This window comes from Rhinichthys klamathensis, unplaced genomic scaffold (assembly GCF_029890125.1).
Source record: "Rhinichthys klamathensis goyatoka isolate OS25496 unplaced genomic scaffold, OSU_Roscu_1.1 h1tg000015l_1, whole genome shotgun sequence".
Classification (NCBI taxonomy): Eukaryota; Metazoa; Chordata; class Actinopteri; order Cypriniformes; family Leuciscidae; genus Rhinichthys; species Rhinichthys klamathensis.
In genome coordinates, this window is record NW_026606567.1 from 2,802,771 (window position 1) to 2,863,718 (window position 60,948).

The 60,948-nt window shown below is 40.4% G+C and overlaps 4 protein-coding genes across 5 annotated transcripts; 1 reads left to right on the top strand and 3 right to left on the bottom strand.

Annotated features, from left to right (window-relative positions):
• Positions 1 to 2,358: 2,358 nt before the first annotated feature.
• Positions 2,359 to 8,216, bottom strand: trim35-12 (tripartite motif containing 35-12). Of its 2 annotated transcripts, none has more exons than XM_056232705.1 (6): positions 7,510 to 8,216; positions 4,578 to 4,673; positions 4,243 to 4,404; positions 4,133 to 4,155; positions 3,935 to 4,053; positions 2,359 to 3,051 (listed from the first exon to the last, which is right to left on the bottom strand). In XM_056232705.1, the coding sequence occupies exons 1-6, from the start codon at positions 8,041 to 8,043 to the stop codon at positions 2,492 to 2,494; spliced, it is 1,494 nt and encodes a 497-aa protein (XP_056088680.1). In that variant the 5' UTR covers positions 8,044 to 8,216; the 3' UTR covers positions 2,359 to 2,491. The 2 variants fall into 2 exon arrangements, with proteins under 2 accessions (XP_056088680.1, XP_056088672.1); XM_056232697.1 differs by having other exon boundaries at positions 4,243 to 4,473; positions 7,510 to 8,187.
• An 8,268-nt stretch (positions 8,217 to 16,484) lies between these two features.
• Positions 16,485 to 27,904, bottom strand: gipc1 (GIPC PDZ domain containing family, member 1). The gene is made up of 7 exons (XM_056232753.1): positions 27,734 to 27,904; positions 23,875 to 24,325; positions 22,641 to 22,826; positions 20,126 to 20,306; positions 19,933 to 20,039; positions 17,357 to 17,438; positions 16,485 to 17,275 (listed from the first exon to the last, which is right to left on the bottom strand). Exons 2-7 carry the CDS (start codon positions 24,172 to 24,174, stop codon positions 17,124 to 17,126), a joined length of 1,008 nt encoding a protein of 335 aa, XP_056088728.1. The 5' UTR covers positions 24,175 to 24,325; positions 27,734 to 27,904; the 3' UTR covers positions 16,485 to 17,123.
• A 9,133-nt stretch (positions 27,905 to 37,037) lies between these two features.
• Positions 37,038 to 44,407, bottom strand: dnajb1a (DnaJ heat shock protein family (Hsp40) member B1a). Its single transcript, XM_056232761.1, has 3 exons — positions 43,873 to 44,407; positions 38,209 to 38,774; positions 37,038 to 37,538 (listed from the first exon to the last, which is right to left on the bottom strand). Exons 1-3 carry the CDS (start codon positions 44,081 to 44,083, stop codon positions 37,308 to 37,310), a joined length of 1,008 nt encoding a protein of 335 aa, XP_056088736.1. The 5' UTR covers positions 44,084 to 44,407; the 3' UTR covers positions 37,038 to 37,307.
• Positions 44,408 to 47,794: 3,387 nt separating this feature from the next.
• tecra (trans-2,3-enoyl-CoA reductase a) lies at positions 47,795 to 60,503 on the top strand. The gene is made up of 11 exons (XM_056232742.1): positions 47,795 to 48,737; positions 49,276 to 49,327; positions 49,460 to 49,504; positions 50,618 to 50,721; positions 55,528 to 55,643; positions 55,868 to 55,973; positions 57,573 to 57,645; positions 57,726 to 57,769; positions 57,862 to 57,919; positions 58,015 to 58,103; positions 60,310 to 60,503. The coding sequence occupies exons 1-11, from the start codon at positions 48,570 to 48,572 to the stop codon at positions 60,481 to 60,483; spliced, it is 1,029 nt and encodes a 342-aa protein (XP_056088717.1). The 5' UTR covers positions 47,795 to 48,569; the 3' UTR covers positions 60,484 to 60,503.
• The last annotated feature ends 445 nt before the right edge of the window (positions 60,504 to 60,948 follow it).

Genomic DNA, 60,948 nt, shown 5'->3' on the forward strand with positions numbered 1-60,948 from the left:
TGTGTGTCTATCTGGGCGACAAACTTAAGGAGAAAAACAAGTGATGTGTTTTGGCTAAACATTTTCCACTGAGTTGAGATAAAGAACTGTTGCAGGGTGGGGAATTCAAGGCTAGCCGTTGGGTTGTCACTGAATGGGAACTTCAGTTCTGAGAAAAAGTTGATAAAATAAGTTATTGTCAGTTTGTGTCATGAACGCAAACTCCATGGGCTGACGACTAGGCCTACTATATAAAGAGTATACTTATCTTTGCTCAATCTCTCCAAGGAATGGTAAAGAGCTCTGGCCATTGAATAAATGCTAGTGAGAGAACCGAGTCTGTCTTTAATGCTGAAACATTTAAGGGTAGAGCGTGCTGGTCCTTGTTCACTCTCTTTCGTCTGCGTGGTGTGTTGATTTGTGTGCCGAATTTCGACCCCCGCCAAATTATTACCCCCCTAGTAATGGTAGGTTTAGGATTAGTTGTGGGGGTTAGGATTAGGCAATCAGGTAACGTTACTGACTTCAACGAGGGGGGTAATAATTTTGCAGGGGTTCAAAATTCGGCACAACACCGGCGCTTCGGTCTAGTTTGGTTTTGGTTCTGTCTCGGGGTTCGGACATTCATATATGTCCGTGTTTTCTGTTGTGAGTATGCAGTTTCGAGTTCGCTTGGACCGTACACTCTTCTGTCCACATGTGTATTGTGTTCGGGTTAGCACGCAGTTCGTGTTTCTATCGGCTGAGTTCTTTCTTCTTGTCTTGAGCTTTGTGGACATTCAGTCGGTGAGGGCTCTCATTGGCTGCGTGTTCGTGTCGTTTTGTTTGAGCACATGGCTTGATAGTGTTTGCTGACCATGTGCTCTTGTTTTTGTTATGTTTGTTGTGAGCACATGGCTTGTCATGTATATGTTTCCTTGTGTCATGCTGCTGTCATAAACTGTCTCCTGTCTATTGTCTAACCTTGCCCTTCTTGTTATCTGATTATTGGTTAATTTGCCCCACCTTTCCTCCCTCCTTTCCTGCTTTATTTGCTCTTCTACTTATCCGTCATATATAGGCTTACCCATAGTGTCTAGCCCTGCCCAGTCGCCATTGTGTGTTTTTAAATTACAAATAAAAAGCCAGTTCTCTGCTTCGAGTCCTCATCTCATCCCTTCACCCAACCCTGACACCTTTTTTCATTACAAAGAACTTTTGTGAAATGGAATGGAAAGATTCCATGGATGTTAAAGATTCTACATGGAACCATCGATTCCAATAAAGAACCTTTGTTTTTATGAGTGTAGTTAAGAGATTATATTACATGGGAAAATTAGTCTCAACATGTGTTTACTGGCCAGCTCTGACGCAGAAGAAAATTACCTCTGTTCTGTTTCTTTATTTATATAGCACTGTAAATACAACTTAAGTTGACCAAAGTGGTTTACATAGACACAAAAGATAATACATCAACATAGTAGTAATACAATTTAAAGCAAGCAACACAATCATAAGATACAAACCATTTTGAAAATGCCAAAGAGACTAGGTAAGTTTTTAACTTGGACTTAAAAATGGCCAAAGTCGGCGCCATTCTAATAGATTGGGATAGGCCACAGCAAACGCACAATCACCCTTGTGTTTAGATGTAGTTCTGGGCACTGTTAAGAGTGCAAAATCATCTGGTGGGAACATGACTTACGAGGATGTCTGCAAGAATAAGATGGAGCGAGGTTATGGGTGGACTTGAATACCAAGACCAAAAGTTTGAACTCGATTCTATATCTTATAGCCAATGCAACGAGGCAAGAATGGGAGTAATATGTTCATATTTTTGTGTTCGGGTCAAGAGTCTAGCGGCAGCATTCTGCACTAGTTGCAGCCGAGCTAGAATTTACTTAATACCCTGGTAGAGCAAGTTGCAGTGGTCCAAGCGGGAAGATTTGACGTAGATGAAAAAAGCTAGACTGGACATTAATTTGTTTATCCATTTTAAGCTCATTATCAAATAGGATGCCCACGTTTTAACACACAATCTCATATTTGGTTCGAACTGTTTAAGTTTCAGACACTGTAGCAGACACTGGCCCAAATAAAATGATTTCCGTCTTGGATTTAAAGAAATGAAGAAAATTTGAAGACATCCACTTTGGAGACAGGCTATCAAAGTGTCTAAGGCCTTTCATGACTACGTATGGTCCAATTGATTTTTCTACAAAATGATCATTTTATATTTTGTTTTTTCCCAAAATGGACAATTTGGATTAGCTTGTTTCCAGCATACATGTGAACATGCATCCCAGAATGCACATCATGAACGTCATTGAGTACATTGAGAATGTCCAGAGTATGCAGAGTTGAATCCAGATGGATGGCCACTTCAAAGTACATCAAATAGAAGATTTGGTGCCATTTTATGATTTCATTTTATTCTAATATCAGGAAAATAGTAGATTGAATAGTAATTGTGTCCAAACCTTCGACTGGTACTGTACAGCTGCAGTAAAAAACACACAAAGCTGTTGAACGGTCACCAGGAGGCACTGTTCAAAACTGCCACACTCACAGGGCAGATCTTAAGTGGCCCTGGATTGTTCCCATTTATATTTGCCCCCGGACAAAAAAAAGGGAACATCCTCTCAGTAAAGTGGTCATTAAATGTGTAGATGGGTGTCACATCCACTGGGTCAAAGAAGTTGACCTCTCCAGCATCATAGTCGATCTTCACGCGAACCCTCTCCAGGTGTCCCTTCAGCATGAGTGGTGTGTGCGGGGTGGTCATGGCCGTGTACTTCCCATCAGAGAGAGCGATGGTCCAGAATCCTCCTTCTGGACAGCCAGAGATTTTGCCTTTCCTGGCTATGGATTCTTTAACCACACCAATAACCCAGTCATTATTTTGGCCCACGTCCACTTCCCAGGAATGGCATCCGGAGGTGAAACCCTTGGAGCCCAGTACAAAAACAAAGTGGTCGAAGCGCTCAGGGTTATCAGGCAGCTGTTTCATCACCCCCGTGTTGGACACACTTGTTAGATTCTTGCTAAGAGACAAACAGGGGTAGGCTGTGTTGGGGTCCAACGTCACTGGAGCTAAGTGGTGGAGAAAGTGGGAAGACATTATAACAAATTTATATTTAAAAAAACTTAAATGTCATTCAAGGATGTAACTTTTTCAGTGTGAAATACTTTCTGCAACTAGCCATTTGTAGTTTTTTTTTGGCATTTGTTTGGACATCCTCACAGCTCAACCAATGGCGTGAGGTTTGGGGCGGGGATATCTGTTTGTTTGACCAATGGCAGATGGGTGCAGTGTTCTGGAAAACTTTTTGATAATACATTTTTGCAATTCCATTTGGTGACGCTATGAGCAAATAAATCCATTAGTAATTACACACTTCAGCTATAAGGATGTTGAAATAAAATGGAATGAACTTCTTAGAAATTCTGCTGTAAGTGTAGATATTAATAAATATAATTTAATGGATGATACATTTAATTTCTATGTATTATACATATTTCCAGAAACTTTAGAAGATATTAATAGTCAGTTTTGGCAATGACACCAATAGAAAAGTTGTATATATTTATATTTAATTCTATAAATATTGAAATATGTTAACATACTGTAATATACAAATATATTTATATATTTTTTATTATATAATTTTCGTTTTATGTACCATATTTCCCGGCCAGAATGCTCTAATTTAGTTCAAAGTGGAGCCAAAAAAACATAAAGCAGATTTACAAGATGGAAAAGATTTTTAAAAGTTTTTTCTAGCTTCATTTATTGAACAAACCAACTTTGAACTTTGAATTTCTTTGAACTGCTGTAATTTCCTCTTCCTGTCCTTGCTTTTCAACCTGAGAGACGTTCAATTCAGATTCTGACTCGTGAATTTAAAGGAAACCCGTTCTGAAACCCTGAATGTTTGCACAAGCTAATCCAGCTCTATAATAACCGAGCACTCACTGAATTCCACCAGACTCTGCATTTTTTCCCACACTCCGAACTTCAGGGAGGTCATGTGCTCCGCGACATCGATTAGAGATTTGGGGATGGTTTCTGGTTCGTGATATGTTATCTGAGCTCTGTAATGACAGATTAGTTGTGATGGATTTTATGCAAACAAAACGATCAAATACTTTCAAATGTGCAGTGTATGATTACCTCATTTTGACATTCTTGTAGTTCTGTGGGGAAAATGTAATTCAGTTACTTCTGCTAATATTTGTAGAAAATTGATAAGATTAGTTAACATTCCAAACACAGCAGATTACCTGTAAAAAGAGGCTGTCATCACTAGCAATCTCATTTTCGATGGCCATGATAGCCTGTGAAAAGGTGAGTATATCACGAGTGATTAAGTCCGTTTTTTTCTTCATCGTCTGCTTCTTTGTCTCTTCTTCTTCAGCCAGAACAGCAATCCTTGCAGCTTCCTCCTTCAAAAGAAATTTTTGAAGCTCTGCAAACTCCTCGTGAATTTGTTTCTCTGTCTGTTCCCTTTGGTTCTATGTGAACCCAACATAAAAAAAAAAGGTAATGCACTGAGTAATGCAGGTATCTGTTGATGGTTAGTGTATCACATGATGTCTGGAACTTTCTCAGTTGATACCTTGATGTGGACTGTTATGTCATCACATTCTTGTTTGGCCTCATAGAGGAGTCTAAGACTTTTCTTAAGTGGGATGACAATCTGCCGTATTTCCTCCTGGAGAAAGAAAAATGTACATCTCACTCGTACATCTACACCTGGTATTAAGAAGTGTTTTGGTCGATCGGTTCACAAGTAGACAAGGGAAACACATTCTTATTTACACCTGGTGTTTAAATCTGTATCTTTTGTAAATGTATGGTTTTTACAGATCTTCTGAATATGAACACGACAGGAGACGACGGAAAAACACACGGAGAGCTTTCGTTTCTTCTCTGACAGCTGCGAGACAATGCCGAACGCGGGGTGAGTGTGTGTTAGAAATCAGGAATGGTGAGAGAACATTGTGCTTGTTACGTTTTTCATCTTCAAACCAAAATTGGGTCTTCAGATCAGCCGACAGAGTTTAAATCCCGTCTTCCTGTAATGTTTACGCATTAGGTCAGTAGGCAGAGAGGAGGCGGTCTTTAGTGTCTGTTCGAATGCATTCGACCACATGAGCGTTTACACTATGAAAGCAATCCGGTCGAATGCGTTTTCAACTACCTTTGGAAGTGGTCGAAAGTGGGCAAGCTTGAAACGTTTTAGACCCCGTTTACACTTGTATTTAGCGTCGTCCACTTGTGATCCGATCGACCAAAACACATTCTAATACCAGGTGTAAACAGGGCCTAGGACAGTTCAACAAGTTGCACCCCAAAAGCAATTTCTGATTAAATATTTTTTTTAAATTGTATATTCACTATTAATTCTCATTACAGGTCAAAACTGTATTGACCTCAATTTTTAAAATTCCAAGATATTATCAAGTTTTCTATAGTCCTGGAAATTTACTCATATTTACTGCATTACACAATATTTTCAATTAAGCAAGGTAATCTGTATCCTACCACTGACAATTAAGCACATTTTCCCCCAAATTCTCATTACCACAATGTGAAAACTATATTATTATTTAATATATGATATTAGTTAAATTGCATTGATACATCCTGATAGTATTTATTGTGCTTTAATTTGTGCACAAAAAAAATGAGAATTGAGAATAAAGATAATTACGTAAGTAAAATAATGGCAAATGTTTTTTGCCAAAACAAAAAAAGCTTGTTGAATTGCACTACTTGAAAGAAATATGCATTGCATTAACCATGCTTGCATTTTAATCCATTGTATTTTTAGGGCTGCATTTTTATGTGCTGAAATTCAACATGGTCGTATATTTAAGCTGTGAATTTTGAAAAATATTTTGAATTCATTATTGAAAAATTCAATAATCCATAATCACCTTTCCGATTTCACTTCCAAAATTTTCATTCTGTTTAAAAATACAACCTGTAATATTCAACAGGTACTTTTCGGTCAAATTTATTTTGCTTTACAAATTCAGTGGTTCAAATTCGACAGAAAATTCCGCTTTTCACATCCGGGAACTGCAGGAAAAGCAATGGATTGCCGATTCATAATCTCCATCTGCTGTTAGTTGGCTCACCAGCAGGAGGTGCAAGTGCGTGTTGACGAAGACCAGCAATGGGTGAGAGCCATTCTTTTCATTCACAAAAACGGATTTACAGAAATGGAGTGTATGTGTGTGATGATTATCAATGCCACTATGCGGAAAAGCTGATAAAGACAAAAGCTGCATTTGTTTAATTCAATGTCTTCACTGTTACTTTTGTTCTTGTAAGCAGCTTTCTCTACCGTGAATGAGATTATGATGTTATTCACCGATGCTGATGTACAGATCAAATGTTAAAACTGAGGTAGACATATATTTCTCTCGGTTGTTTAGTTTCCATAACTATATACATTGCGGCGCTAAGCTGCAGGGGATTCCCTCAATACCTTGATGGACTAATACAGTGATATAAAAGAAGACCAGACTCACACCTTATTCGGAATGTAAGCGGTACTGTATATGCTACAGACAAAAAGATGGACTCAGAATATGAACGTAACGCGCAAAGTTTGACGCTAAGCGTTTCCCAGTGAAATACTGGCATAAAGTTGGCTTGACATTGGACGTTCGATATTTCGCAAATTTAGGGACCGTCTCTAAATTATACATACGACATTGGTACACGTTTCTAACTTCAATAGAAAGAATAACTTTGTCATAAAACCAACTGTAAAGTGTTCATGTAGGTGTCAGGCATGATTCAGATTCTTGATATTTAATTAAATAAACTGTCAATTAATGTATATAAAACATATAATATATAATGACTCTCGCCACCTTTTTTTCTTTCTTTCTTTATGGCTCTCTCTACTTGTTGCTTTGGTCTTCGTCAACAGCTGCTTGCACCCCCTGCTGGTGAGCCAACTAACAGCAGATGGAGATTATGCTCGGTAATCTACTGCTATTCCTGTTGAATTTTCTGTCGAATTTGAACCTGAATTTGAATTTGTGGAAGTGAATTTGTAAAGTGAAATAAAATGGACTGAATGCCTATCGAATATTATAGGTTGTATTTTTAAACAGAATTAATGATTTGGAAGTGAAATATGAAAGGTGAATATGAATTATTGAATGTTTAATAATGAAAATGTGTGTGAAATGTTATGAATTGAAATATTCACAGCTTAAATATACAGCAATGTTGAATTTCAGCCCATAAGAATGCAAGCCCTAAAAATACAAAGCACAGTTAATGCAATGCTTTTTTTTTTTTTAAGTTAGTGCAATTCAACAAGATTTTTGTTTCAAAAACATTTGGCATTCATTTTTTTCCATAGACAATTACTAAAAAAATAAAAAAATCTAAATTTAAATAAATACATCTGGATGCATTATGGTAATGATAATATGGATGGTAAATACAATAGACATAATGCCACAATGCAAAAAATAAAACAAATGCGTAAAACTAAGAAATATTCTTAGAAATATTATCACCTTGAGATCGTTTGCTGCCTCTTCCAAAGGACACACACTGTGGCCTTGATGTTTCTTGGACGTTTGACAAACACAGCAGAGAACCTCTTCATCCTGTTGGCAGAACAATTTGAGTCCCTCCCCGTGAGTGGCACAAAGAGCCTCCGATTTGGACATCCCGTTGGCAGTATTTGAGCCGGCTCTCGCAGACGCTTGTCCTTTCTGCTCCTGTATGATGGCGTCGCACACGTTCTTCAGAGCCAGGCTCACGGTGGGCTCCGTCAGAGAGCTCTTCCTCCTGCACACTGGACATTCCCTCTTGGCCGCTTTCCTGTTCCAGAACTGATGAAGGCAGAGCCGGCAGAAACTGTGGCTGCACTTCAGGACCACGGGATCGGTGAAGATCTCGCAGCAGACCGGACAAGAGAGCTCATCCTCTAAAGGCGACTTCGAGTGAGACGACGAAGCTCTCGGGCGCAGAACCGGGATGTTTTTAAGAGATGGAAGGGTGTTTGCTCTTCCAGGTTGAGAGGAAGCTCTTGGTCTCAAGGGCATGGCTGTTTGGTGTTGCTGGAGTGAAGTCCAGTCGCTTTTAATGCGGAAACCCCCGATGAGCTCAAGCTGCACCTGTAGTGTTTGTTGCCAGTCTCTCAGCTAGGTCACAATACTCCCACAAACACACACACGTCCCAAGAACGAGCCCGCCCTTCGCCAATAATTACCTTTTATAGTGCCGTGACTATCCATAACTTAAATTACCATCACAAAATTCTCAGAAGTCAAGTCTGACCACACCTCGTCCACTTGAACATTTCTTTTTTTCTTTTTTATAGTAGTCTAATATTTGGTCTTTGTACATTACTGGATCAACTGGTGCTAGAGGGGAAAACAAGCTTTGCCATTGATCCGTGAAATGTTTGGTGTAAGCATTACTGTTTTGGGAACTCAAAGGCAGTGTGAGGGGTTGGAAGAGAGCAAACACTTTCCGAACGCTGCAGGGACATTTACGCAAAGTTACTTGTGTGGAAAACACAAATTGCCACAGGAGTTTCTCTCATGGGGGTTATTCACCCAAAAATGACATTTCTGTCATTATTTACTCACCCTCATGTCGTTCCAAACCCATAGGAGTTTCCTTCATCTTCAGAACACAAATAAAGATCTTTTTGATTAAATCTATGAGCTTTCCATGGACAGCTACGCAATTGACACTTTGACACTTCAAAAAGTTCATAAAGAGATTGTAAAACTAATATGAATTGAGCGGTTTAGTCCAAATTTTCTACAGAGACACGATCGCTTGATATGATGAACAGAATGAATTTAGGCTTTTATTCACATTTAAACATTGATCAACTCACACATCAGTTGTGGTAAACGGAAGAACCAATGAGGTTCATTCTCGTGTTACACAGCACGTTTGAGCTTCCTCAAGAACCAATGAGGTTCATTCCCGTGTTACGCAGCACGTTTGAGCTTCTGCAAGAATCAATGAGGTTCATTCTCGTGTTACGCAGCACGTTTGAGCTTCTGCAAGAACCAATGAGGTTCATTCTCGTGTTACGCAGCACGTTTGAGCTTCTGCAAGAACCAATGAGGTTCATTCTCGTGTTACGCAGCACGTTTGAGCTTCTGCAAGAACCAATGAGGTTCATTCTCGTGTTACGCAACACGTTTGAGCTTCTGCAAGAACCAATGAGGTTCATTCTCGTGTTACGCAACACGTTTGAGCTTCAGCAAGAACCAATGAGGTTCATTCCCGTGTTACGCAGCACGTTTGAGCTTCTGCAAGAACCAATGAGGTTCATTCTCGTGTTACGCAGCACGTTTGAGCTTCTGCAAGAACCAATGAGGTTCATTCTCGTGTTACGCAACACGTTTGAGCTTCAGCAAAAACCAATGAGGTTCATTCTCGTGTTACGCAGCACGTTTGAGCTTCCTCAAGAACCAATGAGGTTCATTCTCGTGTTACGCAGCACGTTTGAGCTTCCTCAAGAACCAATGAGGTTCATTCTCGTGTTACGCAGCACGTTTGAGCTTCCTCAAGAACCAATGAGGTTCATTCTCGTGTTACGCAGCACGTTTGAGCTTCTGCAAGAACCAATGAGGTTCATTCTCGTGTTACACAGCACGTTTGAGCTTCAGCAAGAACCAATGAGGTTCATTCTCGTGTTACGCAGCACGTTTGAGCTTCAGCAAGTACCAATGAGGTTCATTCTCGTGTTACGCAGCAGGTTTGAGCTTCCTCAAGAACCAATGAGGTTTATTCTCGTGTTACGCAGCACGTTTGAGCTTCTGCAAGAACCAATGAGGTTCATTCTCGTGTTACACAGCACGTTTGAGCTTCAGCAAGAACCAATGAGGTTCATTCTCGTGTTACGCAGCACGTTTGAGCTTCAGCAAGTACCAATGAGGTTCATTCTCGTGTTACGCAGCAGGTTTGAGCTTCCTCAAGAACCAATGAGGTTTATTCTCGTGTTACGCAGCACGTTTGAGCTTCTGCAAGAACCAATGAGGTTCATTCTCGTGTTACACAGCACGTTTGAGCTTCAGCAAGAACCAATGAGGTTCATTCTCGTGTTACGCAGCACGTTTGAGCTTCAGCAAGTACCAATGAGGTTCATTCTCGTGTTACGCAGCAGGTTTGAGCTTCCTCAAGAACCAATGAGGTTTATTCTCGTGTTACGCAGCACGTTTGAGCTTCTGCAAGAACCAATGAGGTTCATTCTCGTGTTACGCAGCACGTTTGAGCTTCCTCAAGAACCAATGAGGTTCATTCTCGTGTTACGCAGCACGTTTGAGCTTCTGCAAGAACCAATGAGGTTCATTCTCGTGTTACGCAGCACGTTTGAGCTTCTGCAAGAACCAATGAGGTTCATTCTCGTGTTACGCAACACGTTTGTGCTTCTGCAAGAACCAATGAGGTTCATTCTCGTGTTACGCAGCACGTTTGAGCTTCCTCAAGAACCAATGAGGTTCATTCTCGTGTTACGCAGCACGTTTGAGCTTCAGCAAGAACCAATGAGGTTCATTCTCGTGTTACGCAGCACGTTTGAGCTTCCTCAAGAACCAATGAGGTTCATTCTCGTGTTACGCAGCACGTTTGAGCTTCTGCAAGAACCAATGAGGTTCATTCTAGTGTTACGCAGCACGTTTGAGCTTCTGCAAGAACCAATGAGGTTCATTCTCGTGTTACGCAGCACGTTTGAGCTTCTGCAAGAACCATTGAGGTTCAAACGTGCTGCGTAACACGAGAATGAACCTCATTGGTTCTTGCAGAAGCTCATTCTCGTGTTACGCAGCAAGTTTGAGCTTCCTCAAGAACCAATGAGGTTCATTTTCGTGTTACGCAGCACGTTTGAGCTTCTGCAAGAACCAATGAGGTTCATTCTCGTGTTACGCAGCATGTTTGAGCTTCTGCAAGAACCAATGAGGTTCATTCTCGTGTTACGCAGCACGTTTGAGCTTCTGCAAGAACCAATGACGTTCATTTTCGTGTTACGCAGCACGTTTGAGCTTCAGCAAGAACCAATGAGGTTCATTCTCGTGTTACGCAGCACGTTTGAGCTTCCTCAAGAACCAATGAGGTTCATTTTCGTGTTACGCAGCACGTTTGAGCTTCTGCAAGAACCAATGAGGTTCATTCTCGTGTAACGCAGCACGTTTGAGCTTCAGCAAGAACCAATGAGGTTCATTCTCGTGTTACGCAGCACGTATGAGCTTCTGCAAGAACCAATGAGGTTCATTCTCGTGTTACGCAGCACGTTTGAGCTTCAGCAAGAACCAATGAGGTTCATTCTCGTGTTACGCAGCAGGTTTGAGCTTCCTCAAGAACCAATGAGGTTCATTCTCATGTTACGCAGCACGTTTGAGCTTCCTCAAGAACCAATGAGGTTTATTCTAGTGTTACACAGCACATTTGAGCTTCCTCAAGAACCAATGAGGTTTATTCTAGTGTTACGCAGCACATTTGAGCTTCCTCAAGAACCAATGAGGTTCATTCTCGTGTTACGCAGCACGTTTGAGCTTCCTCAAGAACCAATGAGGTTCATTCTCGTGTTACGCAGCACGTATGAGCTTCTGCAAGAACCAATGAGGTTCATTCTCGTGTTACGCAGCACGTTTGAGCTTCAGCAAGAACCAATGAGGTTCATTCTCGTTACGCAGCACGTTTGAGCTTCTGCGAGAACCAATGAGGTTCATTCTCGTGTTACGCAGCACGTTTGAGCTTCCTCAAGAACCAATGAGGTTCATTCTCGTGTTACGCAGCACGTTTGAGCTTCCTCAAGAACCAATGAGGTTCATTCTCGTGTTACGCAGCACGTTTGAGCTTCTGCAAGAACCAATGAGGTTCATTCTCGTGTTACGCAGCACGTTTGAGCTTCTGCAAGAACCAATGAGGTTCATTCTCGTGTTACGCAGCACATTTGAGCTTCAGCAAGAACCAATGAGGTTCATTCTCGTGTTACGCAGCACGTTTGAGCTTCTGCAAGAACCAATGAGGTTCATTCTCGTGTTACGCAGCACGTTTGAGCTTCAGCAAGAACCAATGAGGTTCATTCTCGTGTTACGCAGCACGTTTGAGCTTCAGCAAGAACCAATGAGGTTCATTCTCATGTTACGCAGCACGTTTGAGCTTCTGCAAGAACCAATGAGGTTCATTCTCGTGTTACGCAGCACGTTTGAGCTTCTGCAAGAACCAATGAGGTTCATTCTCGTGTTACGCAGCACGTTTGAGCTTCAGCAAGAACCAATGAGGTTCATTCTCGTGTTACGCAGCACGTTTGAGCTTCCTCAAGAACCAATGAGGTTCATTCTCGTGTTACGCAGCACGTTTGAGCTTCTGCAAGAACCAATGAGGTTCATTCTCGTGTTACGCAGCACGTTTGAGCTTCTGCAAAAACCAATGAGGTTCATTCTCGTGTTACGCAGCACGTTTGAGCTTCAGCAAGAACCAATGAGGTTCATTCTCGTGTTACGCAGCAGGTCTGAGCTTCCTCAAGAACCAATGAGGTTCATTCTCGTGTTACGCAGCACGTTTGAGCTTCAGCAAGAACCAATGAGGTTCATTCTCGTGTTACGCAGCATGTTTGAGCTTCAGCAAGAACCAATGAGGTTCATTCTCGTGTTACGCACACGTTTGAGCTTCTGCAAGAACCAATGAGGTTCATTCTCGTGTTACGCAGCACGTTTGAGCTTCCTCAAGAACCAATGAGGTTCATTCTCGTGTTACGCAGCACGTTTGAGCTTCCTCAAGAACCAATGAGATTCATTCTCGTGTTACGCAGCACGTTTGAGCTTCTGCAAGAACCAATGAGGTTCATTCTCGTGTTACGCAGCACGTTTGAGCTTCTGCAAGAACCAATGAGGTTCATTCTCGTGTTACGCAGCACGTTTGAGCTTCTGCAAGAACCAATGAGGTTCATTCTCGTGTTACGCAGCATGTTTGAGCTTCAGCAAGAACCAATGAGGTTCATTCTCGTGTTACGCACACGTTTGAGCTTCTGCAAGAACCAATGAGGTTCATTCTCGTGTTACGCAGCACGTTTGAGCTTCCTCAAGAACCAATGAGGTTCATTCTCGTGTTACGCAGCACGTTTGAGCTTCTGCAAGAACCAATGAGGTTCATTCTCGTGTTACGCAGCACGTTTGAGCTTCTGCAAGAACCAATGAGGTTCATTCTCGTGTTACGCAGCACGTTTGAGCTTCTGCAAGAACCAATGAGGTTCATTCTCGTGTTACGCAGCACGTTTGAGCTTCTGCAAGAACCAATGAGGTTCATTCTCGTGTTACGCAGCACGTTTGAGCTTCTGCAAGAACCAATGAGGTTCATTCTCGTGTTACGCAGCATGTTTGAGCTTCAGCAAGAACCAATGAGGTTCATTCTCGTGTTACGCACACGTTTGAGCTTCTGCAAGAACCAATGAGGTTCATTCTCGTGTTACGCAGCACGTTTGAGCTTCCTCAAGAACCAATGAGGTTCATTCTCGTGTTACGCAGCACGTTTGAGCTTCTGCAAGAACCAATGAGGTTCATTCTCGTGTTACGCAGCACGTTTGAGCTTCTGCAAGAACCAATGAGGTTCATTCTCGTGTTACGCAGCACGTTTGAGCTTCAGCAAGAACCAATGAGGTTCATTCTCGTGTTACGCAGCAGGTTTGAGCTTCCTCAAGAACCAATGAGGTTCATTCTCGTGTTACGCAGCATGTTTGAGCTTCAGCAAGAACCAATGAGGTTCATTCTCGTGTTACGCACACGTTTGAGCTTCTGCAAGAACCAATGAGGTTCATTCTCGTGTTACGCAGCACGTTTGAGCTTCCTCAAGAACCAATGAGGTTCATTCTCATGTTACGCAGCACGTTTGAGCTTCCTCAAGAACCAATGAGATTCATTCTCGTGTTACGCAGCACGTTTGAGCTTCTGCAAGAACCAATGAGGTTCATTCTCGTGTTACGCAGCATGTTTGAGCTTCAGCAAGAACCAATGAGGTTCATTCTCGTGTTACGCACACGTTTGAGCTTCTGCAAGAACCAATGAGGTTCATTCTCGTGTTACGCAGCACGTTTGAGCTTCCTCAAGAACCAATGAGGTTCATTCTCGTGTTACGCAGCACGTTTGAGCTTCCTCAAGAACCAATGAGATTCATTCTCGTGTTACGCAGCACGTTTGAGCTTCTGCAAGAACCAATGAGGTTCATTCTCGTGTTACGCAGCACGTTTGAACTTCAGCAAGAGGTTTGTTCTTACGCATCAAGCAGGTTCTGTTGAGCTTTTGTTTATGTTTGCTGATCAATGTTTAAATGTGAATAAAAACCTAAATTCAATCTATTCATCATATAAAGCGATCGTGTCTCTTCAGAAAATTTGGACTAAACCACTCAATTCATTTGGATTCGTTTTATAATCTCTTTTTGAAGTGTCAGTTGCGTAGCTGTCTATGGAGGGACAGAAAGCCCTCAGATTTCATCAAAACGATCTTTGTGCATCGAAGATGAACGGAAGTCTTACACGCCGGAACGACGTGAGGGTGAGTAGTTAATGACAATTTTCATTTTTGAATGAACTTTCCCTTTAAGAATACTATATTAAATAAGTCTTGAATTATATTTTCAGTGCAGGTCACTCATTCCCCTATACAGCCACATTAGTAATGCAAACGTAAAGAATGGAAATATGCCCTTGGAGAGGTTGTTTAGCCAAGGAGAACGAACCCAATGTTTCAATGAACAACTGTTAGAAACAAAAACACCGCCTGCTTTCCAGAACACAAAAACAAAACAAAAAATCACACACATTCCGTTTTGTTTATTTTAATACTGTTGAGAAATCAGTAACAAATAACAATTTGGTGCAATAGCATTTCTGTCAAAGGAGAAAAATGTAACATAAGACTTATATGATTATTGCCATTTGAATGTAGTCTGAGTGTCACATGAATCCACCAGAACCATTACATCATCAGTGTAAACTATTCATTTTTAAAAACAACATATCTAAATATGTTCACAATGCATTGAATGAAAAAAAGTGTCCAAAGTAAATCAACCACAAGAGCGCTGTGTTCAAGCTACACTGATAGCTTTACAGTATGTAAAAAGTAACACCTAAACATGGAACAGTTTTTTTTTTACATCCTTTTTTAAATTTTTGCTCTGGTCCTTTAAACATTAACTTATGTCCTCCATAAGAAATGGCGCCTGACTAAATAATAATAAAAGAGGAAGAAATATACAGTTTGGAGTTTTAACCATCACATGATCAGCACTTTACATTTAAAACATGCTCTGAAGTTACAGATGTGGAAATACTACAGTGTTGAACAGCCTGGTTAAGAGTAATAATAATCTCTGAGTTCAACTAACTTAATAAATGTGCTTAGTGTACAATGTCTGTGTTTGGTCATATTTGCTGTACTATTGTCAGTATCTTGGAAATGCTACTGTAGTGTAATTTCCGTAAACACATCAACACTATATACACTCAAATCAATGCCATCCACAGCCTCTACCTTCCAATCAGTGCTTTAATATTCACTTTTAATTAGGGCTGGGCGATATACATCAAATATTCACAATATACTCACACAATAGTTGTGCTGGCAGTATAACATTAAGCATACCATACAGAGTCGCTGAGTCACAAAAGGTTGGCGTTCGCTTGCAAAACTTGAAACTAAATGAGATAGGAGAAATTATATTGCAAAATTTTGCTTTCTCTTGACAAAGTATTGCGTTCCCCTGAGAAACTTTGCGTTTGCTCGCAAAAGTTAGTATAGTTTAGAAATAGTATAGAATAGAAATATAGTTTTTCCCTCCCAAGCCCAACTCATATTTTTTTCATCACAAAAGTTTTGTGAGAAAAAAAGTTTCTCAGGAGAATGCAAGAGAACACAAATGCTTTGAAAGTGAAAACAAAAGCATTGCGAATGAACGCAAAAGAATTGAAATATAATTTTTCCTCCCATCCAACTTTTTTTTTTCTTCACCATTTCAGTAGATTCAAAACTCTCAACAATTCAACATTAAACAATTAATTTGCATTATCAATAACAAAATTCACTAACATCCTCGTGGCATAAAAATATATGTAGGTAAATATAGTTGTTTATTACTATATACTGGTTATATTTGTGCATAAAGATGAAAATGACTAAATATCAATCTTCATTATGTTCATAATCGTGAAAAACAGTCTGGACAAAATGATTGATTCGTATTTTACTTTATGCTTGAAACATTTTGAATCTGTTTGGCTGGAATGACGGTTGGTTTGAAATTAGTCCTATCGCCCAGCCCAACTTGTAATCCCTTCCATATTCCTCTATCAATCCTGAAAAGGATAAATACTATTTATAATACTTCATGATACTTATACTTATTACTAATACTGATTTTACTGAGAGAGAAAAAAAAAGAAAAGAAAAATTCCTTATGTTTGGCAATAGGTGGTAGTTGACCACATTACTAACATAAAAATCAATGTTTTATTTCTTTCCCGTTTCTCTTTTAAAATAAGAGCTAAGCCACAGAACTGGAAATGTAAAGCACTAGAGGTCATTTAGAAATAGTTCATTGCAACAACGTCTAAACCACTTGAAATCCTTAATATAAGAGAGGACAAGAGTACATAACAAGACAGCACATGCTTTATGGAATCATTATAGTGTTGATAAGACGAATGGTCTGTAATACTGCCACGGGACAGGGCAGATCCACACCAGTGCAGACCAGCATTGCCTCGATCTCTGCACCGTGTGGTCTGTGATCCGTGCCATAGCATGCAATTTATACAGCGTCGGGCAACACAGTGCAAGTGAAAGTCACAGTATGTAACAGAGAAACCTCACAGGGATACGAGACATGGTCCCTGGAGTGAACACTTTGCAAATTCAATGAGTCTCTTTTGCTTGATATCCTACTAAATAAGACATTTCACATAAGTGATTAGGCCTAGTCAACCCTGAATACAAGTTTAAATCTTGCATTCAACATAGTGTCTTGATAACATCTGTTAGAGGCCTACATACAAGTGTTTCCAGCATCCCAGCGTATGCTCCCAAAAAGAACAAAAATAAAATCCCATATAGTGTTCCTAAAGGAGTGTTTTCTAGAATTGCCATTTTAGCCCTTTCTAGAATTACACGCGACCGACCTTAGCATCGCCTATGGCACCCCACACATCAAACACAAACTCATCTGGAAATGCGAAATCACCCAGAGTCTCGTCCAAAGCTTCAGCAAACTCATCCGGGTTCTTCTTGTCCTTGCCGAGCTCAACCATCGTGGCAGCTGTGAATGAGTGTGGGAGTTAGAAACGCCACTTCAAGAAAGAAAAAACGTACAGAAACTGGAATACGCAGGGATACATACCAAGTTCACTGTCTCTAATACCCATGTAGCTCTCCAACAGATCATCCACTTTCTCAATAGCCTTTTCTTCAAATGCTGACGGCTGCAGAACAAATGAATGAATGAAAATATTACAGATTATCTTGCTTACCTAAAAAAATGACCCTTTCAGACATATTTTAGTATCAATACGCATCAAAATATCAACATTTTTGACAACACTATGGCATAGCATAACACAGATGAGGTTTTGTCCAGTTTGTAAAAAATTTAAATAGTCTTGAAAACTACAAACCAATCCGTAATGTTTTGTATTAGTGGCTGCAAGCTTTTCTGAATATATGGAGTCACATTATAACTAGCATTTCCAGCTCGTTGCAAATTTTCTATTTGAAAAGAAAAATTGTGAAAAAAAAAAAAAAGTAATAATTTGATGACAAGAAATGTCTAATAAAAATGTAAATCTAAAAATGCACCTCTAATTTTTTTTTTCCAATCTTTGACAAAATTTAATGCATAAATGTTAGTGTAATCTTTTCTAGCCTTGAATTTTAAATTCCCTCATATTTCCTGGTATTTTCTATGAATGTGAGAGCTCAAGATAGGATTGAACTGATGCAATCATACTGTACATTAAAATACAGATTCTCATAATATTTATTTACATCCATTAAATACATATTTGTAATGTGCATTCATATTTCCTACACTTTAACTTAAACTTTTTAATCTTTAACTTTTTAAAGACCAAGTAAAGAAAATGTAAGGAATAAAGAGAAGGGAACACAACATGTCAAAGTAAAAGTCTAGAGAGAATCAATGAGTTGTACTAGCAACACATCAAAGTTTCAGAATAAAACTCCCTACTGATACTTTTTAATTCATATTACAAATAATAACTTAAGGCTTGAATACCTCTGCTCCCAATCAATATGGACATAACGTTTACTGTACCTTGTACTACCTTCTGATCACAGTGCAGTGCAAAAGTCAAAAGATTCTTAAAGGGTTAGTTCACCCAAAAATGAAAATCCATTTATAATCCATTTATTCACTCTTTGAGCATATACCTGAACATTTTATTTCCAACTTAAAGGGTTAGTTCACCCAAAAATGAAAACTCTGTCAGTAATTTCTCACTCTCATGTTGTTCCAACCCCGTAAGACTTTCGTTCATCTTCGGAACACAAATTAAGATATTTTTGATTAAATCTGAGAGCTGGATCACTCCTCCATAGGCTTCTAAGGGATTGAAACTTGCCGGCCCAGAAAAGTTATTAAAGACATCGTTAAAATAGTCCAAGTGACTACAGTGGCTCAACCTTAAGTTTATCAAGCGACGAGAATACTTTTTGTGCGCCCAAAAAAACTAAAATAACTACTTTATTCAACTATTCATTTTCTTCTGTGTGGGCCTCTGATGTGCGTTCACGAGAGCGCCACGACGCATGCGCGAGAACTGGGAAGATAACGCAGATGGGTCTCGATGTAGTGTTTAAATGCTTCTAAAGTGTGCATTTCCTGGATGTCCGAATCGTGAGAAACCAACGAGAAAACGTAAAAGTGCCTTACCAATGCCGCAAAATGAATGGCTTACCTTTCACACTTTCCCATCAAATGATCGTGAGCGTCTTCTCAGTGTCTGCGCATGCGGTGTGTCGCTCTCGTGAACTCACGCCAGAGGCCCACACAGAAGAAAATTAATAGTTGAATAGTTGTTATTTTTGGGGGGTTTTGCGCACAAAAAGTATTGTCGTCGCTTGATAAACTGAGAGTTGAGCCACTGTAGTCACTTGGACTATTTTAACGATGTCTTTACTAACTTTTCTTGACCGGCAGATGAACGTCTATGGAGGATTGATCCAGCTCAAAGATTTCATCAAAAATATCTTAATTTGTGTTCCGAAGATGAACGAAAGTCTTACGGGGTTGGAACAACATGAGGGTGAGTAATTACTAAGAAAATTTTCATTTTTGGGTGAACTAACCCTTTAAATCAAGGCAAAATGATATAGATAAAAATCAAGTGAGTTTATGATTAAGACATGAAAAGGGTGAAAACTAGTTTTCATACCCCAATGACAAATATTTGTTTTTGTTTCAAGTGTAAACTCGCATAATTTTGTTCAGTTTCTCAGAAAACAAGACTTCATATCTTAATTGTGCATCTATAGTCATTGTGTGTTGATTTAAGTACGTTTAGATATTAGTTTTGAAAAACAAGACCAAAATGCTTCGAGGCCTTAATTTCTGGTTTTAAAGACGTTTTTAAGACCGGCAGAAACCCTGTGAAAAAGTCATCTAAATAAGTGCAAACTGTAAAATTGGCATTTCTTCATGAGGAAGATTCAATCTAGGTCTGTCTCTTACTTAAATCAATCCAATTATAAATCAATCAATACAGGATTGATAAGTATATTATTGATTTATAACTATTGTTATGCCTAACAATATATTAACGTGCGGAATATATATTGCAATGTGTATCATATTGCAAGACAGTAAGAGACGCATAGACCTTTCCAAGCACACAAATGCAAACACAGTTTAGTGACCCGTGAACTGAGATCATTATACCCCTGAGCAAGGCATCTCACCAGTTCCTCTACGGTGGCCGGTCCTTTAGATCTCAGGCGCAGGGTTCCTTTGCCCGTTCCTAACTGTGCAGAGCCTGACCTGCTTCCTGACCGCTGACTGATCATGTCTAAAAACAACAAAAAAGGTCAAAATCATCATATCAAATTCACTGTGGCCATCAATGTCAGCTACAGTGTGTTCATAAACTCTTACCAAATGCCTTCATAGGCTCCACCAGCTTCAGGACAAAGGTTTTCCCTTTGGGCAATTCCTTCAGCATCTTGGCAACCTCATAGTGGCGACAGCCGATGAGTATCTGTCCATTGATCGACTCGATCATGTCGCCCACGTTGATGACCTGGATCTGATGTATAATACTGGCTTCTCTTATTCTCTGCAAAGGAAACATGATTATCAGATGATTTCAGAAGGTTGGGTGGTATGATTGCTCAAGATGAGGATAAGATTATTATTATTAAGAGGTATTTGTTAGGTACAATGTGAAGTTTATGGTTGTTGAGCAATGGCACAGTTTTTTGCACTGATGTAGCATCTAACTGATGTGCAATCAATCACAGGGGTGCTTATATCAGCTCATTTACAACAGCTTCAAATCTGATTCATCCCATCAGAATAATAGACTAAGAATTATAACAACCAGCATTACAAAAAAACCCTGACGGCGTCCGACTAGAGCCAAAAACTAAGCCGACTGACGCTCAAAAATGCCCCGACCATCGGCTTGTTGTGTCCCAGGCTTTCAGAATGACCCAAAGTGAACTATTTCAAGAGTGAAAAGCACTTTAGTTTTTGACATCAAAAACATGAACTTACTTACATCAACCCTGTGGTGCTCTTCGGTCATTTTTGACCGAAAATGTTTAAAAAATGTTTTTATTTTTTTTATCGGAATGGTACAAAAATTGGTTAAGGTTTTGGCACTTGCTATATGAACACAAAAAAAAAAATCATGGACATGATTTGAACAGATTAAATGATCTTGAAAAAATAGTGACACTTGTGTTCCTCGTGGTCAAAAATGACCGCATTGGAAATGAATGGGAGACGAATTTCATCTAGTGGAAACTTAGTCAAACAAAATCTTACTGAAACATTTAATTTTTTTGACATATCAGGCTAAAATTTTTAACACGACTTGTTTAGATTTATGGCTTTGATTTTCTCACAGTTTTAGAGTAAAACACGTTTTTGAAAATAAATATTTCATATAAAAAATTTAAATGGTATTTTTGAAAAATTTTCATAACAATAAACATAAAATTCTGTACCTTTTTTTAAGTTCACTTTTTAAAAACTTAACTCATCAGCAATAATCTGCCAAGTGTCGTCTTTGAAAAGAGATCAAACCGAAGTCTGTCCTCTAAAAGCATTCAAGATTTACGAAGGTTTAAAGGGTTAGAAAAATTTAAATTCTGTCAGTAATTACTCGTCCTCATGGTGTTCCAACCCCGGAAGACTTTCGTTCATCTTCGGAACACAAATTAAGATATTTTTGATTAAATCTGAGAGCTGGATCACTCCTCCATAGGCTTCTTAAGGGATCGAAACTGGCCGGCCCAGAAAAGTTATTAAAGACATTGTTAAAATAGTCTACAGTGGCTCAACCTTAAAGGTGAACTAAGTAACTTTTTTACCTTAACCGAACAGCTTTGGAGTCATTGTAATGTTTATATTACTGATTTCGTGTTGAATGGTGGTCGTCTCACACCCCCCCGGTGCCTGTGAGCCGCAAAACCACCCTTGCAACTTTGGGCCGGCGAGCCGCCGGCCTCAGTGTTAGGAAGTATCGTGTGATATCAGGTCTCGCGAGGTAACGAATTGCTTTACGGCAAAAAACAGATCTGATAAAATTCTGATAAAATGAGCATCAAACAGAAATAACCCGGCGCCGTATAGATGTGGTGTTGGGCGCGCGCAGCTCTTAAAGGGGCCATACCTTATTTCCACTCGTTACAGCGTTCATCCTACTGAACAGGTAACGGTGTACAGGGGGAGGGGATCCGGCCGTGAGTGCGAGCCATCTCTGCGTGAGTGCTATTCACGACAGTACAAGTACTCCACAGCGACTCTAGGGGTCGCTGTTTGACAAAAACGGAATTCCTACTTAGTGCTGCTTTAAGTTTATCAAGCGACGAGAATATTTTTTGTGCGCAAAAAACAAACAAAAATAACGACTTTATTCAACTATTCATTTCCTTCTCTGTGGGCCTCGAGATTTCACGTAGTGAAACTGCGCAAAGCTTCTAGGTTGTACGTCACACGCATCACACACATGACCAGCGTCGGCCAATAGTGAGCCTACGTGTAACGTGCAACAAAGAAGCTTTGCGCTGTTTCACTACGTGAGATCTCAAAATATCTTAATTTTTGTTCCGAAGATGAACGAAAGTCTTACGGGGTTGGAACAACATGAGGGTGAGAGATTACTGACAGAATTTTCATTTTGGGGTGAACTATCCCTTTAAGTTGGAAATTAAATTTTCAGGTATAGCCTATGCTCAAAGAGTGAATAAAAGGATTATAAATACAGCGTAAATTTAATTTAGTACCATAAAATCCCCTAAAAATAAAAAAAAAATTATTGAAAACATTATCGAACTAAAATATAGTACATTAATTTCATTGAAATAAAAAAATACATTTCGGTCATTTTTGACCAGCACGCGAAGAGCACCAGAGGGTTGAAAGCCCTGATAATTTCTCTCACCTTAATGAAAGCATAGCCAGCTCCATTATCAGTGATGGTGAGCCCCAGTGCATCCTCTCCTTTAAACACCTCCACTTCTTTCCTCTGACCCTTCACGTGAGCGAATATAAAGTCCTCCAGCCCGATCTGGCCACCCAAAAGTTTGTCCATATCCACTTTGTGAGTATTCAGTGTGCAAAACATCACCTGAGAAAGGATGTAGGCATTTAGTCTAGGGATTGGCATTTCAAGCAAAAATAATATTCGATGATCGCTGGGAATTATTCGATTATTATTCGAAAATTGCACCCCTCCCCCACATGCTCACCGATAAAACTGCGTTCGTTCAAATCCCGCTCCGACATTACATTTCTCTGTACTTTACTATACGTGTTGTAGCTATTAAAGAAAACATATTTAGATTCATATTTATGTTTTTATTTCATCTATGTTGATTATATGAAAAGTGAACAGCATGAGTAAGATAGGATCATAAGATGCGCAGTATATCGGGAGACATATGGAGTGGGTCAGACATGATTTTGACCATTAAGTTTTGTTTTGTAGAAAGCCCTTCTTTAAATAGAATTTCGTTTTGTATAAATTGTATCTTAATTTTAATCAATGTTTCATCAACCAGTTGCCTGGGTTTAATAAATGAGAAGAAAATATAGCAGACAATATAATCAGGACATTGAGGCGCCGGCGCTATCACTTGCATTGCTCGTGAACTGGAGCTCGTCTCATAAATGAACCGAAACTCAGTGTATAGGCTACTTGCCTCACGAGAAATATATCTATAGAAAGCTTGAAATGTCTACAGACAGACTACTGTCTGCTTATGTAGACAGTCCAAGAAACAGACTACTCTCTGCTTATGTAATCCGTATGAAATGTCCATTTCTCTCTATAGGCGCGTTCAAAATACCGCGAAGATGGCGAGTTAGCATCTTTGCAGCCAAGTCCGACACTGACACAGAAAACACTAGTTTATTAATAAACAATTAAAATGTCTCCTTGCTATATTTGACATTCAAAATCCTTACTTTTGCCGGTTCTTTGTGGCAGCGCCACCCTCTGGTTACATAAACCAGCGCATCAGCACCGGGATTTTTTTAGACCACAATCGCACAACCTATTCGATATTCCATAATCAAATCAACTAATCGAATATTCAAAAATCGTAACTCATCCCTAATTAAGTCAGCATAACCAGCAAGCACAGAGATATAAAGCAAAGAGAAACGCCCCTCACCTCTGTTGGAAGAATCCCAAAGGCCTCTCCTATCTTGGCGTAAAGCTCACGCACATTGCTGAAGCCCTCAATGCGTCCCGTGGGGCTGCCGTGAGCCAGCTGGGTGTGGAAGATCAGGCGGGGTCGCAGGCCGGTGGGTGGAGGTGGTAAACCCTCATGGGCGGCTCCTTCACCCAGGCCGACCCTGCCACCATCCAGGCCATCCAACCCTGGGACGTTCAGTCCGGCCCGGATCGGCTCGGCCTCCTCGTTCTCCACCAGCGGAGACGCCTTCTTTCTGCGTCCCAATCCAAGTGGCATTGTGGGTGCTGCTGTCTTTGTTTATTACACAGGCACAATGTTTTAACACAAAGGGGTCTGCGAACCACCTTTAATGCCGTTCTTTATGGGCCCAAATCAAAGGGGAAAAAAAGTCTCATGAGTTCAACCCATTCAAAGGAAATCTCCAGACCTGTGATACAAAGAGAAACAAATGGAAATGGAGAAAATATATTGTAGTAGGGCTGCACGATATATATCAAAATTCAAAACAGTTGAAATATCACAATGTACATATCGCGATATGCATATCGCAACGGCTTCCGATGACTGAATGATTTTAATAGGCTACGTCAAAAGTCAAAGTTTTATGTCACCGGCGCATATAGAAAAAAAAATAGACTGGGCACGCGACTGTTACTCACATGAGTAACGTGACTTGCTTTAAATTAAAAAGAGTTATTAAGCGCAATAAGCTGTGGAAAACAACAAACGCGTTGTCTGACTCACACCCGAAGCACGCGCACAGAGAGACGCCTCTCGGACAGCGTGCGATCCCGAATTCAGTTCTCTTTCCCGGCTTATTGCACTTAAACTGTCAAATACACACATAGTTATGTCAAAATGCCCAAAAGCGTCACATGTATGACGCTTGGGATGAGAAGGGGCTGAAATGCCGGTCTTGGCGAGTACTCATGTAAACAGGTTATATGAACGTAAACAGTTGAAAACTTAAAGTGACAGCAGCTTAATACAGTAAACCTGCTGCTGTCTGTCAAACAACAAAAGATAAAGAGAAAATCACTCACTGCTCTTGACTGAATAACTTTTCTAGGTTTAATATGAATCGATGTGTATTTAATTCATGTGAAGACTATGCAGTTTTATTTTTTTTACATTTGATTATTCAGTTTCTGTATTGTTTCTTACTTGAATGCTTTTATTAAATCTAATGTAGGTCAACCAGAAAAACACAAAGCACTGTTTATTTGCCTCTTTGGTTTTAATAACAAAGACTAATTTAAAGGAGTTCACTTTTAAAAAACTTTTGCTGATAATTTACTCACCCCCATGTCATCCAAGATGTCCATGTCTTTCTTTCTTCAGCCGAAAAGAAATTAAGGTTTTTGATGAAAACATTCCAGGATTTTTCTCCATATAATGGACTTTAATGGTAGCCAAACGGTTCAAGGTCCAAATGACCATTTTATTGCAGTTTCAAAGGGCTTTAAACGATACCAGACTATGAATAAGGGTCTTATCCATAGACCGTATAAGAAGTGGACAGAGCCATCTCATTGGAACTCAGTTGAGACAGTTGAAGCCCATTTTTAGCGATTTTTGAGCACTTCCGTTCCTGACGCGCAGACTCAAACCGACTCAAACTAAGCTTGATGACGTGAGCAACCTGTCTGACAGACATTACTATTCTAGTAGCTGTGCGTGAAAACTGCCAACGTTAATCTTGCAGAGACGGGGAACTTGAGCAAAGAGTTATTTGGCGTGAGTGAGTAGGAGTAAGTATTCCGTTGCCTTTATGGACTCATTATCTATGGGCTTCTCCCTTGACGGGACGTCCCCCCGATTGCCTGCGAGCTTCTCCTCCTGTCTGTACGGTCATTTCTGTACAGCGCGACAGAGAGTCGAGTGGTTATGACGCAGTCGTTAGCCTATTTTTACTAAATCTGTTTCTACGGGGCCATAATGTAACATAGAAGGTAATGGAGCCCTTTATACATTGTCGTGTTTCTTTAGAAATAAATATTGGACAAATGGAGTCTTTAAACGCCTCAGATGTAAATTTATTCGCTGTCAAAGTGACGCCAAAATGAATGGGAGTCAATGGAAATGCTAACGCAAGTGAAGTTCAGCTACAACATGGCGGCACCCGGCCGGCTTCAACTTCCGGTCGATGGATTACCCACTTGGTCTTATCTAGCGAAACGATCGATCATTTCAAAAATAAATAAAAAAAGTTTAAGTTTTATAAGTACAAATGCTCGCCTTGCTATGTTCTGTGATTCGCGTTCGTGAATCTCCGGTTCGAACTCGTTCATCAAAATAAACGAATCTTTTTTTCCGAGTCATTTCGTTCATTTCGTTGGTTGAATGAACGAAATGACTCGAAAAAAGATTCGTTCATTTTGATGAACGAGTTCGAACAGGAGAGTCAGGAACGCGAATCACAGAACATAGCAAGGCGAGCATTTGTACTTATAAAACTTAAACTTTTTTATTTATTTTTGAAATGACCGATCGTTTCGCTAGATAAAACCCTTATTCATTGTCTGGTATCGTTTAAAGCCCTTTGAAGCTGCACTGAAATTGTCATTTGGACCTTGAACCGTTTGGCTCCCATTGAAGTCCATTATATGGAGAAAAATCCTGGAATGTTTTCATCAAAAACCTTAATTTCTTTTCGGCTGAAGAAAGAAAGACATGGACATCTTGGATGACATGGGGGTGAGTAAATTATTAGCAAAAGTTTTTTTTAAAGTGAACTACTCCTTTAAATAACAAAATAAATAATTATATTTCATGTTAAAATTACATTGTCAGATTTGTGTTTATGTAATGCTAAACCACTGCTGTTGTAGTGATGCTTTCTTTTCTCAGAAATCATTTCAGTTTTTAAATATTTAAATAAAATTTTAAAAGATTTTAAGAACTTAAAGCATTATCGTATCACGTATCGAATTATTTAACAAATTTATCGTATATAGCATTTTTCTTAAATATTGTGCAGCCCTGATTTGTAGCAAATGTAATATACAAGCAAAGAAAAAACTAAAACTTAATTTAAAACCTAGACAAGAAAAAGATTTTACTTATTATTTAAGGAATAAATGTCAATGTAATTTCTATGACTTTTCTAGCCTTTAATTTAGAATTCCTACATCAAGACACACAATACAATACATACATTAAACACATACAGTACTGTGCAAAAGTCTTAGTAATGTTAGTATATTTTTATTTTTATTTTATGCATAATTATAAATGTAGGCCTAATTTGATTTTGTATAGCTTCTAAATTCCCTGATATTTCCTGGTATGTTCTATGACTGTGGGAACTCAAGGTTGCACCGATACAATCACACATCAAGACTGATTCTCACAATATTTAACGTTACATGCATTAAATACATATTGTTTTCATGTGCATTCATAATTCCACCAATTCAAGTAATGGAAAAGTCATAGAAACTGTTTCTCCAAGACGATATGGGCGTTTCTGTGAGATCTAGGTCGTCTTTCTCAAACAGTAATCACAACTGAGATGGAAAAAAAATTACATTTAAAGCAAATGTAATATACAAGCGAAATTTTTTGGGATGAAATCATACTTCTATACTAGACTGGTTTCATTCAACCAAAAGAAAGAATGGTTCTGCCTTGTTTACTTGAACCGCTATCTGACTATCTTAAAGGATGAACTAAACTCAATTAATTAAACCGACCACTGAAAAATCACTTTCATGCGTTTAAGTTTCAGGATTAATGCAGTCTGACATGTTTCTATTCATAGTCTGAAGCTAAAGCAGCTAACAGTAATGTGTGAGTTAGCATGTTAGCATCCTCTAGACATCACGGCACTTACCAAACTAACTCTGACAGTGAAGCAACCATGAACCGCTGGGACGTCGGACTTATAATGTGTTCATTACAAAATCTGATTGTTGAGGAGGGTTAAAGCGGGTGTTTAGGGAGTATGTTCTGGTATGTGAGAGGAAGGCGGATATCACATCACTCAACAGAACCTGCAGTTCTTCCTCTGTGTTGACACCGTTACAGCAGCACAGCTCAAACACACGCGCGCTGCTGCCATCTACAGGCGAGATGCGGTCTGAACATCAGTCAGCACTGCATTTTATTTTGTTTTTTTTAGTTATTTATTTTTAGAAATAAAAACGCATACAAGTTTTCTGCAAAAAACAAAACAAAACAAAACTAGTGTCCCCAAAGTACATCAAGTGAAGCCCTGAGCCCATACAACTACAGCTTGAGAAGTGGATAAAACTGCAGATCAAGGTGTTATAGGCCTAGGCCTACTATTAATTTTTTATTTTTAATGTCAGGATGAAATCAAACTGGACCATCCTTATTTTGATGCAATATTGTAGTTTTTATTATAAGCCTAAATAATTTATCCGTGCAGATCATTATTTTATTTTTAATTCTGTTTCATGTAATCTATTCTACCTACACTATTAACGTTTTAAACAAATTCTCAAGGTCTCTTGTATGGATTTTGAAGGAAAATGGTTATATGCCCTGTTACATATTTTTGTTACATTATTTAAAAAAAAAAATCAGTTACAATCAGCAGAAAACACACAAAAAAATGAAGTGGCGATACCACAACATTCCTGATGGCGTAAACACACACAGCAGTAGTTGAAATTTCATGTTATTTTAATTGTAAAAGTGTTTGTTCTCCAGTTGATGGCAGCATTAAACCATGGCACATTGTCCTTGTTATTTCCATGAATGAAAATGAGAAATGTGGATCTTTTTAAAGTGATTTTTTAATTTATTTATATACATTTTAAAAAACACCTTAAATACCCCCAAACACTGCAAAAAATGTAGAGTAAAAACATTAATAAAGTGAGGGATATTACATTTGTTTAAAAAAAAGTACTGGACATTATTATGTTACAAAATCACCTTTCATAGTTTGGGGTCTCATCCTGAGAGGGCCTTATTTTTTCATGCTAACATACAACCAGATATCATTTATTTTATTTATTTTTTGTTTGTAGAGCTAGCAAGTGTCAACCACGACAGCAAATGTCATGTGGGGTCAAAAAGACCCTGAATAGCACCGACGGGTTACATACCTAGACCACAACAAAAGAGCTGTAAATATTTATGACACCAACATCTTTCCCTGATCTGGCCCTGCACGCTACAAAAATGACGGCCCAGGCTATCGGCAGAACAGTGGCCAGTTTGGTGGTGCTGGAGCGCCACCTTTAGCTCAACCTGACGGAGATAAAGGACGCAGATAAGGCTGCCTTCCTCGACTCCCCATGTGCCGGGCAGGCAGAAACTAGGGGTGCTGTCCAAGGGCAATGTCGTCTCGGGGGAGTGGACACTCCATCCCCAGATGGTTCAAACGACCTGGAGTGTCTTCGGGAGGGCAGAGGTTGACCTCTTCGACCTCAGAAGATAACTCTCACTGCCCACTTTATTTTTCAAAGGATAGGGACGCGCTGGCCCACGAATGGCCCAACCACCCCCTTTACGCCTTCCCCCCAGTCACGGTTATCAGACAGGGAGGACAGATGCGCAGTCCTTATGGTGGCCCCCCTCTGGTGGAACCAACCATGGTTCCCGAAGTTGACACAGCTGCTCTCAGCTGCTCAGTGGCCAATCCCCTTGAGGAAGGACCTCCTTTCCTAAGCGAAGGGAACAATCTGGCACCCCTGTCCTGGAAATATGGGCCCTGCATCTTTGGCCCCTCGACGGGAGCCTGTGGACCTACCAGCAAGTGTCCTGAACACTATTTCTGAGGCTAGAGCTCCATCAACTAGACGCCTCTATGTCCTTACATGGTCTCTCTTCTCCGACTGGTGTGCAGCTCGGGGTGAAGACCCGACAACCTGTGACATCCCACAGGTTCTGTCTTTTCTTCAAGAGCTATTGGATAAGGGCCGTACCCCTTCCATGCTCAAGGTCTACAACCTGGTTGTTCGTTTTCTGAGGGAGTCCAGGAGGCGAAATCCGCCACGCCCTCTCACGGTTCCCGCATGGGACTTGTCCACTGTCCTCAGGGCCCTCCCTTCAAGCCACTCCAGCTGGCCGACTTACGACCCCTTTTGCTAAAGACCTCCCTCCTGCTAGCCCTAGCATCGGTCAAGCGAGTGGGTGACTTGCAGGGGCTCTCTGTGAGCCCCTCCTGCCTTGAGTTCAGGCCTAATGACTGTAAGGTCATCCTCAAACCAAGGCATGGCTATGTGCCCAAAGTGCTCTCAACTCCGTTCAGAGCACAGGTTGTTTCTCTATCTGCTTTTTACCTAGCTGCGGATGAGCAGGCGCCTCGTTTACTCTGCCCTGTTTGGGCTTTAAGAGTATATATTAAGCGGACGGCCCCGTTTAGGCAGTCTGAGCAGCTTTCCGTGTGCTTCAGCAGCCGCACCAAAGGTCATCCGGTCACGAAGCAGATGCTATCCCACTGGATAGTAGATACAATCGCTTTGGCTTACACTTCTATGGGCCTACAATGCCCCATCAAAGTTAAAGCACACTCAACTAGAGGCATGGCCTCTTCCTGGGCGCGGTCCAGCGGAGTTTCCATCGGCGACATCTGTGCCGTGGCCGGCTGGTCCTCACTATCCACCTTCGCCAGATTCTATTGCCGCTTTTCCACTGCATGGTACGGTATGGCTTGGCTCGTTACGGCTCACATGTGGCGCTTTTCCACTGCATGGTACGGTATGGCACGGTTCGGTACGGCTCACTTATGGCGCTTTTCCACTGCATGGTACGGTATGGCTCGGTTCGGTACGGCTCACTTATGGCGCTTTTCCACTGCATGGTACGGTATGGCACGGTTCGGTACGGCTCACTTATGGCGCTTTTCCACTGCATGGTACGGTATGGCACGGTTCGGTACGGCTCACTTATGGCGCTTTTCCACTGCATGGTACGGTATGGCTCGGTTCGGTACGGCTCACTTGTGGCGCTTTTCCACTGCATGGTACGGTATGGCACGGTTCGGTACGGCTCACTTATGGCGCTTTTCCACTGCATGGTACGGTATGGCACGGTTCGGTACGGCTCACTTATGGCGCTTTTCCACTGCATGGTACGGTATGGCTCGGTTCGGTACGGCTCACTTGTGGCGCTTTTCCACTGCATGGTACGGTATGGCTCGGTTCGGTGCGGCTCACTTATGGCGCTTTTCCACTGCATGGTACGGTATGGCACGGTTCGGTACGGCTCACTTGTGGCGCTTTTCCACTGCATGGTACGGTACGGTATGGCACGGTTCGGTACGGCTCACTTGTGGCGTTTTTCCACTGCATGGTACGGTATGGCTCGGTTTGGTACAGCTCACTTGTGGCGCTTTTCCACTGCATGGTACGGTATGGCACGGTTCGGTACGGCTCACTTATGGCGTTTTTCCACTGCATGGTACGGTATGGCTCGGTTCGGTACGGCTCACTTGTGGCGCTTTTCCACTGCATGGTACGGTATGGCACGGTTCGGTACGGCTCACTTGTGGCGTTTTTCCACTGCATGGTACGGTATAGCTCGGGTTGGTACAGCTCACTTGTGGCGCTTTTCCACTGCATGGTACGGTATGGCACGGTTCGGTACGGCTCACTTATGGCGTTTTTCCACTGCATGGTACGGTATGACTCGGTTCGGTACGGCTCACTTGTGGCGCTTTTCCACTGCATGGTACGGTACGGTATGGCTCGGTTCGGTACGGCTCACTTGTGGCGCTTTTCCACTGCATGGTACGGTACGGTATGGCACGGTTCGGTACGGCTCACTTGTGGCGTTTTTCCACTGCATGGTACGGTATGGCTCGGTTTGGTACAGCTCACTTGTGGCGTTTTTCCACTGCATGGTACGGTATGGCTCGGTTCGGTACGGCTCACTTGTGGCGCTTTTCCACTGCATGGTACGGTATGGCACGGTTCGGTACGGCTCACTTGTGGCGTTTTTCCACTGCATGGTACGGTATGGCACGGTTCGGTACGGCTCACTTATGGCGCTTTTCCACTGCATGGTACGGTATGGCACGGTTCGGTACGGCTCACTTATGGCGCTTTTCCACTGCATGGTACGGTATGGCTCGGTTCGGTACGGCTCACTTGTGGCGCTTTTCCACTGCATGGTACGGTATGGCACGGTTCGGTACGGCTCACTTATGGCGCTTTTCCACTGCATGGTACGGTATGGCACGGTTCGGTACGGCTCACTTATGGCGCTTTTCCACTGCATGGTACGGTATGGCTCGGTTCGGTACGGCTCACTTGTGGCGCTTTTCCACTGCATGGTACGGTATGGCTCGGTTCGGTACGGCTCACTTATGGCGCTTTTCCACTGCATGGTACGGTATGGCACGGTTCGGTACGGCTCACTTGTGGCGCTTTTCCACTGCATGGTACGGTACGGTATGGCACGGTTCGGTACGGCTCACTTGTGGCGTTTTTCCACTGCATGGTACGGTATGGCTCGGTTTGGTACAGCTCACTTGTGGCGCTTTTCCACTGCATGGTACGGTATGGCACGGTTCGGTACGGCTCACTTATGGCGTTTTTCCACTGCATGGTACGGTATGACTCGGTTCGGTACGGCTCACTTGTGGCGCTTTTCCACTGCATGGTACGGTACGGTATGGCTCGGTTCGGTACGGCTCACTTGTGGCGCTTTTCCACTGCATGGTACGGTACGGTATGGCACGGTTCGGTACGGCTCACTTGTGGCGTTTTTCCACTGCATGGTACGGTATGGCTCGGTTTGGTACAGCTCACTTGTGGCGTTTTTCCACTGCATGGTACGGTATGGCTCGGTTCGGTACGGCTCACTTGTGGCGCTTTTCCACTGCATGGTACGGTATGGCACGGTTCGGTACGGCTCACTTGTGGCGTTTTTCCACTGCATGGTACGGTATGGCTCGGTTTGGTACAGCTCACTTGTGGCGTTTTTCCACTGCATGGTACGGTATGGCTCGGTTTGGTACAGCTCACTTGTGGCGTTTTTCCACTGCATGGTACGGTATGGCTCGGTTTGGTACAGCTCACTTGTGGCGTTTTTCCACTGCATGGTACGGTATGGCTCGGTTTGGTACGGCTCACTTGTGGCGCTTTTCCACTGCATGGTACGGTATGGCACGGTTCGGTACGGCTCACTTGTGGCGTTTTTCCACTGCATGGTACGGTATGGCACGGTTCGGTACGGCTCACTTATGGCGTTTTTCCACTGCATGGTACGGTATGGCTCGGTACGGCTCACTTGTGGCGCTTTTCCACTTTATGGTACGGTACGGTATGGATCGCTTCGGCTCGCTTTAAATGGTACCACCTCTGTTGAGGTTCCAAGCGTACCGTACCGATACTAAAATGTGATTGGTCACAATCACTGATTGGTCAGACAGAATCGTCACTACCAGCGCCATTGTATTTGCGAGACATCAAACCCGCTAGATTTAAATAGCCAGTAACAGTCACCGCTGTAGCACCTGTTTTAAAACTACTTGCTTGACGAAAAAAGAAATGGCTGAATCGTTGTCAGTGGACGAAGTGCAGACATTCCTCTCGTTGGTTGCCGATGAGCGGATAAACTATAACGATCAGACTATAATCCCACCCACTTTGAAGCGGTACTAACTGCAGTGGAAAAGCAAACCGAGCTAAAGCGAACCGAGCCGTGCCGTACCATGCAGTGGAAAAGCACCATATAACTTAGAGGTTCCCGTGCAATAAGCACAGGTCCTGTCTGTGCAAGCGGAGCTTTGACCTCTATACGAGTTCAACCCTTATGTGGCTCTGACGCAGGTCAGAGTCCTGTCTCTGGCTACTATACAGCCCTGGTTAGCCTTAGCACCCTTGGGCCCTTATACAAACACCCTAGGTCTGGGCCCTGGAATGGCTGTCGTTCCGCAGTTCTAAGTATGACATGTTTGGACTGGGTTTCCATTGCATTCCATTCCATCGGGTTACTAACGTAACCTCGGTTCCCTGAGATAACGGGAACGAGTACTGAGTATCCGGCCGTGCTATCATGCTGCACAACTTGGCGTATCGTGGCTTCAGTCAAACTAACCTGATTCCTATGGCCAGAATGCCTGCTTATAGAGGGCTGGCCCCACCCATATCGGTGGGTTTTCAGGGCATAGGTTCTCAAAACAGAGCGACCACTGGCTCGTGCATTTGCACTGCTTGATTTTATTAAAACTTCAGTAAATCAGAGAAAAAGGAGTTTTCCCCATTGCGTCTAGGGACGTGGTACTCGTTCCCGCTATCTCAGTAACAGATTACATTATGTTAGTAACAGAGTACGATATCTTGAAGAGACGCCACCTAAAAGTTTTCATTCTTTCTTGTAGTACAAATGACTGCTGTGAAATTGAGACAATTTTACCAATCGCACTGAGACATTTAAAATGATACTAAACATGAAAGGTGTTACGTACGCTGTGCTATTTTTTTGGGGGGCATATGTTGTTGCATATGGGTGTGTGTGTGTGTGTGTGTGTACCCTGTCTGTTTCAGGTGTGAAATTCGATTGGAGGATCGGCCTTTGTCAGTCTGTTGATGTAAGACGCTGACGTCTAGGATGAGCAGTTTATGAATTGCTCTAACTTCAATGGCGACAGTCAGAGAGAGACAGACTCTGGGTTGGGTGAGGGCACGCTCTGTGAGGACGGTTCTCTATATGGGAAGCCAAACACATCGAAAGTGAGACGAAACGGCGCTGTGTTACAGAGCTCGCATGTCATCTGCGTTGTTGTTGTCAAGTTCTACATCATTGCAGTGATATCCCATTTTTAAATCAGAATTTCATTATTAAAACAGTAATATAATAATAATAATATATCGATGTATTTATAGAAATAGAAGGCATTTGTAACATTGCTTTACTATCACTCACTTTTGATCAATTTAATGCATCCTAATAACAACCAAAGCAGTTAGCAACATGATGACAACCAGTCACCGGACTTTAAAGGGCACAAGCATTTAAAGAGAAAGACAACAAAACTGCAGTGCGCATTTATAATAAAAAGGACCTGGTTTCGTGCGTTAGAGTGGATGATTTATAAAAAATTATAATAAATATTCCAATAATTTTAACATTTTTACTCGTAACCTTTCTAGAGCTAACAACAATACTTATACAGTCCAGTAACAGACTTATTACAAGACAGCACTTGCAAGACAGCAAGACAGCCTTTAATTGCATGAAATAAAAACAATGACCGCATATGATAAAGGGTTGTTAGGCATGCCACTAAAAAAACAGCAATATAAAGTAGTTTTTTTTAAAACAGAAAAACATAGATTCCTTAACTTTATTTATAGTGAATTTTAAATAGCATGCTGATGATGCAGGAATAGTGTGCGAGGTACTTTAAACTGTGTGCATATGTGCTCTCGTCTTGGCACAATACTGTTATTTCTTTAAAAAATTTACTTGTGGTAATGGCAGTTCTAAGATGCAATATCCAATTTGATCTATAAAACCACCATCTCATCACTGTACATCATCTCAATAAGTACAATGTTTCCAGGGCCATGAAAGAATATGAATTTAAAGCTACAGTTATTGCGAGCAACAGGTGGTTTAAATTGTAATTAATGTTTTATGGTGTTTTATAACTGTAAATTCACACAAATGAATACCGTTAGCAAATAAAAATGTAGAAAGCTAGAGTGTGTTATTTTTGCACCACTAGCCGCAAAATTGACAATTCACCCAATACTCAATAGAAATATTACCCATTAGTACATAATTATGGCTACATTCAGGCATTTTAAGCCTGAAACAAAAATACAGCAACAAAAAAATTAAATAAAACAAATAACTAGAGAAAGGATGGTTTCAATGGAACAATTAAGTGCTCAAGATCACAGTGGTGACATGAAGATCACAGTAACCCATCATGGGTCACTCCTAGCAGGAGAAGGTAAGTGTTATCTGCAGTGTAAAGGTGCGGTCACAGCCACAAAAAAATCGAGGCATTCCAATAGGAATCCACACAATTGCGATTTCCCCACATGCAAATTCGCTGCCTTGAACAAGTGTGCAGCAAACGTCCTGAAGCCAAAACCTTTATATCGCCCCCTGGTGGCTGGCTGCAGTATAGGTCCTAAACCTTGCCCTCTCCATGTAATCGAATGGGACATGAATCAAACTAAAAAAATCCAATTACACTTAAAAAAAAAAAAAAAAAAAAAAACCAAAGACGGTTTCTGTAATTTTAGTAAGTTCTTAGTTCATGTTGATGCATGTTCAAGTGTTCAAGATGAAATGTCATAGACATTGACTGACAGCTGTGCTTGCAATTGAGTTTTCCCCTCACTATCACTACTATGCAGACGCTGGCTCCAAATGATGTTATCAGTGCAAGATGTCAACTGTCTTTTCTGGGACGTTTTGACAAGCCCTTTTTTTACTGTCTTTGGCATTGACCAACAGAAAGCTGCTTCATAAGTCACTATTGACAACGCAGCTTTCTGCCCACAAAATTACAGCTAAATTTGGTAAATGTAACTACACTTTAAAGGTACAGTCACATTAGTGAAATTTCATGTGAAAAATGTTCATTGACCAAACATGAACATGAGCGAAATCTGCTTGGGGAACTTTTTTGCCCTAATGCGAAACTCCCAATCGCACAGATTCTTATTGGAATGACTGGATTTTCAACCTTGAAAATTCTGCCAAGCGCTGGTAAACGTGACCGCACCTTAAGATGCTCTAGAAGCACGGTGAAAATGCTCGAGAGCCTAATGTAAATGTATTGGGCCCACTCAATTTAAAACTCCCAGCAGCCCAGTCATTGGAATTTCACACACACACACACACACACACACACACACACACACACACACACACACACACACACACACACACACACACACACACACACACACACACACACACACACACTCACACACACTCACACACACACACACACACACACACACACACACACACACACACACACACACACACACACACACACACACACACACACACACACACACACACAGTTTTAGAATTACTATTTGAGGTCCTTAAAAATATATAAAACCCTAATGTTCAGAGGTGATGTTTTTTTTTAAATGTTTACTGCTCAGAGTCTAAAATTGGAATACATTTTTAATAAAAGAAAATATAAACAAATTCAAGGGGAAAGAAACCTGAAGAAGTAAACAAGGAGGATGACAGAGCATTTACTCTTAGGTTACTGCAAATTGTGCTAAAGTCACTAAATTACTTCAGAAACGGTTCACTGTGTTTTGTAAAAGTGCATTGCGATACAAGGAGATATAAATAATACACTGGAGCTCTATTGTGTTTCTCTGAACTTGACTTATTTGTACATTTATCACTGATGCTTTCAGGTGCAATAATCTATATGAAATCAAAAGGGATCGATCACAGGATCTGATCAGGGAGTCTCTCTCCTCCAGAGGTCGCAATGATCAAGCTGGTAGGATCTGAACCAGAGCTTCACGAGCACCCTGTCCCAACTTGTCCGGAAATTTCACTAAGAACTCGAGCACCATGTCTCCTTTCTTTTCAGGACATTTGGACAGAGGCAGTCCTTCTCCCACTATCCTCTTCTTCATACCAGGCTTGATAACATCACGTGACGTCACTGTGACAGTTCTGCCGTCCAAGGTGGGAGCGCTGATGGTGCAGCCGCATAGAGCCTGGAAAGAGTGAAAGAAAGAGGGAGAAAAGAAAAGACAAAAAGACACAAGATTAACTTTTACCTTCACTCCTCTTCTTTTAAATCTACTTTTCTCATTTATTTACAATACATCAACCTGAAATAGTAAATAATAATGCGTAGAAATGAACATTAACCTAGATTAATAAATGCTGCCATAGCTCATTCTTTGTTCATGATGGCTAATGTATAAACTAATGTTAATAAATTGAACCTTATTTATCCCAGGGCTCCACAATTAATCAAAATAAAACCAAAATCACAATATGGCTTGATCTGATTATCAAATCGCAAAAGCTGCAATTTAATTCCACAAATATATGCTATTCTGCATGTTTCAGAGTGAAGCGCGGCACTGTGTGTGTTTATACGTGAGCAGCTCATGATCTGGTATTTTCAGTGTCTCAGAGAGGCTCGATTCACAGTAAATGCTGCTCCACACACAAAAAAATAAGTTTTCAAAATGTAAAAAAAAATTAGCAAACAAATATCGCAACTAGACCCACCCCCCGTAATTCTGCTTTTAAAAGATTGGTTAATAAATCTCTCTACTGTACTCAAACACTTTTAATAAGCTTAACAGAAGTTCACTGGTGTACATTACAGGACGTTAAGTAACTTTATCTCAGCAGCAGACACTAGACACTCACCTCTCGGAGGGATATCTTTGCAGGGTAGACGATGTCAGAGCCATCCCTCCGAAAAACAGGGTGAATCTTGTCCTTAACCACAAACACTATGTCGGCGGGAATGTTGGTTGGCGTCTCGTCTCCCTCTTTGGGAAAGGTTATCTTGGTCCCCTCCTTCCAGCCCCGTTTGATGTCCACGGTGAGGATCTTGTCTTCGGTGCGCATGGTGCGGCCATCCGGGTTCAGCCTCTTGCGAGAGATCTTCATCTTCTTGGTGCAACCAGAGAACACTTCTTCCAGGCTCACTTTGAGCTCGTGCACCACTGGCGGATCTTTCTTCTTTTCTCGGGCCCTGTGCGGACCGCCTGCCCGAGACTTGAAGGATCTGGGAAATCCGCCCATTCCTCCCATTCCGAAGGCTGCAAAGGGGTCGTCAATGTCCATGTCATCATCTACACCGCCAGCGGATGCAAAAAACTGATCAAACGGGCTACGGCCACCAAAGAACTCTGCAAACATGGCGTGAGGATCACCATGAAAAGTATAGCTGGGGCCATTGGGGCCACTTCCGGCATGTCCTTTGAGCCCTGCGGAAAAAACAATGATGTTTGTGGAAAACAGCAAGTCAATATTGAGGGAAATATAAAAACAGCATACTGTGTATAGAAAGAGCAGAACCAGCTCACAGGAATGATCCAGTCACACTGTACAGTTTGAATTCTTAATCTGGAGATCAGAGCCGGTTTCATAAAGTCCCTCGCCGATTCCACACTACAAGCTCCTGTGTTTGCAACATTCAGAGAAAACTCAAACGGTCACCAAAGGTCATCAGGCTTCACTCAGAGAAGCTAAAGCTTAAGTGTATGCACTACTGAGGGTGCTCACTGAGTCCATGCATGCCACACTTAAGGCCCCGATATACTTTGAGTAAAATCAAAGAACCAATGTGTGTGACGTCAGTTCAAACTAAAGTTGGCCAAAACGAGGGCTGCACGATACAGGGGGACTTTTTTTATTTGAGGGGGAGCTGTGTGTGTGGGAGCATATTTTAGACATTTATCTCACCTAAATGTTTGCTCACTCACTGTATTTCTGTTTTTACAATGGGATAATGTTGTTGCTTAAAGGGATACTCCACTTTTTTTGGAAATAGGCTCATTTTACAACTCCCCCAGAGTTAAAATGTTGAGTTTTACCGTTTTTGAATCCATTCAGCCGATCTCCGGTTCTGGCGGTACCACTTTTAGCATAGCTTAGCATACATCATTGAAGTGGACAAGACCATTAGCATTTAAAAAAAAAAAAAAAATGACCAAAGAGTTTCGATATTTTTCCTATTTAAAACTTGACTCTTCTGTAGTTACATCGTGCACTAAGACCGACGGAAAATGTAAAGTTGCGATTTTCTAAGCTGATATGGCTAGGAACTATACTCTCATTCCTGCGTAATAATCAAGAAACTTTACTGCCGTACCATGAGTGCAGCAGGTGTAATGATATGACGCAGCGCCTGAAAATAGGGTACCTTCCGTCAACACAACGGAACTATTTTCAGGCGCTGCGTCATATCATTACGCCTGCTGCTCTCATGGTACGGCAGTAAAGTACCGCCAGAACCGGAGATCGGCTGAATGGATTCAAAAACGGTAAAACTCAACAGTTTAACTCTGGGGGAGTTGTAAAATGAGCCTATTTCCAAAAAAAGTGGAGTATCCCTTTAAGAGTTTACACAACATAAGGAAGCTTAATTTCAATCTTTGAATAGAATTTTAAAAAAGTAGCACAAATAAATACAGTAGAATAAAGATACAAATTAAATAGAGAGAAACGTTTTTTGGGTAGGTGTATTCAGAAGTATTCAGGTAAAGAAATACAACAGAAACTGAATAATTAAATGTAAAAAAATAACACTGAATAGTCTTTTAGTCCTCTGTAAAATAAATACATAGGCTATTAATCCTGATTCCTTACAATTAAAGCATTCTTTTGTTGTTTTATAAACGTTAATGACAGACACATATTAGGCTGCTGTCACTTTAAGAGCTAGTGCACGGATCCATTATACGGTTACACATGCGTTTTCTATCTCAACCGGCTGTGTTTTTGAGGATACTCGCCAATAAACCGCAAAAATGAACTCAGTTTTGTTATTCGCGAGCTGTTTGTGATGCGGATTATGTACGTGTGCAGAGAAAACTATCTCTCAGAGAGCGCGTGAGTAGAGTACTGAATAGTTTAAAATCGCTTAAAGGTTTAAATTGGCAAGACTTTAAAAAGACATTAATGATAAACTTTACATGCAACACTGGCCCGATTATGGAAGTCAACTGTCCCGAAACGCAAGAGTCTAGTATCACCACCTGCAGCGTGCTTGACGCCTTGTGCAATGTGGTGATGTGACGCACATTTAGAGAGAGAGAGAAGACGCAGCACCGCTCAATCACTCACGCTGTTTATGAAATTACGTCTCGCAAAAAGTTTTAAAATGACTGATTTAATCTTATAATCTGCATGGATTAATTTACTCACAACCTGAACCTACATGCTGAAGTAAATAAATGTTTGTGGGATTTTCCCGCATTAGAAGCGCGAGACTAGCGGGAATGATTCAAATTACGCGTAAATCCTTGCAAACCTGTGTCGAAATTCCCGAATTCAGTTCTCTTCCACAGCTTAATGGCCAAATATACACAAATTATGTCAAAATGCCCATCTTGGTGAGTATTCACATAAACACAGTTGGTTACGTCTTAAGTGGAGTAAACAGTTCAGAAAGAAGGTGCGCGGGTAACAATATATTGGATCTGTGCAGCTCTTAAAGTGACAGCAGCCTAATAAATCTGCTTCCGTCTGTGTGATTAATGTTAATCAAACAACAAAAGACAAATAGAAAACCACTCACTGCTCTTTGTTGAATAATTTATGTAGCTTTAATAAGAATCAGTATTTTAAATTCATTATTGATTAGGCTATTCAATATCTGTTGTTAAATAAACCTAACGTAGGCCTACATGAAACCCTAAACCTTGCTGCTTTACACTGACATTAAAATGACGCTTACTTTTTATGTAGCTAATGCTACAGTAAAACACTATGGATCGCTTTCAGAAGTTTTTACACATTTAAAGGGGCACTTGGCAACTCTAGTCATTTCTTCGCTGATTTTCACTCTTGTTGTCGCATGTTGTCTCATCGAGCTCCCCCTACAGCTGTGCGGCGTATATTTTCACAACACTGTCATAAAAAAACTCACTTGCGGCACCTTCCACCCGCTTTCTACCGATGCTCATGTGCATTTGTTATTATCGGAGCCGGACAACTTTATCGTGTGGAGCTATGTCTAACGAGTGGGTAATACATCATACACAGTATCCTAGAATTATGTTGAATTACCATAAAGCAGTTTGTGTTTCTCGCTCGTTCTCGCTTCTCACAAGACTTCCTATTTCCAACTTACCGGGACGTTAGTCCCCATTGCAAGGTTAGTTTTCTACCTGGGGACGCTGGGGGGAGCGGGGAAAGTCACCATTCTCTCCAGAACAGGTTATTGAACCATTCAAATGATTTCTAAACGGTTTTATTAAGTTGAAATAGTTGCCAAGTGCCCCTTTAAAGCATTATCATGCATTAAGCATTATCGAATATCGCATTTTTTTATTGCATACCACATTTTTCTTCGATATCGTGCAGCCCTAGCCAAAACGATGTTCGTTTGGAGCTCATTTCGAAGGTTTGAAACAGCTCACCGACGCAAACTTTCAGGAAAACTTTAAAATACCTTCGAACTGCCATTGGTCTGTGGTAATTACTTAACAGGTAGGTGCGGCTTTGTGGCTCTGAATCTTTTCAGGCTAATTTCTAGTGTTCTGGTGTTCACCTATAGCCTGGTTAAAACCAGACCATTCTCAGTTGTAACTGAGTTATGGTCTGGCAAAGCGTCATAGACAAATAATTTCCAGAGGGGCGTCACCAACGGACGTCGCAGATAGACCTAAACCCAATCAGAGCGATGAAGGAGATGACGTATGCAGAGCGCCAGAGAAACATCTCAGAGAGTGTTGTTCTTTGCTCGGTTTTTAACAAAAAGGAAACGTTCAAATCACTTAAAACTAAATAGCTGATAGCTGATTCGAACGAGTGATGTTCGACGGCGGCATCCATCTTTGTAATGTAGGCTACAAAATCTGCTTCAAAATCCCAGCGCTGTCGTCATCGTGTAAAGCCCGCCCCAACGTTTCTGATTGGTGCCGCGATTTCGACGGACTGGAAATGGGCTTGAATGAGCTCTTCGCCAGACTAACTTTCAGAGCAAATCTAAATTTGCCGGAAGTTGTCTGGGTTTTCCCAGGCTAGTTCACCTAGGTCAAACACCAGTGAAAACTGACAGTTTTTTTCATGTTTGATGGTGGAAAGCTGCTTTAAAGCTTGGCTATCCGTATTAAAGCACTTTATAAATAAATGAGACTTGATTTCAGAGCTGGTGGAAACATATTCACATCCTTTATGATGCTTTTAATAACTGCGCACATATTTAGTCTGAATATTAATTTAAACCCCAGTCCTAGAAACAAGGGTGACGCGTGAATGTATGCAAAGTCAAACAGTGTACTGTTTCTCCGTGTTTTCAAACTTCTTTTCACCCTCAAGCGACAAAGAACTTCGGCGCGAGTATATCGGGCCTTTAAAGTAAAGAAAAGCAGAAGCAAATCTGCTTATCTGTGTATCTGTCTGTCTGTACTTCTTTATGTCAATTTAACTTTGAAAAATAACTAAAAGTTGTACCAGGGAACCATCACAGCACATTTTTTAAGGGATATCTATCTATCTATCTGTCAGTTTGTCTGTGTATCTGTCTATCTCTATTTATCTGTCTGCCATTTTTTCTATCTGTCTATCAATTTGTCTTTCTATCTGTCAATTTATCTATCTATATATCCATCTATCTATCTGTCAATTTGTCTGTGTATCTATCTATTTATCAATCATCTGTCTATCTATATGTCTATCTGTCGATTTTTCTGTGTATCTGTCTCCGTCTGTCAACTTGTCTGTGTATTTATATATCTCTGTCTACTTATCTGTCTGTCAATTGTTCTATCAGTCAGTCAATTTGTCTTTCTATCTGTCTATCTGTCTATCTATCTATCTATCTATCTATCTATCTATCTATCTATTTGTCTGTGTATCCATCCATTTGTCTGTCTGTTTGCCTGTCTGTCAATTTGTCTATCTATATGTCTGTCAATTGTTTGTCTTTATATCTGTTTTAATTTATTTATCTATATCTATCTATCTTTTAATTTGAATTTATATATTTCTGTCTGTCAATCTAGCTGCCTGTCTATCTATCTATCTGTCAGTTTGTCTGTGTATCTATCTGTACATGTGTCTATATCTGTCTATCCATCCGTCTGCCTATCTATCCATCTATCTATCTACCTATCTATCGGTCAATTTGTCTGTGTATCTATCTGTATATGTGTCTATATCTATCCATCCATCCATCTATCCATCCGTCTGCCTATCTATCCATCTATCTATCTATCTATCTATCTATCTAGTAATAATTCAGTACCAAATATATCAAAGAACCATATTATTACTATCAAAAATTATCACAGTACTTTGTAAGGACTATCTGACTATCTACATATCAATCTATAGTGGGACAATGACAGCTCTTACCATCCTCTCCATATCTGTCATAGATGTCTTTCTTCTTGGAATCGCTCAGGACATCATAAGCCTCGGCGATCTCTTTGAATTTATCTTCTGCTCCGGCTGCTTTGTTTTTGTCGGGATGAAATCTTAAAGCTTGTTTTCTGTAGGCTTTCTTGATCTCTTCATCAGAGGCGCCCTTCTCTATGCCCAGGACCCTGTAATAATCTTTACCCATCACAACACTGGACTAAAACTCCTCTAACATTCAACTACCTGTTTCCATATGTAGAAATCCTCCAAATATTGAAAGATTTGATTAATTTTAAATGTACTGTCCTATCGAACATGAAGCGCGCGGATGGAGTTCATCAAACTGTCTGCAAGTTATTTATCCAAATCCTCATTTATCGCACACAGCAGCTGCCGCATCCCCGAAATATGTGCCCATTTTCCCGAGACTGTCCTAACTTGAGTCGATATAAAACTTTAATATCACACAGTGTTCCCGGCTCACACACTGTAGTGAAGTTGTCAACGTATCCGTCCGCAGAAAGTCCGAGAAAACGACTTGCTCACTGGTGCTGCAGATGCAGATTCTGCGACTGAACGAGCGCCTCGTGTGGAGAGGAGTGTTCACTGCACACAGACTACAGCAGCAAGAGTGGGCCGCCCCCCCAAAACAATGGTAGGGGAAACACTGACTTGGGACTAAATTTGCTCACTTTTTAGTCTATATAAGTATACTTTTAAATATAGGCTATACTTTACAGTAGTAGCCTAAACTTTGAGTGCACAACTAGTTTGCAAATAAGTTTTTCGTTTGTACTGCAAGTATACTACAAGTGATAGGCTAGGTATAGCCTATACTGATAGATATTAGTCAAATATTTGTAGCACATTTTTTAGTTTATGAAAGTACACATCTCAGTAAACTACTAGTTTAGTTTTATACTGCAAGTATACTTGTAAGTTTTCTTTAAGTGAACATAACATCATAGTTTACTATTTATATATTATGTTTGCACTACTAGCCTATGTTCCTATTTAGGCATTAATATTACTTGAAATAATTGTAGCCTACTCTAAGTCGAATTGAAGTAAATTCCTAAGTACACTACCCGTGGACTACACAATAATTCACATACTCAGAATTAGGAACATTCTAATAAATCCATATATTTCAAACAATGTAAGTTTATAAGAGAGTATGTAAAACTATGTGGAAAAAAGTATTTGAAGTAATATTGACATCTAGCGGTTGAAATGGGTACTGCAGTCCAAATTCAAAATATTGGAGGGTTGTTTGGTTGTTTCTCCCGCCCCCCTCCTCCTCAGACTCGACGCTCACGCGGGGTTGCCAGTTGAGAAGTTACGCAACAGGAACGAGCGCAATGGACAATGGAGAGACTTACACACTGTAAGTTGATGAGTTGATTTATCCTTGTTTTAATTTGCCTCTGCTCTGAACATAGAGCTGTTTAGATGGATTCCGGGGATTGTTAGGTAACGTTAGCCTATTGTAGAGTATGCGATCTCTGTCACGGTTTGATGGCTTCCATTGCTACAATACGCTGTGTTTTCCGCCAACTGGCAACCAAGAGTGTCGAAACACTATTGGTTAAATTGGCAGTGGACGGAGTCACACACAGACCAAGACCAAAACAAAAACAGACATCCGACACGGAAAGCACATTTCAAATAACGGCTGTAGCATATTGTTTTTCAGAGAAACGAGTATGTGAGCATGTTTCCTAAATCTCTGCAAACATATTATAATATTTTTATGCTTTAGTACAGTAAAAAATAAGTACATACAAATGAGTAAACACAACTACAAACAAAGTATACTTATACTTAATTACTTATCAATAGCCTATGTCTCGAGTAGGCTACAAGTCAAATATACTTCTGTACAAGTCAAGTATACTTTAAGTAGGCTATATTTCTGAGAAGTACAGTGCTTAACAAATTTATTAGACCTCCGTGTAAGGTTTGTGCCACAGCTGATTGGGAAGTCAATTACAGAGACTGGAAAAGTACATAAAATCAATGCCAGCAAGCTGTTATGAAGGCCAAAGGACCCCATACAAACAGGTACACGTTTTTTTTATTATTATGTGTGAATAAAGACTATTTAGTTGTTTCAGTTTGTTATTTGCCCAATTAATGACAATAAAATTGTTAGTTTTAAACAAGTTTTGACAGATTCCTAAAATATTTGTTTTCTCTTTTTATTAAGAGAGGTGGTCTAATACATTTGTTAAGCACCGTATATAAATGATTTAAATATTATATTTATATATATCTAAGTATAAAGGGTAGACTGAAAGTTTGCTTTCTTATTTTTAGTTTAAAACAAGTATACTAATAGCACACTTGAATGAACCTTTTTGTTGCTGTAAGGGTTGCTATAGGTTCATGCTAAACATGGCCTTATTATGTTGTATGTGATTTGTGTAAAAAGGTGTTCAGGTAAAAAGGTAGTAAAATAATGAATCCAGTTTTTTTTCTATTACATTAGATTACATTAGCATCCAGTTGTAATCTTTTTACAGGCTATAGTGTATACATATATATACACACACATTAGATTACATTATATACATTATACATTATATTAGATTTTGTACAAAGAAAACTCAGTGCATACATATACTACAGAAATAGTATATTGTACTATATTAGCATGCTATTCCAAACAAAGCTGGAACTCAGTCTCACAATCCTTAAAAAAGAGAGCAATTTAGTGAAGGTATCAAATAGTAATGCATAGGCCTATACTAGAGAATGGCATTCCAAGGTATGTCAAAAAATATCAGGGTATACTACCATGATTTCACACCATGGTATGAACCACTGAAGAGCTCGCATGACAGATGCTGCGTTAGACTATACACTGAAATGAGGTGTCATGATAATATGTTGTTCTGAAAATGTATAGCTTTGAAATGTGGAAACAGACCAAGAGTGGTGTACAATTTTTCTCATCTCATGTCTTGACAAGTACACAGTAAAACTGCAAAGCAAAATGTTGTAGTCAAACGTAATCTGAGCTCTTGTTTGATTCCATGTGTGCGCGGTCAGCACACCATGATCATTCAAGCTGCAGTTAAAGTAGGCAAACAAATATAGGCTTTCTGCACACATGGCTAAACTTATCTGAGAGAGACATCATTTCATTTCATCTGAGCATGTGTGCAGTGCCTTGCAAATTGATTTCAGAGCTTTCTCAATGAATATATTTCCTAAAAATGACTTTTCTTTGCATTTTAATATTTGTGATTTCACGTCCCACTGAATACAACTCAAAATCAGAGGTTTAAAAACATTACACATTGTCGAATTTTTCAACTAAAAACTTTGTATGCGTTTTGGCCGTTCATTTACACGTTAACAGCGTTTTGGGGACTTGAAAACGCAAACTTTTGAAATCTGGTTTTAAAGTGCAAGTTTTTGAAAACGATACTCTTATCGTCTCAGTGTGAACTACAAAAATGTGAATTTGTGAAAGCGGTGATGTCATAAGCATGCGTAACACAGTCTACATCCGCGTACGTAGTGTTTCTTTACAAAGTGAAGTCGCCAACTACTGGCCTGGCATGAATAATACAGCGTTTTTAGTTCTTTTCGTGGATCCGTGTGAACGGGGATCGTTTCGACAGCGTTGTCGTCTACGCGGAAAAAGCAAAGGAAGAAATTTCCCGTTTTTAGTACATCGTTGTCGTGTAAAAATACCCTTTTCCCTCATTGAAATAAACTCTTTCATGATTTGAATTGATATTCTGTGATTAGAAATTCAGAATATAAAACAAACTAAATATAATCTGTTGTTCTGTACCATATAAAAACAAAATAGTGTTATTAGAATTAATTAGAACTAATAAAAATGAATAAAAACTACTAAAAATGACAAAAACGATTTTGGCGGAAAAATAAAAACCTAATTCAAAATATTAATATAAACCATAATAGTATTTCAATAATACTAAAATAACACTGTTCTGTACAATCCTGTACATTCCTCAAAGCCCGAGAACAGGTGATGGAAACTAACTAACTGCCCGTGTAAATATACCGGATAACTCAAGACACTTTGCCTCTCAGTATGTTTGTCTGATCTGCTTACGGCTGACAGACACAAATGAGTTGTGTTCGGCAGTGACTTGCCCAAACCTAATGTGTGAACCACTAGGGACCAGAGAAGTGGCTTATTTATTGAAGCCAAGTCCAATCTCTGGTGTGGCCATGGACAAACTCAAATAGATTCATTGCATGACACTGCTTGCAATGCAAATGTATTAATATCCCCGGCTGTAGAGATGCACACTAACCTAACCCTAGAGTAGGCGCTGTGTAGGTACGAGCCACGTCCTACTGAACTGGCCTGAGTCCCACAAGGTCACGGGGCTTCCTGCTTTCAAATTTAGCTTCATGAAAAGCCATGGATTATGTCTTGGGACTCTCATATTTCGTCTTCAGAGGAGTGGTTGTGATGGCCACCCCTCAGGTGTTAAGAGGTGGGAGATATTTCAATCACACTGCACTCGTTCTGTCGCTCCTCTCTGTCTGCACTGCATTCATTCAACGGAGAGGAACTTGAGTTGGGTTTTGGATTTATTATGAAGAACTTGAGGACTTATGAGTGATATGTGGGATGTGACAGACCTTTGAACTACGGACTAAACACAGGATTCAGCGTGCAGAAAGTTTGAGGAGGTGTCATGGATACGTTAGCTTTAGAGGCAAAAGCAGGAAAGACTGATGGCGCAGCAGCTCCTGCTCCCTCTAAACCCAGGCCAAAACCTCCTAAAAAAGCGAGACGAATTGTTTACTTTGAGGTGGAGATACTACATGTCAAAACCCGTGAAAAACTACTGCTCCTGGATAAGGTATGTGCTTTTTAGTGGGTTTTTTAAAAGTTTAAATACCATACAAAGGACAGACAGTTACTTGCAAACAGTGTCATGACTGTCGTGTCGTTGTTGCATTTATTTAAAAATAGTATTGTGTTTAGATTGCGACTCTCCGGCTGAACATAATAGCTACAGTCAGAGAAGTAAAGAAATCATCTGCAATCATCAGCTGTTATTAATGACAGATCGCTACAGCCAACAATAATTAGAGCACAACTAATGCTCATGCTGTAACTTTGTAGTAATAAGGTGGTCACTATCGGTCAGGTTTTGCATTAGTCATGTTGCTTTTGGAACATGATCATGTCCTCCGAGCTTCCAGAGATTCCTATGTGAGATCCATTGCTTAGACATGCATGTCGAGAATAGAGTAAACCTGATTTATGACTGCGTGAGGAGGAAAACTGCAGTAGTTAACTTATATATATATATATATATATGCTTGATAATTGAAAAACAGAATGTTGCTGTTATTATGTCCTAGATATTTAGCAGCATGTCTATCTTTCTGCAGGTAGAGCCAACAGCCACTATTTTGGACATTAAGTCTCTGTTCCACAAATCAAGTAAGTTGTGCTCTGTGCTAAAGAAGCTATGAAAACGCAAAGCCTTTCTTTAAATAGCTTTCTACTGATAAGTTGATGACATTGAAATAATGGTTTAGCAAAGTCTTACATGTCAGGCTTCAATTTCCACAGATCCACAATGGTATCCTGCCAGACAGTCTTTATGCCTGGACCCAAGTGAGTACATCTGCTTTATAACGGTTCTTTAAAATGTATTTGGACACTATAAATTAGGCCTACTTTAAAAAATCCGCCAACATGTGTGAATTAGCCTACAACTGAAATTGCTAACAAATTATCGTTTCATTATATAACAATATCAAAACAAGTGGCATGCATCGTAACATTTATTATTTTATTTTAAAACATTTCACAAAAAATGTTTAATAGTTTTCAAATTTCAGTAGTGTTCAAAATGAATATAAAAAAGTAGTGTTTATAATGAAAATAAAAAAGTGCAGTGTAAATGCATCTGATAAACATCTTAAAATACAGACATAAAATACGTCTCTAAGACGTCTCTGAGTCTGTTTGTGTGCTATCAGAGTATAGGATCATGTTCATAGTTAATGGGATGAACTACATCAGTGTGAAGAGAACTGACTACATATAGGTCACTTTTACACGGCAGCAGAATACAGTTGTCAGTCCTGTATTTGAGTCCTTAATACGGTTACGTTCACACACAGTTCACTTATTTACAGGAGTGACACCCACATTCTATAACCAAACTCACAACCATAAATTTTCAGGATTCACAAACGCATTATCGGAAAACACGCACTGTGTGAATGGAACCAGACTGGACAACTAGCTGTCCATCACGTATAAGCGGGAGAGCCTCTCTGCACTGCACAAACACGTGCCTACTGTGTGTTGCAGATTATCATCTGTGGTTTCGGTAATTTACGATGGTTTTAGATCCAGTAACTGTTCTCCACTGAAGCTGCTCCTGTCAGTTGTGTGTGCTACGCGCTACTCAAATGCTCTGGTCTCCACCAAGATATAAAGCTGCTGTCGGTTCATAAAGATCTGACTGATGAACTTGCGGCTCGATTGGACACTTGTCGTATCAAAAGTAATAAAACTTTTTAGTTTTATGGATGTTGCCTTCTTTGATATTACTTTGGTCACAGTTACTGGTAAGAGAATACAGGTTTGACTCTCGTTGCACATTCATACAGACAGTATTCGAGATGCTAGTGTAAGTTGCTGTGTGAACGGGACATTTCAAGATTCACACCTGTAAGTAAGTCTCTTAAAGAAAGCAATGTGCTATATTGATTTCAGAAGGAAAACCCTTAAGAGATGAAGATATCCTGCAGGAGCTCCCTGTGGGAACCACTGCAACCTTCTACTTTAAAGACCTGGGATCCCAGATGACCTGGGGAACTGTGAGTGTTCTGACTTACACACAAACTGAAATACAATCACATACAGCTGTGTTTCTCATTCTCAACCTTTGTGGACTCCAAGACAATTTTCAAAGGCCCCAAAAAATATTTTGGTATTTCTGCTGTAATGACAATGGTGCTGTCAGGTTGAGTTAGGCAGACGAAGATTAAGGAGCAGGGAGAGGTATATCTTAATATCAGCCGTTTAACGTTATTAATAAACAAAACAAAGATAATCCAAAACAGGAATCACAGGAGTACAAAAACATAACACCTTTGGCTTCAACTCACAGACAATACAGGACAATCGACATAACTAAACTCAGGGCTTAAATACACAAGGTAATCACAAACTCAACAAGAAACAGGTGTGCAACATAATTGGTAAGCATGGCAACAAATGAAGTCTGAGACCGTGGGGAACAAAGGAAACAGGAACAGAAAACAGGAAAACAAGGTGGACTAAAAGTCCATAAAACAGAACAAACCTGACGTAACTCCCACCTCCTGTAAGGCGCCCCTTGGCACCGTAAACAGAAACTACACTGTAGTGATGGGAGGAGGGAGAAAAACAGAAAAAAAGGTCTTGAGAAGGGAGCAGGAGGAAGCGTCCAAGGGTGGAGTTGGTAGAGGGAGGAGCCATGGAGACTATGGAGGGAGATGCCAGGGAGCGACCTATAACAGAGCCATGAGGACAAAGCCAGGGAGCGACCCAGATCCAAGTCATAAGGACAAATGCTCAAAACGCAGATGATGGAATGAGAGCATCAGCAGTGAATCCGGGCGGAACCAAGGAGACTGCTGACATAGATGGAGACTAGGGCGGAGCTGAAGGGCCAAAGACACAGGGGGACACCGCTGGTCTGGAGGGCCAAGGCGGAGCTGACGGCTTGTGGGTCCAAGGCAGAGATGGGGACTCGGAAGACCGTGGTGGAGCCAGAGCGACAGAGGACAATGGTGGAGCCAGAGCAAAGGCAAAGCCTGGTGAAGCCAAAAGGGTGAAAGGCTGAAGCGCAGCTGGAGGCCTAGAAGTCCATGGTGAAACCAGATCACGTCTGTCCGGAGGGACAAGGGAGCCCGCCGGAGCCAGTGGGATGACAGTCTACAGTGGAGATGAGGAGGGGTGGAGCCAATGGGTCAACAGGCTGATGTGGAGTTTTGTGCTCGGAGGCCTGAGTTGGAGCCAGGGTATCCTTACACCAAGGCGGGGCTGGAGAAAGGGAAGCCTAAGGTAGAGCCGAGGAGCATGGCAGAGCCACCAAAGGCAGAGCCGAGGAGCTGAAGGGAGCAAGCAGAGACGAAGGCGAGGAGCTGGAGGGAGTTGGCAGAATAGGAGGGAGCTGGAGGCTGGGTGGAACCAGCTGCAATGAAGGAGACAAGAGACTGGGCTGGACCAGCGGAGACTGGAATCGTAGGCAACTGACACTGTCAATAGAGTCATATAATCCTGTAGAGACCGGACACAGCAAACACTCATCTGTCGCAAGAAACACTCCACTCAATGGCGTCAATCTCCACTAAAATTCCCACAGGGACGGACATTGGTGCCGGCTTTTGCACCTGGTCAGACTCTGCGACTGGCTTGGGCTCAGACAGAACTTAACTCAGGGCTTAAATACACAAGATAAGGACGAATAATGAAACAGGCGTGCAACATAATTGGTAACCATGGCAACAGACGAAGAGAAGGAACGTGGCAAAACAAAGGAAACAGAACAAAGAAAAACAAGGTGATACAAACTTTTACGCAGGAAAGGTTCAAAAGACAATCACCAGTGACAACTGGAGATTCACCCGTTGTAAAATGCAAAAGACTTTGGACTGAGAGTTTGGAAAAAGAGACTGCAACCGGCCCATGCGAAAACGAGGATAATAACAAAAGGGTTTCAGCACTTCGTGAATATCTGAAGGGCTTTAAATGTAGTCACACAATGCTGATGTTGTTAACATTAACAATTTGACAACAAAGTATAATTTGCACGGTTTGACGTGATATGATAAGCGATCGTTAGATTTAAAGGTGCTCTAAGCGATGTCACGCGTTTTTAGGCCAAAACATTTTTTGTCACATACAGCAATCATCTCCTCACTATCCGCTGACTGCCTGTCCCCTAAACACACTGTAAAGAAACGCGATCTCTGTAGACAGCCCAGGCTCCACAAACAGCAACAAAAACAAACTGCGGCGACCCGCTCCCCGAAACATAACAAACTGTTCCAGCCAATGACCAACAAGAAGGGTTTGGGGGTGTGGTTTGGGGGGTTAGTGTGCGGATGAGGGGGAGGGAGGGTCTAGCTAGCCTCCGTTTTGTTTGACAATAGTTCGAACGTCAACAAGAAGTGACGTCACCCAGGATCGCTTAGAGAACCTTTAATCAGCGCGATTTACTGCAAAGCTTTTTTTCCCTTAGTTGGTCAGAACAAATGTGGATATTACTTGTTCAGATGACAATTTAGGGTGATAATTCTTATGTTGGTCATACTTCCAAAAAGTAGAATCTGTGATTCTGAATGCCAGTATCCACACCGGCGCGGTGACTGCCAGCTGCACATTCTCCTCAAACATTGGATTCATACGCTCTGTGCCGTGCCGAGGTACAACTCACGTAAAGTTTATAATTCCGCGAATAACTGCAATTGCAGATTTCTAACAGAGATGGCGACAAAGAGGAAAAACTGCGGACTGCAGCTTTAAAAAAAAAAAAATTAAATAGGAGTGACAGTCTTAACCCTGTAAATCCTGGCATATGAAATAATAGTTAGAAAAATTACATTTTTAAATGGAACAATTTAATAAACCCTTAGTCAAAATATTACAAAAAAGTCTTGTTTTGTTGAGTGTCATATTTGACACATCAGGCTTCTTTGGCTCATATAATATGTTATAGCTATAGGAGAATATGGAGCTCATACGCGAGGAGGAAAACAATTTAATTTGAATCGAAAGTTGAGCCAAAATAGAAAATGAACATTTTGTCTTGAACACAAAAGTTCTTCTTAGCAACAAAATTGTTCATCGTGTGAGGGACTGAATTTACTGAAAATCTTCAAGCAGCTTGAACATTCTGCTTAATAACTTATTTTGTGTACCACAGAGTCATAGAGGCTTTAAAACATGAGAGTGAGTAAATGACAACAAAAGAGGAACATTAAAAATGTGCGTTCACAGCTGTGCAATTAGCATTTTACAATGGCTTTGAACATGGCTCATCCAATCAGAATTTAGATTCAGTATTATGATCTTTGTCTAATCTTTCACTGGCACGTTAGAAGGTGAAAGGTTTGTTTGTATCTGTCCAGCTCATGTAAAAGTCAGCTCAGTGGTTGTAAGGTATGTGCACAGTCCCCTGGTTCAGTTTTCTCTCACCTCCCCAGTTATCCATCCTGTTTCTTAGAACATGTAATCTCTCTGGCACCGTTTCCCTGCAGGTGTTGATCCTGTTCGCCTCCCGCTCACCTTCTGCACGTGTAGCCTACCCCTGTCCTGACTCATACGGGGCAGGATGATGTCAGCACATGGGAGGGTTGATACAGTGAAAAACTGTAATAGATTTAATGGGACATTTCACATTAGATGCCATTTTATTGTAACACACTTTTAAATGTAATTATATATACAACTTATTATAATTTACAGTAAAATTGACATTCCCAGAATTCTCTGTGATACGGTCTCTCTCACATGGTTTTTCATTGATATAACTGTGTATTCTTAGTTTTATTCTTATCTTGTATTTAATTTCACCATGTACATGTTCCTGGATTAACATCTTTGTTGATCCTGGAACAACATTCCAATTAATCATTCAGATTTAAGGGACAAGTTTACAGTGTATGTCAAGCTTAGACTTACAACCAGGGTTAGGTGCTTCAACATCTGTGTTATTCATCTATCATTTCCCTCTGATTTCAGGGATAACTTATGGGTACGTTTAGGTTTAGGGGCAAGGATATGGTCAGGATTCAATTTTCAGACAGGAATGCTGTTCCAGGATCAACAAAATATGTTGACCCATGAAGACGTCTAACTCTGCAAAATCAGGACGTGCAGAAGAGCCTGAGGCAAATTCCCGAATTCCCCAGTATATAACTGGCTTATATAAAGATGTTCTTGGCAGGTACATGAGCGCTGAACCGGCGCTGACGGCCCGGAGCTTACACATCTCCGAAAACTTCAAATTTTCAAATAGGCGCTTTATGTATAAATCACATTTAGGGTCTAAACAACTAACCTAAAAAACTCTGTGTGACACAATAAAGGTTGTATTTGTAAAAATATAGTGGTTGCTCCTCTGCTATTGACACTTGCTGTGAGAAATGCTGCCAGTATCTGGCAGAAACTAGCGGAGTGATACAAATTCTGAAACGGTTTCCATGTAATATTAGTAGAAAATCGCATGGCCGGAAAAGGCTCTCAGCCAATCAGATTCGAGATCCAGAACTAACTTGTTGTATAAATATATAGTTTGACTCTGGGCAGTCTATTTTTTAATTTTGTATACAGTTTAGGGTTATGTTTACTTTCTCATTGCATGTCCTTGTCTTATTATGTCAAATTCATTGCACGATACACTCTTAAAAATAAAAATTCTTTATTGGCATCTGTGGTTCCATGAAGAACCTTTAATAACATCCATTGCAAAAAAGGTTTTTGTAACACCCAGTTTTCACCATCCAGTCAGTGGACAAAAACAAAACCTCCTGATCTACATTTTTCCTTCTGAATATTGTTTCACATACTTCCCATTACAGAATTAAAATGGGTGTCCACTGTTTTATGTTGACTTTATCATTGTGTGTTTGCAGGTGTTCCTAATCGAGTGCATTGGACCACTTGTCATATACCTGCTGTTTTATTTTCGACTCCCTTTAATCTACGCTCCCAAGTATGAGTTCACCGCCAGTAAGCATTTGGTTGTGCAGTAAGTATCATGAAGCCCACTGCCCTCAGATGTGATTTTACTGCTGGATTCAGGCCATGGACAGTGGGAACAGTATCTTCTAACAGCTGACCTACTGGTCAACCATACTGAACCACAAGTGTATTTTGGGAATTAGGTTAAGACGCATTTGATTGATGTCTCTCAAGAATAAACTTTTATTTGATAACCTGATATTAAACCGAATTTCTGTCTGTTCTCCACAGTATAGCCTGTATGTGTCACTCCTTCCACTATGGGAAGCGAATCTTGGAGACGTTGTTCGTCCACCGCTTCTCCCATGGCACCATGCCGATGCGCAACATTTTCAAAGTGAGGATGGATCACAGTTGTGTGTGTATGTGTGTGTGTGTGTTTCAGTGTTATTTATATTTACATACACTATCATTCAGAAGTTTGGGGTTTTTCATGTTTTTGAAAGAAGTCTTTTATGTTTATCAAGTCTTTTATGCATTTATTTGATCAAAAATAAAACAGTAATATTGAGAAATATTACAATTTAAAATAAGTGTTTACTATTATTTTATTTTAGTGTCATTTGATGGTAAAGCTGAATTTTCAGCATCATTACTCCGGTCTTTAGTGTCACATGATCCTTCAGAAATCATTCTTATATGATGATCTGCTGCTCAAGAAACATTTATTATTATTATTATTATCAGTGTTGAAAATAGTTGTGCTGCTTTATATTTTATGTGGAAACTGATACTTTGTTCAGGATACTTTGATGAATAAACAGCTCAAAACACAGCATTTATTTGAAACAGAAATCTTTTAACAATGTAAAAGTCTTCGCTGTTACTTTTGATCGAATTTAATGCATTCTTGCTGAATAAAAGTGTGCATCTCTTACAAAAGAAAGTACTTAGTCAAAACTTTCGAATGGTAGTGTACGTTTTGATTCGAGTGAAACATATTTGAATATATTTCTACAGACTGTTTCCTTATTTAATTCCAAGAAGACAGATGCATGTTTTTAGCATGCTCGGTTTAAAGACCGCATAAAATCAAAACGACTTGAAATTTGAGTTCTTCTATTTGCCAGTGTTCTCCAAAATGTGACAGATAAACTTTAAGCAGACATACACAGACCTTCACTTCCAGGAAAACAAACCAAGAATATTGATGACTCATCCTGCAGACCTGCACTTGTAGCTAAATCAAATGGAAATCATGGTGGTCAACCCCCCAACTTCCAGTTTAATTAGAAAATGCACCAGCATAGGGAAGAAAAATGCACTCAACAAACAGTTTTATGGGGTCTAAGTTGATCCCCAATTGTTACAGTCCCTGTTCTAGGTCAGGGTGTTACATAAACAACGAAATTATAGTTTTAGGGGACGCTTACATGACAACGACAACAGCGTTTTTGGGGACCTGAAAACGCAAACTTGTGAAAACGGGTTTCAGAGTGCAGGTTTTTAAAACCGATACCATTATCATCTTCATGTAAACACAAATTGGTGAAAATGGTGGCGTCAATCGCATGTGTGTTATGTGTTCAGTCTATAGGCGCATAGTGTTTCTTTACAAAATGACATCGCCAACTACTGGCCTGGCATGAATAATACAGCGCTTTTAGTCATTGATCGTTTTGACAATGTTGTTACCCGTCTTTAGTTACCCTTCAACTCAGTTCCTGCAAGGCCACAGTCCTTCAGAGTTTAGCTTCAACCCTAAATAAACACACCTGATCCAGCTAATCAAGTCCTTCAGGCTTATTTGAAAACTACAGTACAGGTATCCCAGACAGCAACATAGTGTCGGCTCACATCTGGTACACGTGGATTCCACACGGACTGTGGCCCTCCAGGAGCGGAGTAAAATGAAAAAAAGAATCCCAGTAATTTAAATGAATATCAATAAAGCTTTTTTTTTTTAAACATCACATTGCAATTGTTTCTTCCACAGAACGGCTCCTATTACTGGTGCTCTGCTGCATGGATGGCTTATTACATCAATCACCCTCTCTACACGCCGCCATGTATGTAACTCATCACTCAACTCTGCTCTTTGTCATTCAGATTATTACTGTACTCTGAACTGCTGTCTGTTTACATGCAGATTATGGGGAGAAGCAGGTGAAGGCAGCGCTGGGAATCTTTCTAGTAAGCACTTTCCACTGCACTACCTCCTCCTGCAATGTGTCGTGTATCTGTCTTATCAGCGTTCTTCAGTTACTGATTTGTGCTTTTTGCAGTTCTGTCAACTGGGCAGCTTGTCGATTCACATGGCTCTGCGTAATCTCAAACTATCTGGTAAAAGCTACAGAATAAATCCCAAATCCAAAGTCAGCCACTATGGTTTTGTTAATATAATGCATTCAATTGTTTTTTTTCTTCTTTTTATAAAGGCACGAAGGTTAAGAAGATTCCTTATCCAACCAAGAATCCTTTTACATGGATATTTGCACTTGTTTCATGCCCAAACTACACATATGAGGTGAGACCCATGAGTGACTGCGGTGTGAGTGATTCCATGTATTACCTGTAAGTTAAGCATCTCTCTGGTTCCCTCGACAAAATCCCAATAGGATTTTTCCATTTGCTTTTGAAAATAAGTTTATGATCCTTCCACGTTTCAGTCATCACGGTAATATTCACAACTGAACACAACTTTTATGAATTTTGAAGCCTAAATGCAGTCGCCAGAAGTAAAAAGCGAAACATGGGCTAGAGTGCATTAGTGCCCGCCCACTTTTTCAGCGGCATATTTTTTCAAATATTTCCCCCCATAGGGAATTAAAAAAAATATTTGTTAAAGCATTTAAAGCTGGTTGTCTCGTAGACAACCAGCTACGAGGTGAATAACAACACTACAAACTTTGATTTGAAGCAAAAACGTATTTGAAAATCAGACAAAGACTGTGTACTTAACGGCTTCCCATGAAGCATTGCAAATGGCATAATTAAATTGAAAACTAAAAACACAATGAGGCTTGTAAAAGCACACTACACTGTAAGAAAATATATGATCACATATGAAAGTTGAAATAACATATGAAATCACATATGAAAGTTATGACAACATGTTTTTACATTGCTTTAACACATCAAAATAAGTTGGTTTGAATAAGTTTTTTTTTTTTTTTTTTTTTTAAGTCAGTTTAATGTAATTTAAGTTGAAATGACTTAAACATCCAAGTGTAGTGAGTAGATAAATTTGCCATTCGTTTGACGTTTGACGCATGACGTTTAATGGCCTCTGTAAAGACCTTATGCACCAGAGAAACAAGCACGCAGCCATCTTTAGATCTTTGTCTTTGAACTTCTGTTTTTGCTGTAGCTCTGTATAAAATGGCAATGCTGTCGAGGACACCCTCATGGTGTTCCAACCCCGTAAGACTGTAGTTCATCTTCAGAACAGAAATTAAGATATTTTTGATGAAATCTGAGAGCTGGATCACTCCTCCATAGGCTGCTAGATAATTGCATCTGCCGGCCCAGAAAAGTTAGTAAAGACATCGTTAAAATAGTCCAAGTGACTACAGTGGCTCAACCTTAAGTTTATCAAGCGACGAGAATACTTTTTGTGCGCAAAACAAACAAAAATAACGACTTTATTCAACTATTCATTTCCTTCTGTGTGGGCCTCTGATGTGCGTTCACGAGAGCGCCACGAAGCATGCGCAGACACTGAGAAGATGAGGCAGATGGGTCTCGATGTAGTGTTTAAATGGTTCTAAAGTGTGCATTTCCTGGATGTCTGAATCGTGAGTAAAAGTGCCTTACCAATGCCGCAAAATGAATGGCTTACCTTTCACACTTTCCCATCAAATGATCGTGAGCGTCTTCTCAGTGTCTGCGCATGCGGCGTGGCGCTCTCGTGAACTCACGCCAGAGGCCCACACAGAAGAAAATTAATAGTTGAATAAAGTCTTTTTTTTTTCTTTTTTTTGGCGCACAAAAAGTATTATCGTCGCTTGATAAACTTAAGGTTGAGCCACTGTAGTCACTTGGACTATTTTAACGATGTCTTTAATAACTTTTCTGGGCCGGCAGATGCAATTACATAGAAGCCTGTGAAGGAGTGAGCCAGCTCTCAGATTTCATCAAAAATATCTTAATTCGTGTTCTGAAGATGAACGAAGGTCTTACGGGGTTGGAACAACATGAGGGTGAGTAATTACTGACAGAATTTTCATTTTTGGGTGAACTAACCCTTTAAGTTCGACAGAACACAAGAAGCGCAGCGCTGAAAAAGGGGCGGGAAAAATGTGAAAAATCACCACAGACCTTATTTCATGCATTTAACCAAAAACCCATTTAAAAAAAAAACATTATTTTCAGATCGATTCAACCGGAAGTGCTAAAATGCAAATCCTTTTAGGTTTTGTCTGACAAAAATACATCATCACTCTATAGACCATCTTTAACAAGAACCTGTCCTGCCGTGTGAACGGACCAGGGGCGTAGAATTTAGTAGGGACGCTAGGGACGTGTCCCTACCAATATCCAGTGACACTGATATATCCCTTGCAATAATTTCGATCAAAACTTCAAATATATTTATATATTGATGACCCCGTCCCCACCAATTTCAAAATCAAACCACTCAACGGCCCATTACAAATAATGAAATGCTGACCTCTACTGGTCACACAGAGTTCATAACAGTCCCTGAAGCTGTGGTTACTGTACTTCTGTAGCTGGGCTCCTGGATTGGATTCACACTGATGACCCAGTGTGTGCCCGTGTTGTTCTTCACTGTGGTGGGATTCATACAGATGACGATTTGGGCCAAAGGAAAGCATCGCAGCTACCTGAAGGAGTTCAAAGAGTATCCCACACTGCGCTCCCCAATCCTACCTTTCATCCTATAGCAGGAAAACAAACCACTCAACTTTTTTTTTTTTTTTACAAATATAAATCAGTATTTTCCTAGTTTATACATATACAGCAAGTCTTAATATATATTATTGTATGAAATAACTGCAGTAAATAATGAGACACTGTAATGTTGTATTTATATCAAGTAAAGTTGCTCTATTTTAATAATCATAAATTAAAAAAAAAACATTTTATTGTTCATATACACGATTACAGAAAATTGTGCAAATGTATAGGAACGCAAACAATTAGCAGACAAAGTACTACAACCTAGAAATCCAAAGAGACTCTTTTTGTCTGTGGTGAGAAGCCATAATGTGAATTAAAGACAGTTCTGTGCCTTTATCTTGAGGCAAATATAAGACTCGATTCATTCTTCAGAAATGACTAGATTCATTTGCATGTAGCAGATATGTATCACCTCACTTGACTGATGTATTTCCAAGCAATACATCTGA

What these genes read in the sequence shown, in the direction of transcription:
- trim35-12 (XM_056232697.1), bottom strand. Translation starts at nt 8,043, where the DNA reads ATGCCCTTGAGACCAAGAGCTTCCTCTCAACCTGGAAGAGCAAACACC. An exon ending in AGGCAGCAAACGATCTCAAG is followed by an intron (nt 4,674 to 7,509) that starts GTGATAATATTT and finishes TTCTTTCTCCAG; the next exon opens with GAGGAAATACGGCAGATTGT. An exon ending in GCAGAGTCTGGTGGAATTCA is followed by an intron (nt 3,052 to 3,934) that starts GTGAGTGCTCGG and finishes TCCACCACTTAG; the next exon opens with CTCCAGTGACGTTGGACCCC.
- gipc1 (XM_056232753.1), bottom strand. Translation starts at nt 24,174, where the DNA reads ATGCCACTTGGATTGGGACGCAGAAAGAAGGCGTCTCCGCTGGTGGAG. An exon ending in TTGGGATTCTTCCAACAGAG is followed by an intron (nt 22,827 to 23,874) that starts GTGAGGGGCGTT and finishes ATCCTTTCTCAG; the next exon opens with GTGATGTTTTGCACACTGAA. An exon ending in CGGCCACCGTAGAGGAACTG is followed by an intron (nt 17,439 to 19,932) that starts GTGAGATGCCTT and finishes TTTGTTCTGCAG; the next exon opens with CCGTCAGCATTTGAAGAAAA.
- dnajb1a (XM_056232761.1), bottom strand. Translation starts at nt 44,083, where the DNA reads ATGGGTAAAGATTATTACAGGGTCCTGGGCATAGAGAAGGGCGCCTCT. An exon ending in TGACAGATATGGAGAGGATG is followed by an intron (nt 38,775 to 43,872) that starts GTAAGAGCTGTC and finishes TTTTTTCCGCAG; the next exon opens with GGCTCAAAGGACATGCCGGA. An exon ending in CAAAGATATCCCTCCGAGAG is followed by an intron (nt 37,539 to 38,208) that starts GTGAGTGTCTAG and finishes CACTCTTTCCAG; the next exon opens with GCTCTATGCGGCTGCACCAT.
- tecra (XM_056232742.1), top strand. Translation starts at nt 48,570, where the DNA reads ATGGATACGTTAGCTTTAGAGGCAAAAGCAGGAAAGACTGATGGCGCA. An exon ending in GTCTCTGTTCCACAAATCAA is followed by an intron (nt 49,328 to 49,459) that starts GTAAGTTGTGCT and finishes CAATTTCCACAG; the next exon opens with ATCCACAATGGTATCCTGCC. An exon ending in GTCTTTATGCCTGGACCCAA is followed by an intron (nt 49,505 to 50,617) that starts GTGAGTACATCT and finishes TATTGATTTCAG; the next exon opens with AAGGAAAACCCTTAAGAGAT.